Source organism: Mytilus galloprovincialis, chromosome 12 (assembly GCF_965363235.1).
Source record: "Mytilus galloprovincialis chromosome 12, xbMytGall1.hap1.1, whole genome shotgun sequence".
Classification (NCBI taxonomy): domain Eukaryota; kingdom Metazoa; phylum Mollusca; class Bivalvia; order Mytilida; family Mytilidae; genus Mytilus; species Mytilus galloprovincialis.
The window spans coordinates 46,097,777-46,168,517 of record NC_134849.1 but is presented as its reverse complement, the minus strand read 5'-3'; the positions used below and the strand labels follow the sequence as shown (position 1 = coordinate 46,168,517).

Here is a 70,741-nt window from a genome sequence, read left to right as displayed (position 1 = left end):
CCATATGAATTTCTTTTGAAAGTATAGTAATTCACATCCCCAGTTCATAGATCGAAACTATAAACGGCAATAATTTTCCCTGGAAATTTTTCTATGAAATTGGATTAACGTTTGTTTTTTTTCCATCTAAGAATGTAAACTGCGCGTCTGTTCAAAGTTAATTTATGACAGCTGTCATTTCGTATGATGTGTTCATTTAAATCATCTGAATCCTGGTCATAAAACCCCTCATGTTGACATCGGTCCTGCAATTTCTGAGATTTGCAGGGTTTCTTATATTTAACATCGGTCCTGCCTTTTCTTGCATTTGCAGTGTTTCATGCCCAATGAAGTTAATAAAAGCCTCTGTATAGCCGCATTTGGTATAGTGTTTTAATTAGTGTAGTTGTATTTGTCTTAGCCAGTAAATGAATGATATAAAGTCTGCAAAGATTCTTCCGTCACTGATGGATTTGTTTTGTAGACGAAGCGCTCGTCTGGCGTACAAAATTATAAGCATGATATCTTTGATGAATTTTTAAGTATAAAACGTAGTACAACTTTTGTATACACAGACCAAAGGTGACATATCTTGGTATATGACATGGTTTGGTCTTATTCATGCCAGTTCCAGATTTACAACTAACCAGAGAAGGTTATTTTACTTAGAGCTATTGATTAGAAATGAGAAAAATTTGAAATTTTTGAATAATGATTATACTTCTTTTCAATATTGTGTTGACAAAATTGATCGCCCTGAAGATCATAAAAACCATTTTATTAAAATAAAGTATGTCAATAAAGGTTTTGATTGTGTAAATATTGCCGGTATTTTTAACGACAATTCTGTTAAAACCCAAATTCCTGGATATTTTGATAATACTGAACTCCTTATTTGTTATATTTACAAGAAATCTACCCGGAAATATGTGTTTAATTATAGCCAATGGTGAAAAGATGTAAATATAATTGAAAATACATCTATGTCATGTAATTGCAGTAATTCCGAATACACTTATGGTCCCATTTCCCATGTCATAACAGGAGACCTTAACATCGTTCGCGACCGAGAATTAAAATTATTCCTCAGTAAAGGACATAAATAATTGGAATGAGTGTCGTAATATCGTCCTTAATCGTCTTAACAAGTGACGAACACGAACATGATGGGCCATCTATTTGATCACTATTGAAGGTGGTACACTGCGGAAAACACATTTTTTATATTCACTCTCATTACAGCACAACAATGTTTAATCTGCAAACTTGTGGGAGCAAACTGTTGTTTTTCCCTTACCTGTATTCGAACGCATGCTATTGTGATATCAACACCGCGTGCACTGTCTCCAGTGCTCTGGCCCACTCGGTTACCTAGACTAAACTAAGGCAGTAAAAATAGAAAAAATGAACAGTCAAAATGATCAGGCTTTGATTAAATCTTAAATTGAGTAATTCATGTAATTTGATAATACAATATGTATCATTTCTAAGACAGTAAGATACAAACAATGGTAAAATATTTCAGTTATATTTAAACACTTTAATAAGGAACTATAAATATCTTGTAGTTCATGCATTTTATTAGTAGTTTGTTAACCTTTTCATATAAGCGGGAGGTTTGGCTATCCATTAAACAAGTTTTGACCCACCAGTTTTATTAAATTGTCCTGTATCGAGTCAGAAATATTGCAGTTGTTATGAAATAGCTCGTTGCTGTGTATGTTGGCGTTTGTTGTTGTTGCACTTCAGTTTTCATTTTGTTCCTTTTATTTCCTTTCATAAATATATGTTTTAGTTTGTTACCCAGATTTGTTTCCTCCAAATCGATTTTACGAATTTTGAACAGAGATATGGTACTGTTTCCTTAATTTAGCATACGTTTTCAATCACCATTAAAAATGATAAACGACTGTTGGTTATATTGATAAAGGAGTAGGTCCGGTAAGACCCCCTTTTGGCCCCAAAATATAGCAGTTTTACAAAATTGTTAAAATGTAAACTTTTAAATATATATTGGACAGTAGAATGCTTCTGCTACATAAATATTGGTTGTTTTTGGCAATACAATGCACATATATCGAGAACTAGCACCATTAAGTCAAGCTAAATTACTGAAATCTTCACAATTCTATCATTTTAGCTAAATTTTAGACGGTTTTCGTGTAAAACGAAAGTTGGCGCATTCGTGTTCATCCTTAATATTGAAATTTAAGTTGTATTTTATGATAATACATAACATACATAAAGATTTTGGATGAACACAGATGCGGCCACTTTCATTTTTGACAAAAACTATCTAAAAAGTGACATTTTTCGACATATTTGGTAGATTTTTTCATATTTGAGCTTGAATCGGATCGTTTTTAATGACTAAATCAGTTAAAATCTTTCACATAAACTAATTGATTCAAACGAAATAGACCCTTAAGTGTTTAAAAAGAGGTCAAATTCATTCGTCAGATGAACTTGAAATTTGAGGCCAAAATTGATCCTTACCGGACCTACTCCTTTGATTCTTTATAGCAGCTTCAACGTATTGTTAATTAGTGGCGTGAAAGCTTTGTACTAAGAGCCAATTCAAATTAACCCTGCTGATAGTTCAATATTTTACATATTGTTATTTGATTGCATTTCACTTCATTACAAAATTTATAAAATTCCATAAAGCTTAGTATTTTGTTTTCAATTATAAGAGAGATTTTTTTTAATGGATGGAGTAATTTTTTAAACGTTTACAATATTATATCTTTACGAAAAACTATCATGTTTGAGTTGTGTCGCTTTATCCGACATTTAACATGTTAGCAACACATTTTTTAAAGAATACATTAGATTTGCATATGCAATAAACGCTGATTTTCCTAGCAAGTCATATTGCTACAAACAATATTGTTTTTTTTAATTTTCCCGATCCTATTTTATTTTCGAAACATGTAATTAATTGATCACTAAACGGCATTTTCCATATCAAATTGACAAGCTTAGTATCACATAAAGACTTCTCGAGTTGATCTAACGTCCAATATGTGAAATGCTGATACACTGTTTAGATCATCAATATTTCACAAATATATGGATATCTTATAGTTATTTCTTTCATCTAGTTGTATAAGTCTGAAAGTTAATATATATAACATGAAAAAATAAATTGCTGTGAATGCCATTGGTGCCGTGTAAAAACGAAATGGACATAAATGTACACGAGAAAAAGAAGGGATGTCATCACGAGTTGGTTAACCGTTATCTAAATCCGATTTATAGGTGACCACGGATATGTTCCAATTATCTTATCTTAATTCCGGCATTTTTTTCCTCGAATATGACATACCGAATTTGACTTATCGACTGGTGTGTACTTACATGAGCAACAAGCCGGTGTTAAATATGCATGATGATCTATTGACCCTTCCGGAGTGCATGATATCACCCCGTTCATTGTTTATTCTTTGGTGTTTTATGTTGGGTTATGTGTACTGATGTGTTTTTCCTTGTTTTTTTTTTTTTTTTTTTTTGCTGTGACATTAAAAAGGGAAGGAGATACGGTATAATTGCTTCTGAGATTAATATTCACCAAAGTTAAAATGTAGTTGATGTAACGAATGATAGGCAACTAATTGTCCCTTTGTTTAGACATATTAGTTTGACTATCCCTTTGTTATCTATTGTCTCGCTTAATTTGTCTACTGGAGCCCCTGATTTTCTTATATCTACCTTTTTATAGTATTTAACAAGACCGCTTATGCTTTTAATTTATTCATCGTCAATTAATATTGCCAAAACCTTCCAATAACAAAAGACAACTACAAACATAAAAATTTAAAAAAAAAAACAACTCATAAAACACTAAACGTTTAGAGTGTGGAGCGAATTAAAAAAATTAACATTGAAAAAAAGACTAGATAAAAAGTAAAATCACAAAAATACTGAACTTAGAGGAAGATCAATTTGGAAAGTCCATAATCACATTTCGATAAAAGAGGGACGAAAGATACCAAAGGGACAGTCAAACTCATAAATCTAAAACAAACTGACAACGCCATGTTTAGATAACAGGACATGTAAGGAGTAGGTCCGGTAAGGCCCCTTTTTGGCCCCAAAAAATAACAGATTTACAAAATTGTTAAAATGTAAACTTTTAGTTATTTATTGGACAGTTGAATGCTTCTGCTACATAAATATGGGCTGTTTTTGACAATACAATGCACATATATCGGGTTGTAGCACCATTTAGTCATGCTAAATTACTGAAATCTTCAAAATTCTATCATTTTAGTTAAATTTTAGACGGTTTCCGTGTAAAACGAAAGTGGCCGCATTCGTGTTCATCCTTAATATTGCAATGTAAGTTGTATTTTATGATAATACATAACATATATAAAGGTTGTGGATGAACACGGATGCGGCCACTTTCATTTTTGACAAAAACAATCTGAAAAGTGACGTTTTTTGGCATATTTGAGAGATTTTTCATATTTGAGCTTCAATCGGATCGTTTTTAATGACTTAATCAGTTAAAATCTTTCACATAAACTAATTGAATCAAGTGAAATAGACACTTAAGTGTTTAAAAAGTGGTCAAAATCTTTCTTCAAATGAAACTGAAATTTGAGGCCAAAATGAGTCCTTACCGGACCTACTCCTTTAGCTTTAGTTACCAATTAGAACATATTTTTAAGACAAATGTTTTTGGTTTTAATTTTTATAGGTTTTTTTCTCTGGCAAAACACATGAAATAGACCCCAAAAAAATGGCTTATAATAATTGCTAACTTATTGCAATGTACATCGACAAACATTAACTTCAACATAAACAAACAAGTAAACAAGAAAATATGATCGAAATGTAAAAACATATCCTAAATATGTGATATTTATATCAAAAGTTTTTAAATTTTTTTTTACAACCAAACATTTGTGTTAAAAATTTGTATTTGACATAACTTGATCCCGATCAAAACTTTCGAACCTTTTCAATATAATGATGAAAGCAATTTGGTAAGTATAAGCAGAAAATGTTTACTTTAACATGAAATGTGGGCATAATTGCGTTGCGGATAAGAGATTTAAACATATTACATTTTACATCATCCACCTTAAGATATCCGCCCTAAGCTTTCCTGATGATGGCAATCTAGAAAAGCGCTCCGGACACGTGACATTTATAACGGATTGATTCTATTTTTACAAGTTTCAGCTTGAAGTGACCAAACTGGGCTTTATACTCACGCTTTTTTAAGTTAATTAAATACTAACATAAATTGGTGTACATGCTTGGAGTACCTGTCGCATTATAAAATTACTCCTTTTGTTTTCTCTTATTTTTGAGTGTAAATTGACATTGCGATAAGACGTGTCACGGTACTTGTCTATCCCAAATTTATGTATTTGGTTTTGATGTTATATTTGTTATTCTCGTGGGATTTTGTCTGATGCTTGGTCTGTTTCTGTGTGTGTTAGTTACATTGTAGTGTTGTGTCGTTGTTCTCCTCTTATATTTATGCGTTTCCGTCAGTTTTAGTTTGTTACCCCGATTTTGTTTTTTGTCCATGGATTTATGAGTTTGAACAGCGGTATACTACTGTTGCCTTTATTTATACCACTATGTAAAAGTTGACAGAAAGTGAAAACAATTAACCGTAGTGATTAACGAGTACATTTTTGTACTGACAGTAATCATTGGTAATAGTAAATAGTTATCAAAAGTACCAGGATTATAATTTAGTACGCCAGACGCGCGTTTCATCTATATAAGACTCATCAGTGACGCTCATATTAAAATAGTTATAAAGCCAAATAATACAAAGTTGAAGAGCACAGAGGATCCAAAATTCCAAAAAGTTGTGCCAAATATGGCTAAGGTAATCTATTCCTGGGACAAGAAAATCCTTAGTTTTTCGAAAAATTCAAAGTTTTGTATCAGGAAATTTATAAAAGTGATCACATTATTGATATTCATGTCAACACCGAAGTGCTGACTACTGGGCTGGTGTAGATATTTACAAAACATACCTTGGTTGTACATTACTAATTTTTGGGGTTTTTATAGCTTGCTGTTCGGTGCGAGCCAATGATGTGTGTTGAAGGCCGTACCACATGTTCCTATATCTATCTACTTGATAGTAATGTAGACTTTTCTGTGTAAAATTTGATGATTGTTTGGTTTCGTTCTTATTAGCATTCTACCTGTTTCGTCATTTATGTGTGAGTTGGCATAAATGATTCACAAAACGTATCACAGGACTCCATTTACCAAAAAGTAATAAGACATTGGACAATACAACAAACAACAACACAATTAATAATGATTCAAAAAGAGAGACGTTCAAATCAAGATGAAATACAACAAATAACACAAAGTGCAACCTATTACAAATTTACTAAGGCTTGAAAACACAACGCATAACATTATGAATGATAACTTCTTTTAATCAATGTTTTCCGGCTGTTATGACAACTACGATCCTCGAGTATAAGATTAACAAAAAATATCAATAAGTGTAACGGTTGTAAAAAAAATATATTCGCAGGTTAAATTTCGTGTTCTTGAACACAACAATAATTGAACTCGCACGAATTGGAAAAACATATTTGATGAATAATTTAAACAAATTTTTTTTCTATTAACAACTGTAATGTGCTGTCTGTTTCCGTTTATATTCTTTCATTAATGGTGTAATTATTTGTCCTTGAACACTACCGCATGACAATACTTATTTGTAATGTTTTTAATTGCGATTTAATACACATTTACAATTTTAAATCCATGTTGTAGGTCTCTTATTTGACCAATATTAAATGAACTCACATTAATTGAACAAACATCAGAAATATTTTATTTGATGAATAATTTTAAAAAACAATTTATTTAAGATTTTTATAAGTAATAGCATTGAGTTATCTGTTCTCGCGGATATTATTTCAGTATTAGTGTAATTATTTGTCCTTGAACACAATAGCGAGGTGACACCTTATTCATATAAATTGAATTTTGATATGATAAACATTTACCAATATTAAAACCATGTGTGTGAGTCTCATATTTGACTTATATATATTGAACTATAATAAATAAAACAAACATCAGAAACATTATATTTGATTATTAGTTCAAATAAAGAATTACTAAAGATTTTTTTTTAACAATTGCATTCATTGTGTTGTCTGTTCTCATGGATATATTTTCATTAATTGGGTAATTAAGATCTAAAACACGAAATATAAGAATTAAGTAAAATGTAAACAACAACTTTGTTGGTCACTTAACATGATAAAAACAGCAACTCATAGATAAATATCACAGGCCAATGTCAGTCCATTTAGTTCATGATACTATAGAAAAATATCATTTAATTAAATAACAAATTACTCCAGACCTGTAATTAACAAGAATGTTGGCAAAAAATATTTTTAAATAATTATAGATTACGAACTAAGTGTTAATATAACCCTTTTTCTTTCATTGTTTTATTTGTAAACCAAAAATACCCATAACAGATAGAATCCTCCCTGGTTATTGGTGGGGTTCCTGTTGTTCAGTCTTCTGTTTTCAATGTTGTGTTTTGGGTACTATTGTTTGTCTGTTTGCCTTTTCTTTTTAGGCATGGCGTTGTCAGTTTTTTTTTTTAATTAGGGGGCATATTGTTTAAATTAATGAAATCTTCCTGAGAGTTCTTAACAATTAATACATATTTATAAAGGACAATACTATAATGGTATATATGAGCCATCTTTTATTATAGACGAACATTAATCAGCAGTTTACGAAATTCAAAATAAATGTAACATATATAACAATATAGTGTCGCAAACGAACAAATGGACGACTTAGTTCTGTAATATATATCGCAGTATGTGATTATTTATGAAGTTTAACAAACAAATTGATGAACGAAAATCAAAAGAACTGTTGACCCTTTAATAACATGAAACATGAACTATTTATAGTCTTGTCTCTTCTCATGGGTATTTATTCAGATACAGAAATCAAGCAATGACATCAAACGTGTACCAATATTATCGTCAATATTTATCAATATAAAGTGTATAGAATATAAGTACAAAATGGAGTTTCATAAAAGACAATGAGCTGCATCTGATAAAAATCAACCTTATGCAAATAAATACTAATACAAGGGGTACAATCAAAATCACGTGATGGATATACACACACCGGAATTAACAGTCGAGCAGACCGCTTGAAAGGTAAGTAGTCGTATTTACTTGTTTATATCAATAAAATTTAATAAATAAGGTAGTGCACCGAATGTCGGATACTATCTAGTTTTGAAATACACAATTATCCTTGCTGGAAAGCGTGCAGTTAATGCGAACACTTCGACACAGTTCCAAAATTTCACCGTCGAAGTGTTTGCAATAACTGCACGCTTTCTAGCAAAAACAATTGTGTATTTTAAAACTACATACTATCCGACATTCGGTGTGCCAACTCATTAATCAAAATTTAATTGATATAAACAAGAAAATGCAACTACTAACCTTTCAAGCGGCGAGTTCGACTGTTACTTCCGGTGTGTGTATATCCATCACGTGATTTTGATTGTACCCCTTGTAATACATCTGTCAAATTATTTCGGGATGCACAAAACTTCTATGAAAAATCACTAGCTATATATGTACATATAAGGGTGAAAGCTTGGTATTATTAAAACGTTTCAAACCCATGCACCTGTCCTATGTCAGAAATCTAACGTTCAGTAGTTGTAGTTTTTTATGTGTTTATAAGCGTTTCTTTACCCGTTTGAATGGTTTTACACTAGTAATTTTTGGACCCTTTATAGCTTGCTATTCGGTGTGGGCCAAGGATCCGTGTTGAAAACCTTACTTTGACCGATAATGGTTTATTTTTATAAATAAAAGATTGGATGGAGAGTCTTATTAGCACTCATACCTCATCTTCATCATATATAAATGTACTTGCATACGCTAAAATATTGAACAAATTCAAAGCGATTTCGACCTTTTCTGTAAACGATTCCCGATTAAGATGTCGATAGTCCTTTTCATGGGATAAATATAATCCCGGGAAAACATTTTAGTTTATAAAAACATGCAAAAGAGGTACAAGTAAGATGTTTAATGAGATATCCTTTTGGCTCAGTAAAAAAATAACATTAAATAAGGTAGTCAGCGGGAATTGGAAATGAGCAATTGTGCCATGAGAGGACGAACATAGTCATTCAGCCAACCCTTATATCACTTTCGAAGTTAAAGCACTATCTTCCGTCGGTCTAGACCTAACGAGATTAAATAATGCCCGGCTTTTTACGAACATTGAAGATTTCAAATAAATTTATCATTTTAGAGAACACAATTCGATCCTACTATTTCAAAATTAAACTTCTATCTAATTGTATATATTGAAATCAAAACAATTTTTGTATAATATATAGTTGCATACAAAAGATGATACTTCAATGTGGGCATGAATGTATCTTACTTATATGGACTCTATAAAGGTTATATAAACGTGTGATCATGATTGCCGAAGTACGCGACGCGATTTTACATTTATGCTCGATAAGTAGACTTCAGATCTTTCAGAATTGGTGTAGTGAATATTACAATTTGTTTTAGAGTTAACCAACAAAAAAGAACTATTAAAAACCATATACAAAACAAAATGGTTTATAAAGAGACAGATAGATGTCTACTTTCCTTGTAAACATGCAACGTTTGTTTTGTTTCAATTCATTTAAAATCATTAAACTAAAATGTTATTTAAAAAAAAAAATAGATTAAGGGAATACAGCAATATAATAGCAAGCGTAAAACAGCATAAAGATTTAGAAATACGAATATTGTGCTATAAAAATATGCAGTTACAAAATTGAAGTAAACAATATATATCTCGCTCATTAAACGATCAGATTGCCTCTTTTCGTTTTTGATTTTAGTTTCACTTTTTGTTTGGTCTGGTTTTTTCAGATCTTGCATTTGTGAAATTAGTTTTGAATTTTCATATATTTTGGCTTCAAACATCTCTGAATAGCTATTTCATGTCAAAATGCGCAGTAAATATTGGTACAGTTAATGTTATTCAAGTCATCTTTTATTTATTTGCTTCCCACCGAGTCTTTCATCTTAAAATAGCATGACAATTGACCATGCAAACGCGTCACACATATCAAGTTTAGTATTTAGGATTAGTCTGAACATAGAAAAAAATTAAATTGTAAACAGTTTTCAAAGGATAAATTTAAAGACAAAGACAAAATGTGGATTCAGCATTATTTTTGTTATTAACTGCGACTTAATAATTTGTCCAATCAAATTCAAGCTTTACATGTACCTGACACGACTTCGATACCTTTATAAGAAACGGTTGGGATGCTGAAGCAGCAGGTTGGCCTTGATAAAACCAAAGACATCACATGTAAGTATTATATTAAGATATTTGTTAAGATATTCATTTTATTTTCAATTTAGTAATCAGTATTTAATTGTATCAATCTTCTCGGACATTTTTTTGTGTCATTCTTAATTCAATAAATTAAAATAATATATATGTATGTTAGTATTCCGTGCTTAATGAAAATCTAAGAGTCATATCATGTTTTCCTTTTACTCCTTTTAGTAGTTTTCAAGGATATGTTTTTTTAACATTAACTCTGCTATATCATGTATATGTGTAAAATACAAACTGCCAAAATAAATAATGTTACATAAGCGGTTTAGCGCAACAGTAATTTTAGTACAATCATGGTTGACAACGTTTTATCGATGCAGGGTTTTCACAGGCTAGACAATATCACTAGACATTGGTTACACTAGACAAAGCCTTTTTACAAACGTCTGATATTTTTTTTCAAAATTTCACATTATTATAAAAGGTACTTGGACGTAAGCTTAAACATATTTATTTATAGTGGAATGAGAAACAAGTTTTGCAACTTTTAATCCTTTTCACTTTGCGGGTGCGAGTGCTGTCTTGTAGCGGCATTAGCCTGCTCTTTTTCGAAATGTTACAAGGGTGTCTTTAACGTGCAAGATATATGGCTCTTTCTTTAGACGGGTCAGCCATTTATCGTGCCCTTCCAACGGACTATCATCGTTTCCTCAGGACCATACTCGCAAATGGTGTCAAGGGAGAGTCGAAAATTCAGTTTCTGCAATTTTCATCACGGACTGGGAATCGAAACAGGAACCTTCGTGTTAGTAGTCTGATGCACTTACCACTACACCACGGTTTGAGGTTTTAACATTACTTAAGTGAAGATGTTTTTCCGAACATTTGATAAAATTATAGATAAAGTTATATGATTAACACGTCAATTTTGAAAAAAACAATAGCAACTATAATGACATTCTTTACCAAAAGGAACAAATATTTAGAAAAGGTGTCTACCAGATTAGAATAACATGTTGTATAAAAAGACATTGACAGCCTTTTGGGAGGATCATCAATTAGAATCATTCTTCCCTTCTCCAATGATCTGTTGTATAAAACACTGTTATCGCTTGTTTTAATTCTTGTCATTTCACAACTTTTGATTAGATCGATCCATAGTTTGTAGGTAGTGTATTTCAGTGTAGTGAATTAAGTTGAATTAATAAACTGTAAAAACGTAATTACTTAAATTTGAATTTAGAAAAAAACACTTACTTACAAAACATGACACACACACACACGCATACACTTTAAAGATAATTTGCATCCCTTAAACTAAAATTCACCGCAGAAAATGACATTTGATGCAGTGAATATTAGTATAAGATAAGCAAATTATCTTTAAAGTGTATATGTGTGTGTGTCATGTTCTGTGAGGAAGGTTTTGTTTTTCTAAATTGATTGTTACATTAAAGGTATGTATTTGTTATAACTAATTAAAATAATATATTTTAGTGCCCTTATCACATAAACAACCATGCAAATGATACTGTTACTTGGACTGTTTGTTGGAACAGCTTTTTGTAAGTATCTTAGTTGACAAAGCCTCTTTAAATATTTCTGGTCACAAAATTGTCTATTTAGTAAAACAAGTTGCACTTTATCATGACGTGAGGTTATGTTAATTTGAAGCGTACAAGTAGCAATTAGTGTTAAAATTCGATAAAGGTAGATTTAACACTGTTTGAGATTTGAAGCAAGAAACCAAAATTTTGTTAATTGTAAATTATCACTGAAGAGACTTTATTTGTCGAAATCAAGAACACTGAGATTTTTTTCCTATATCGTTTGGTAAATAAACTCATCATAGATATCAGGACTAAATTTTGTATATACGCCAGACGCGCGTTTCGTCTACAAAAGACTCATCAGTGACGCTCGAATCCAAAAAAAGTTAAAAAGGCCAAATAAAGTACGAAGTTGAAAAGCAATGAGGTCCAAAATTCCTAAAATTTTTGCCAAATCCAGCTAAGGTAATCTATGCCTTAGGTAGAAAAGCCTTAGTATTTCAAAAATTCAAAATTTTGTAAACAGTTAATTTGAAAATATAACCATATCAATGATAATTCATGTCAGAACAAAAAGTGCTGACTACTGGGCTGGTGATACCCTCGGGGAAATAAATCTCCACCAGCAGTGGCATCGACCTAGTGGTTGTAAATAAACTCATCATAGATATCAGGGCTAAAATTTTGTATATATACGCCAGACGCGCGTTTCGTCTACAAAAGACTCATCAGTGACGCTCAAATCAAAATATTTATAAAACTTGTCGAACAATTCATCTAAAAACATTGCATAATTAATTAAACTTTAAGAATTTATCATTCTCCCTACGATATCATTAAATCGGTTTATTCGTTGGGAGCTCGAGGTTTAACATGCCACAAAACCAGATTCAATCCACCATTTTTTTCTTTAAAAAATGTCATGTACCAAGTCAGGAATATGGTCATTTTATATTATAGTTCTTTTCTGTGTGTGTTACATTTTAACGTTGTGTTTTTTTGTGTCGTTTGTGTCGTTTGTTTCCTCTTATGTTTGAGTGTGAATACACATTATTATAAGACATGTCACGGTATTTTTCTATCCCAAATTCATGTTAAAATACTATTTAGTTTTGATGTTATATTTGTTATTCTCATCGGATTTTGTCTAATGCTTAATTCGTTTCTGTTTGTGTTACATTTTAATGTTGTGTCGTCATTCTCTTATATTTAACGCGGATTTCACTCGGTTTTAGTGTGTGACCCGGATTTTTTTTTTCTCTCGATTTATGAGTTTTGAACATCGGTATACTACTGTTGCCTTGTTCTAAATATAAAACCGAGCAATTTTCTTTTCCTAAAATGTTTTTAACCTTTTTAGGCTGTTCTAGTGATGAGTATACATGCTGGGATGGAACTTGTAAACCAGGGAGTTACCGATGTGATTCCTGGGCTGATTGTAGTTTTGGAGAAGACGACTTGGGATGCCCCGGTAAAAACAATACACTCTTTTTTATTTGATTCATTATTTGAATATAACGTAAACTAAATGATAGCATTGTGAAATAAAATATGAGAAGATGGCCAGTAGACTTAATTACTTAATATATTGCACTTTAAATTTAATAGTTTTGTTCATTTAAATAAAAAATTCCGTTAGTTAGTAGCATATCTCCATCCAATTTTGCTGACATGATTGAAAACTGGAGCTATTGTGTACTGATATATTACAATCAAAATGTCGAAAGACACACATGCTACCTGAATAACTATGTCACAAATTCACGAATGTGACGCCGGACTAGCTACGGAATCGATCCGGCATCGTTCGGGGCAAGCTGTATTAGTCCGTAAATTTCTGATTGTAGCCGTAGTCAGACATAGTACATGTATTAAAAACGGAAATACCGAATATTGTTGAAGGGTAATTATATCATGAGGAAACTGTTGTGCGATATCTTTATCGATAAATCAACAAATTATGTATGCCCTTTGTGTGCCCGCAACGCCCCTAAACAAAAACAACCCCTCCTCCACCCAAAAAAAAATAAATCTGTAAAGCTAAGGATGTATCAAAAACCATTTATATATTGTGTCAAGTCAGGAATAAAACACGAAAAGGAATGGTCAGCTTTTATGAAATTGAAATTCCCTATTAAGGTTCAGGTATTCAGGTCAATGGAATTGTTTTGTTAGACAATCGTAGATAGAAAATATCTTATTTGTTTTATAACATAACTTTCACAATAGAAAATGTTGTAGATAAAAGGTCACAGTAAAAAAATGTTTATTTCATACATTAGATGTTAGATTGGTAACGGCATGTATTAAAATACATTTTTGTACCAAGAAATCTTCAATCAGGAACATATTATTTAAATCATTTGATAAAATTATAGCTGAAGACAATCGTAGCTTAAACTTATAATACTTTTAATGAAAAACGTATTCAATTGTACAAACTTAGAAACGAAATATTTTACAGGTTGTGACATTAATCGTTTCAAATGTGCTAATGGTCTCTACTGTATTATATGGTGGGGAGTGTGCGATGGTGAAGATGACTGTGGCGATGGCTCGGACGAACGTGGGTGCTCCAATATTTCTTGGAATAGCTGTAAGTAAACATAGTTTTTAATGGCAAATGTTCTTACATGAAATATTAACGATTCGGGAAATACGTTTTACAATCTTAATTCTTTATACTTAACAAGTATATACAGCTATCTGACTAAGGAAGAAAAAAGCTGTTGTCTTTATTTTCTAGAGATGATTAGAAATATGTTTTTGTTAATCTGAAAATCAATGTCACACAAATATTCGTTCATTAATAGATGGAAAATAAATTTAATATGTGTATTATATTTTGATGTTAACCATTTTTTTTCTTATTCACTGGAATCAACACATGAATGACACGGAAAATATTCAAAACACATTGATTATGAACATAAGTAATTAATTAATTAAAAGCAACATGAAATAAATGTCAGAAAATGGCGAAAGAAACGAACCCTGGCGATACAAAATATAACCTAAATGATTGGTGAAAAGAACAGCACACTTGCGATACAAAATAGACCTTAATGCTTGATCAGTAAATTGATGAAGTAATCCACACCCACGCCTTTTCCCAATCGTGATGCCATCATTCATTGACCTAATATTGTATTGTTTTTAAAACCTAGATTTTTCCACCAAGCGCGGTTTAACCAGTTCTAGTGCTGAAAAAGTAGTATCCAGGGGTATGAACAAAAGAGGTAAAGTAGAAGCTGCAGGAACAAACATGCACAAAAAGGAAAGTGAAGCACAGAAAGTAGCTAACAAAATGGAAAAGCTAAGGCTGCTTAGCAGAGGAAAAGATGGCAAATAAACATGAAAAAGAACGGACGACTTTGCTAAAAAATTGGACTTTTAATATTCTTTAGTGCTGTATAAACCTTCTTTGATAATATCTACTAAAAACTGCAGACAATATTTATTGATAATATATTTTCGTATTTTACACTCTTCAATGAAATATGAAATATAAAATGTAAGATATACCCTTTCCAATTTGTATCTTTGATTTAGAAACAAACATTTTATTGAATGTAAATTTATATATATATATTGTTTAGAGTGTTACATACGTATTTTGATGTTATTGCAATTAACAAAATCATTTTTCATTCTAACTTCTGTCTTTTCTTAATAAAATCTTTCTTGCAAATGAATTGTATGTTTTAGATATGATTAATTAAAACGTCGTTAACTAGAACTGAAAACTCCGCAACTTATGTAAGATGTATACAATATAAAAAAATAATCATACGTGCGATAGATGCAAATGAGATTGGTCTCCTCCTAAGACCAAATAACCAAATGACTTTAGAAGTTAGCAAAGGTCACTGTACAACCTTCAATAATGATTTCATCCAATATCACATAGCAACATATCAAGGACCCAAAAGTAACAAGGGTAAAAACAATGCAAACGAAAAAAAAAACAATGGCCAGATTTAGGCATAAAAAAAAAATATATATATATATCATACCAACAACGACTGAATTACATGCTGCGGACTTGGGACAGAAAAATACAAAAGTTGTTGAGGTTCACATGGTTGCGAGCGCCAAACATTCCCTTAAATGTGACAGTGGTGTTACAGGAAGTACAAACATAACTCTCAATCGTTTAGAGTAAAGAATTACTTCTAGATACTGTCTTATGATCATAAAAAGCTTCTGTCCAAGTTTGGTACAGAGTGAATGTAAAGTTTTCTGGCAGAAAAACTAAGTCCATTTATAAGTTAGATACGGAAAAAATGGAATTTTAATTTTACAAAATCTACTTCTTTATACAATGTACTATCATATGATCATAAACAAGCTTCTGCCCAAGTTTCGTAAAAATCCAGGATAGTTTAAGAAAAGAAAGTTATTAGAATTTCAAAAACTTTAACCACAGAGTGAATATTTGTGGACGCCACCGCCGACGACGCCGACAGAATGATTGATTGCTATGTCTCGCTTTTTCGACTAATTTCGAAGGCTCGACAAAAATGGTTCGATAGTTTAGTCTTAAATGCATGATTTTTTTTTATTAGTTGTTAGTGGCTTTCAACTAGCTCTCAGATAACTGCAACTACTCTCAGATCTGTTCCTAGTGTCTTTTTGTTGTCGGGATGTACAAGTACTCGGCCACGTCCACTTGTATTTTTGTCCTTCTGATGAGTTAAGCCTTTTTCAACTGATTTTTATAGTTCGTTCTTATGTTGTACTGTTATACCACTGTCCCAGGTTAGGGGAGGGTTGGAATCCCACTAACATGTTTAACCCCACCATATTATTTATTTCTGTGTCTGTCCCAAGTCAGGAGCCTGTAATTCAGTGGTTGTCGTTTGTTTATGTGTTACACATTTGTTTTTCGTTCATTTTTTATTTAAATAAGGCCGTTAGTTTTCTCGTTTGAATTGTTTTACATTGTCATATCGGGGCCTTTTATAGCTGACTATGCGGCATGGGCTTTGCTCATTGTTGAAGGCCATACGGTGACCTATAAATGTTAATGTATGTGTCATTTTGGTTTCTTGTGGACAGTTGTCTCATTGGCTATCATCCCACATCTTCTTTTTTATATTAACTTTCTTCTGTATCTCAAACCATTAATATGCATATGTGTATAGCAATTTAAATGTGTAGCCCAGTAGTTAACATTTCAGTTTATTAAATATCAATAATGTGGTCTTTTTTTATATAAATTTCCTGTTTTACAAAACTTTAAATTTTTCGAAAAACTAAGGATTTTCTTATCCAAGGCATAGGTTACCTTAGCCGTATTTGGCACAACTTTTTAGAATTTTGGATTCTCAATGCTCTTCAACTTCGTACTTGTTTGGCTTTATAAATATTTTGATAGGAGCGTCACTGATGAGTCTTGTGTAGACAAAACGCGCGTCTGGCGTATTAAGTTATAATCCTGGTACCTTTGATAACTATTTACACAACTGGGTCAAAGCACTGCTGGTGGACGTTTCGTCCCCGAGGGTATCACCAGCCCAGGAGTAAACATTTCGGTGTTTACATGAATATCAATAATGTGATAATTTTTAACTAAATAACCGTATGAACAACATAAAATTCTTTGACATTACCGAAAAGGATCAAATGAGTTCACAATGAAAAAAATACCATTTAATCGGATGAAAAATAAAATCCAAAACACTTCAACAAGAATCAACCCAAACCGTTTACGCCACTCTAAATCTGTTGACATACTCAAGTTGCAGAATTTTATTAGCAATTAAAAAAATCTCCATTTAAATAAGTTGAAAAAAAAACAATCTGTATATACAAATATGTGAACATTACCAAACCTGATCTAGTTGCATTTTGCGAGCAGAACGTGGATTAAGCATGCAGTCTCCGAATTTGGATATTTTGGCTTTTTCTGTGGAAAAAAAAAATGTTTCAAAGACAAACTAAGGAAGTACAAAACACTACATGTATACGTCATATCACAAATATTTCCGACTTTGTATGGTTTTGGAGGAGTAACACTACATTATACATCTTACCATTTATATTATTCAATAACATTTTATAAAACAAACAATCTCGCCATATTATGCATGAGTAGATAATTTTATAGCTATTGTTGTGAAATATTTTAAAAACTGACTGTGAGTTCAATGATGTATTTTGCAATGAATAGAAATAAGAAGATTTGGTATGAGAGCCAATGAGAAAACTCTCCACCCAAGTAATAATTTGTAAGAGTAAACACTCATAGGTCAAAGTACGACCTGCAACACGTAGCATTTGCTTAACCCAAATAGCAACCTATAAAGAGCCTCTAAATTTGTTTTATCATATTTTCGCCACAGCCGTAAATTTCTCCAATTAGCTCCTGTATTAATTGATCTTAATATCCCTCCGAAATGTTTGAAACGTTGATTGTGTTAAATTGCATTATCTAATTTTTCCTATTAATTGCACTCTCGCTAGCGATAGACACATTCATATTTGAGCCGGATTTATAGTTAACAGAAGCAGATCGGAATCAGTTATGACGTAGACAGTAATCATTCTAATCGTAATCATGTTCATTAACCATAAGTACGATGAAAGCACATCATATAATGACGTTTCGACATCATATAATGAAGTAAACCAAACTACATAATATAAGATTACAAGCACATAATATAATGACACAACCACATCATATAAAGATATTTGCATATAATATAATGGTAACTGCACATCATACAATGATATTTACACATCATATAAGTATATTTGCACATGATATAAGTATAATTGCACATCATATAAGGATCTTTTCACATAATATAAGTACATTTGCACATCATATAAGAATGTTTGCACATCATATAAGAATGTTTGCACATCATATAAGAATCTTTGCACATCATATAAGAATGTTTGCACATCATATAAGTACATTCGCACATCATATAAGTTCATATGCACATCATATAAGTATATAAGCACATCATATAAGTATATATGCACATCATATAAGTATGTTTGCACATCATATAATGATGTTTGCACATCATATAAGGATGATTGCACATCATATAAGGATGTTTGCACATCATATAAGGATGTTTGCACATCATATATTTAAAGGATATTTGCACATCATATAAAGGTGTTTGCACATCATATAATGACAATTGGACATCATATAAAGGTCAATGCACATCATATTATGAAAATGGTCTTAACAAGACAGTGTTGGCGTTCCATAGCACATCATATAAGTATATATGCACATCATATAAGTATGTTTGCACATCATATAAGTATGTTTGCACATCATATAAGGATGTTTGCACATCATATAAGGATATTTGCACATCATATTAAGGTGTTTGCACATCATATAATGACAATTGCACATTATATAAAGGTAAATGCACATCATATAATGAAAATGGTCATAACAAGACAGTGTTGGCGTTCCATTGCATAGTCTTCGAGTGTATTATCAGAAGAAGTTGACATAGATCTATACAGACCATGCAGACTATGGTTGGGAAATCAAACATGGAAAACTTTGTCCAATTTAAGGTAGATAGGGTGTCTTCCTCCATCTTGGATTTGGAAATACCAGAAAACAAGGTCTAGATCTTTAATAAAATGTGCAAATTTTTATAGTAGAAGGTCATTCATGTGTAAGAACTTCCACTTCTATAAAGAAAATTACATGTTTTATCATATGTATGGTTGTATTTTACAAAAAACAGAAAACTTTTGTTTGATAGAATTTTTTCCAACTTTGCCACATAAGGGGAGGCAACTCAAATGCAAAGGCAGACAATTCAGATTAAGGTACTTTTACAATAGAATGTGTTAGAAATTTCTCTATTTTATTATGTAGCAAGAAAACGGGTCCGGTGACCCCATTTTTTCTTTTCTTAACTGAAAGATTACTATTAAAACTATCTTCTCATATGTTATCTCAAAATTCTATGGTGTAGTTTACGCTTTATTGCAGAAAATTGGGTTTTCCATGCATAATCTATACAAAATCTGTCAATTTTGAACACCGTGTAGCATTAAAATAAGTTCGGTGACCCATTTTTTTATTACTTTTTTAAAAAGCATAATATAAACTACATTTTGGTAAATTATTAAAAAAGTCTATGGATTATAATTTAGACACCCCATCTACCTTAATGGAACTTCCAACTGCACCTGATAAGCTCCTTAACATTTAAATATGAGATGCAACTGTAAACAAACTGTGACACCAAATGATGTGTTTAATGAAAAAAATGGTTTCTGAAAAATATAAACTGTAGTTTTTTCCAGTTTTTGACGATTTTTTGATAAATTTAGCTTTTCACCTAAAATCAGTTATTTTACTATTGTTTTACAATGAATTTTGTTAGATCTGATTATAATTATATTAAGATTTTCATTTTTCTATTTTGGAGTGATTCAAAAACAGTTAAAACCCCAAATTGGTGTTTTTCCAGTTTTTAACGATTTTTGATTGATTTTACTAAATTTTACCCAAAATCATTATTTACGCATTAAGGAATTGCTGTAAAGTTTAAGAATGATTAGAATAAAGGTTTTTGTCTTTTTTTAAGAAAAAAAAATGAACTTCTATGACCATTATTTATATTTTACTGTCTGTTTTGGAAATTAATTCACACTATGTGAATCTCAAATTCCAACAAAAATTGGATGTTTTCGCTTAAAATTTCATGTTTATAAAAAAAAAATTTAAAATGTTATTTCATTTCATAAACACTGTATAAACTGTTCTTAAACTTTTGCTTTGGAACAATTATCATCAAAAATGAAAGTTAAACAAGCTTTTTCCAGTTTTCGCTATTTTTGACAAATTTTGCTATTTTTCACCCAAATAAATCCATGTTCCCACTCATGGTAGACTTTTGGTATGTTACAAAGAAAGCCATTTTGAATCGATAAATACCAAAACAAATTCTGTTGCAATTATTTTTTTATGTCAAATACTATTTTGACTAGACTAATAGTAAACATTACATTGTTTTAGAATTCAATGCTTATAGAGGTGATCAAATTAATCAATTGTATTAAAATAGGGGCTTTGTCTGTAGATGAGACAACTCTCCATCCAAATAACCATTTGTAAAAGTAAACCATTTTAGGTCAAAGTTCGGTCTTCAACACGGAGCCTTGGCTCTCAACAAATGTGCATGTTTCAATGAAGTGCATTTTGTATCATACTAAAATTATGTCCTTTTTGTCATCTAATAATTCATAGTTCTTTAATCTGTGTTTTTCTTACATCTTTTAGTTTCATCTTTAAAAGAATGCCAGCTAAATGAAACTGTCAAATAATAGAAATCCATACTCGAGTGTTTAAGTTGTATAACTACATAACAACACCAAAGAAAACTATCGTATTAGACAAAAGCTATAACTAAAATCGAGCTGAAAGTTAAAATACTCAATTTGATTTTATAAAAAAAATGTTTTTTTATTATTTTTTTTTTGTTGATGACAAACGACAGTCCTAAAATAACTGTACTTAAATTTAAACTTATAAATATTCATGATCAGTGAAGATAACAATCACATGTTTGCATAATGTCTAATATAGATTTGTATGAAAAATCCGAATAAATGTACAAGTTTTGTCTCCTTATCAAAGATTATCGAGATTTGTTTTTATTTGATATCATTGAACAGCTAAATGAACTTCCTCATCTGAGCGGCAGTTTTCAATACACGAAAGCAACTACCTTCAGAGCACCTTTGATCATCACAAGTTTTGGTGGGGGTTCTGGTTTGTCTTTAGTCTTCGGTTTTCTGTGTTGGGTTTTGTGTGTTATTGTTTGTCTTTTTCTTGTATTGACATGTAGTTGTCACTTTATTATCGACTTATGAGTTTGAATGTCCCTCTGGTATCTTTCGCCTCTCTGTGATTATGGACCTTCCGATTAGATTTTCCTCTGAGTTCAGTATTTTTGTGATTTTACTTTTTGTTACATTCTTATTGCATGAACTGAATTTGACACTGTTTTCCAAATGTGTATGCGACTTTTCTTGTTGACAATTTTTGAGATTTTATTGATATAATTTTACTGAACATATTCTCCTAGTAATTTTGAACTATGGAACATGTGAATAGCTGCCATTACTTGTCGTCCGTCGTTAGTCGATCGTGAAGGTCCACAGTTGTAACCATTTTTTTTTAAATCTTCTCCTATGAAACCACAGTACCAGTATCAAGAAAAATGGGCTATCAGATACTTATTATAAAGTGTTTTAATCCATAAATATTAATTCGCATATCTGGAATGAATTAAAATATGATACAGAGGTAGATTTCATCAAGTATCTAATTTTTTAAAGAAAAAACATTATGATCAATCAATTTCGGCAGGAGAACATTTTATAAAGATCTATCTATCTCGAGGAAGTTTATCAAATGATTCCTAATATCGAAACCTTTTCTAGAAAGGTATTAAAAGCAACAGCAAGAATAATTAACAATAGAATCAATTATAAAAAAATTACCGACCTCCGAGGCAAATTCAGAAAGATGAAGCTAATAAAAACTGCAAGGCTAACTCAATCAATGTAGCATAACTACTACTGTGGATTTATTAATTTCGTCGGATTTCGTAAGTACAGAATAGCCACGAATTTAAATGTTCAACGAATGAGAAATTTTTGATTGGCTTGTATACATTGGCAAAACCGCGAAATTAAATATCCACGAAAATGTAAGATTTCCTCAATCCACGAAATTTGGTACCTACGGATATAAATGAATCCACAGTACATTTTTCCTGACTAGGAAGATTTACAAAAAAGTTAATCCAAATCTTGACTTTTATTTATCATGTCTGTTTTGTTCACATATCGTTGTAAATATAACGTAATTTGATGCCACTGTTATATAAGTGAACTTTTGAAAATGCCTGTACCAAGTCAGGAATATGCATTTGTTTTTGTCCATTCGTTTGGTGTGTTTTGTCATTTGATTTTGCCATTTGATTAGGAACTTCATATTAATTGACTTTTCCTCGGAGTTCAGTATTTTTGTGATTTTACTTTTTGGCATAGAGTCATGAAACCCCTCATGTTGACTTCGGTCCTGTAATTTCTTGCATTTGCGGTGTTTCATGTCCAATGAAGTTGTAATAATAGGCTCTTTATAGCCGCATTTGGTATAGTGTTTTCATTTGAGTAGTTAAAACATATTCTATTAAACAGGGCAAATGAGATCAGACGCATATTTGTTATGTCAGCTCGGTGTGTTGTTCTTTGAATGTTTTATTTGTCCTGCAGCGTAAGTAAATGATGGTCTAAAGTTTGCAAGGATTCGTGTGTCATTGATTGATTTGTTTTGTAGACGAAGCGCTCGTCTGACATACACAATTTAAAGCCAGGTACCTTCGGTATTTATAAGTATAAATCGTATTAAACATCTTTTGTATACACACAAACCAAAGGTGAAATATCTTTGCATATGAAACGGTTTAGTCTTGCTCATGTCTGTGTCAGATTTATAACTAACGAGAGAAGGTTATGTCACTTAGAGCTATTGATTTGACCAAGAAATGAGTAACAAATTTGTAATTTTTAATAATAATTAAACTTCTTTTCAATATTGTGTTGACTATTGATATTTGATAAACTTAAATATTTGTTCCATTAAATCTAAGTTGAATATGCTAGATCTGAACACAACGGATTCGCTCACATACTTCATCATTCCCGTATGAACTGAAAAGTCTACAAATACTATTTACAATGTAGATATAGAAACCTCGTTCATTGCTCTTTAAATTGAGTAATGTAATGATGATATTGTGATTAAAATTCATTGCGTTCAGTTAAAAAAGGATGATCGATTTTTCATCTTTGATATCTAATAGCGAAAAATCATCGGTCATTTTTTTTTTAAATAACATAGTCAAATTTAAATCCATGCATTAATTCAATTCACCTCTCAAACTTTTGATGAAAATTAACGAACACTTTTTTTATAACATTTATTTTTCTAATGATTTTTTTTTATTGATTTAAAAGTTAAACAGGTTAAAAATTTTGCTGTCTTAACTTTTTTATTGTGATTTTTTCATAAATATATATAACTTGGTAATCATAACTACTCAGCACGACAATGTTAAATCTGCAAATTTTGATTTTGTTCTTCCCTCGTCGGGATTCAAACACTTGCTTTAAGTATATATGAAACACCGCATCTTGACCACTCAGCCACCTAGACTGCACTGAAATCTTAGCTTTCGGTGGCCTAGTTTTATCTTTCCTCGTCAGTAGAATGAAATTTCAGGGGTCAAAAATCGTAAGATGCAGTCACAGAAATAACTTTAAGTACGTCTCAACAAGTGACAACTCTACGACCTATTCATCTATTGGAATACCATTGAAGGTGGTACTCTGCGGAAAACACATATTTTATATTCATTCTCATTATTAGCACAACAATGTTTAATCTGCAAACTTGTGGGAGCAAACTTTTGTTTTTCCCTTTTGACTGTATTCGAACTCATGCTATTTGGGTATCAAGACGACACCGCGTGCACTGTCTCCAGTGCTCTGGCCCACTCAGTTACCTAGGCTGAATTAAAAATTTAGCTCTAGATGGCCTTGAAAATTATAAATAAATATATGAATCATTTAAATGCAAAAGTGTCAAATATTCATCACTGTTTTTTTTTTTTTTTTGTTCTTCAAATTTTATATGTATTTCCATAAGCTAATTAAAATTTAAAAAAAAGGAATAGCTAAATAGGAATAAAAAATATCTTCATTTTTATCTTTGACTGTTCCATAGTTGATTCTAACAATTACCAACGAGAGGATTATTACAATCTTAATTGGAAGTTTTATTGATAATAACAAAGCCGGTAAAAATAGAGAAAAATGAAAATTGTCAAAATGATCAGGCTTTGAATAAATCTTTTTTTCAGTAATTTGATGTTACAATTGGTAAGAGACAAATAATGGTAAATGGAAATATAACAGTTATAAGAAAACATATTAATAAGGAGCTATGAACATTAAGTAGTTCGTACACTTTTTTAGGAGATTTTTTACATTTTCGTATAAGCGGGAGGTTTGGCTATCCATAAAACAAGGTTTAACCCACCATTTTGTCTTAAAATATCCTGTACCGAGTCATGAATGTTGCAGTTGTTATGAAATAGTTCGTTTCTGTGTATGTTGGCGTTTGTTGGTGTGGCACTTCATTTTTTATGTTTTTCCTTTTATTTCCTTTTATGAACATATGTTTTAGTTTGTTATTCGGATTTGTTTCCTCTAAATCGATTCACGAATTTTGAACAGAGGTATGGTACAATTTCCTTTGTTTAGCATAAATTTGCAATCACCATTAAAAATGATATTCGACTGTTGCAAGTATGACAATTTTGATTCTATATAACAGCTAGAGATTCAATGCAGTGTTAGTGCTGTTTTTATGCGTGAAAGCCTTTTTACTAAGAGCCAATTCAAACTAACCCTGCTGATGATTCACTATTTTACATATTGTTATTTGATTGCATTTCAATTAATTACAAAATTGATAAAATTTTATAAATCTTAGTAATTTTTTTTTTCATTTATAAAAGATATTTATTTAAATGGATGAAACCATTTTTTAAACGTTTGCATTCCAATGAGAACAAACTGTGCCCCTCTACTTGCCGACTTGTTTCTTTGTTATTATGAGGCTGACTTCATGCAGGACCTTCTTAGGAAGAAAGATAAGAAGTAAGCAGTATCCTTTAACTCTACTTTCCGCTATATAGATGATGTTCTTTCATACAGTTACAGTTAAGTCTGCCTCATTTCTTGACTTACATCTAGAAATTGACAACGAGGGTCGGTTGAAAACAAAACTTTACGACAAAAGAGATGATTTCAGCTTTCCAATTGTAAACTTTCCATTTCTAAGTAGCAACATTCCAGCAGCACCTGTATACGGGGTATATATCTCCCAATTGATACGATATTCCCGTGCTTGCATTTCCTATCATGATTTTCTTGATAGAGGGTTGCTGCTCACAAGGAAGTTATTAAACCAAGAGTTCCAAATGGTGAAGTTGAAATCATCCCTTCGTAAATTTTACGGACGTCATCACGAGTTGGTTGACCGTTATGAAATAACCGTTACAAATGATATCGGATATGTTCCTTACGTCGTAACTACAATCCCCTTCCCTTTCATGAATTTGACCTACCGAACTAGACTTTTTACCGGATTTGTTATCACATAAGCAACACGACGGGTGCCACATGTGGAGCAGGATCTGCTTACCCTTCCGGAGCACCTGAGATCACCCCCAGTTTTTGGTGGGGTTCGTGTTGTTTATTCTTTAGTTTTCTATGTTGTGTCATGTGTACTATTGTTTGTCTGTTTGTCTTTTTCATTTTTAGCCATGGCGTTGTCAGTTTATGTTAGATTTATGAGTTTGACTGTCCCTTTGGTATATTTCGTCCCTCTTTTATACCTTTCAGATTTGCATAAATCAAATTCAGTCTGGGCATGCAAGACGCAATGGTGAACGTTGTTTAAAATCCCCTAATACTAGTAAAGTTTTCTTTTTAGTAAGTAAACACGCCATCCCATGAGTAATCTATCTATAGTTAAGGGATTAAATTAAAGGTCACATAAATACAGATTCAATGAGGTCGAATTATTAATTTGATAATTTATTATTGTTGTTTCAATGTTGATTTCCTTAATTCGCACCACACTCTAAACGTTTATTGTTTGATGAGGGTTTTTTTTTTAAATTTTTGTGTTGGTAGAAGGAAGAAAACCAGTGGCTCCAGTAGATAAATTAAGCGAAACAATAGATAAAAAAGGGATATTCAAACTAATATGTCTAAACAAAATGACATCAAATAGACCCCTTAAAAAAACCTATTGCAATGTACATCGACAAGCATAAACTTCAATATAAACAAACAAATAAATAAAAAAATATGATCGAAATGTGAAAACACAGACTAAATATGTGATATATATATCAATAGCTTTACAACTTATTTTTACAACTATACATTTGTGTTAAAAAGCTGTATTTGTCATAACGTGATCCCGATCAAAGCTATCGAACTTTTTCAATATAATGATGAAAGTAATTGGGTATGTGTAAGTAGAAAATGTTTACTTAAACATGAAATGTGGGCATAATTGCGTTGCAGTTAAGAAAATAGGCAGATTACATTTTACATCATCGACCTTAAGATATTCGCCCTAAGCTTTTCTGATGAGGGTCAATCAAGAAAAGCGCTCTTGACACATGGAATTAATAACGGGTTGATTCTATATTTAACAAGTTTCCGCTTAAAGTGACTAAACTGGGCTTCATAACCACGCTTTAGAGTTAAATGAATACTAACATAATTGGTCTACAAGCCTGAAGTTATTATTGAATAAAATTACTCCTTTCATACCACTCTGCAAAAGTTGAGTGAAAGTCAAAACAATAAACCGTAGTGATTAAGGAGTACACTTTTGTACTGACAGTAAAAGTAAACCTCACCAAGATATTCACAAAACATACCTTGATAGTAATGTAGACTTTTCTGTGTAAAATCAGATGATTGATTCATTCTTATAAGCAGGTTGCCTGTTTCGTCGTTTCCATGTATGTTGGCATAAATAATTCACAAAACGTATCAAAGGAACCACCCTCCATTTAACAGATAGTAATAAGACATTGGACAATACAACAAGCAACAACACGATAAATAATGAGTCGAAAAGAGAGACGTACAAATCCAGATAAAAAAACAACAAATAACACAAAGTGCAACTTATTACAAATTTATTAAGACTTGAAGACACGCATAACATAATGAATGATAATTTCTTTTAATCAATGTTTTCCGGCTGTTATGACAACTACGATCCTCGAGTATAAGATTAACAAAAGATATTTGCAGAGTTACATTTCGTGTCCTTAAACACTACAATCATTGAACTTGCACGAATTGAAAAAAACATCAGAAATATTATATTTGATGAATAGTTTAAACAAATTTTTTTTTTTTATATAAACAACTGTAGTGTGCTGTCTGTTTCCGTTTAATTCTTCATTAATGGTGTAGTTATTTGTCCTTGAACACAACAGCATGACAATACTTACTTGTAAAATTTTAAATTGCAATTTAATACACATTTATAATTTTAAATCAATGTTGTAGGTCTGCTATTTGACCAATATTAAATGAACTCACATGATTTCGACAAACATCAGAAATATTATATTTGATGAATAATTAAAAAAAAATGTTTATGAAAGATTTTTATAAACAATTGCATTACGTTATCTGTTCCCGCGGATATTCTTTCAGTATTGGTGTAACTATTTGTCCTTGAACACAATAGCGAGGTGACATCTTATTTATATAAATTGAATTTTGATATAATAAACATTTACCAATATGATAGCCATGTTTGTAGGTCTCATATTTGACTTATATATATTGAACTATAATAAATAAAACAAACATCAGAAATATCATATTTGATTATTAATTCAAATAAAGTTTTACTAAAGATTTTTTAAACAATAACATTGTGCTGTCTGTTCTCATGGATATATTGTCATTAAGTGGGTAATAAAGATCTAAAACACGAAATTTAAAATCAAATAAAATTTAAACAACAACTTTGTAGGTCACTAAACATGATACAAACATCAACTCATAGACAAATATCACAGGCCAATATCAGTCCCTTTAGTTCATGATACTTATAGATAAATATCATTTAATTAAATAACAAATCACTCCAGACCTGTAGTTAACAAGAATATTGACAAAACTGTTTTTTAAATCATTATAGATTACGAACTAAGTGCTAAGATAACCATTTTCCTTTCATTGTTTTATTTGTAAACCAAAAATACCCATAACATAGCATATTAATCTATTGTAATAAATATTCATCAAATCTAATAAAATTTGTAGAATTAGCTAACAAAGTCCTTATATTTGTATAAAGTAACAATCGTTTATTATAGTGGAAAATTGTTTTAACGTTAAATAAGCTACAATTGAAAATTGCTTGCTAGTCCCTCTCTGATTAATATTAGATAACTCTCGTTTATTTCCCAATCAATCTATCATGAAGGGGAGATAAATAAATTCATTTTAATTTATAGTCTTTTTCAAAAATGATGAACGGTTCTTTATTTAAGAATTGAATGCTTCTTTTTGTAACTTCATTGGGTTGAAAAAGCGTTGACCGACGTACATTTTGTATGAAGCGCGGTCAACGCTTTTACAACCCTATGAAGTAACAAAAAGAAGCATTCAATAATTATAATTACATTTTTTAGCTATGATCATGAAAACACGAATTTTATAATTTTTTTATTTAATTCACCTGTGCATTTTATTGTGGGACCACGTGTTATCATGAATGATAAGTTTTATTGAGTGATGCAATTGCTTAAGGAATAACCTGTGATGTACAGTTAGCCAATCAGAATAACGTACTGTAATGAATAAAATTGAGAAAGGAAATGGTGAATATGTCAAAGCGACAACCACCCGACCATAGAGCAAACAACAGCCGAAGGCAACCAATGGGTCTTCAATGTAGCGAGAATTCCCGCACCCGTAGGTGTCCTTCAGCTGGCCCCTAAAATATGCATAATAGTACAGTGATAATGGACGTCATACTAAACTCCGAATTATACACAAGAAACTAAAATTTAAAATCATACAAGACTAACAAAGGCCAGAGGCTCCTGACTTGGGACAGGCGCAAAATTGCGGCGGGGTTAAACATGTTTATGAGATCTCAACCCTCCCCCTATACCTCTAGCCAATGTAGAAAAGTAAAAGAATAACAATACGCACATTAAAATTCAGTTCAAGAGAAGTCCGAGTCCGATGTCAAAAGATGTAACAAAAGAAAATAAATAAAATGACAATAATACATAAATAACAACAGACTACTAGCAGTTAACTGACATGCCAGCTCCAGACCTCAATTAAACTGATTGAAAGATTATGTCTTCATCATATGAATATCAGGTACAATCCCTTCCGTTAGGGGTTTAGTATCATACTATCATAAAATATATGAGAAGAACATAACCCGTGTCATGCCAACAACTGTATTTTTAGAAATAAATGTGTTTAGTTCCGATGCAAAGACCCTATCAGTGAATCAATGTTAAAGCCAAAATATGCAATCTTTAATGACCTGACAACAGTATCGTAACTATATCCCCTTTTAATAAGTCTATTTAAAGGTTTTGTTAGTTTCTGAGGAGAATACTGACATTTTTGTGCTTTATAAAGAATATTTCCATAAAATTTTGGATGTGAAATACCTGAACGTATAAGATGTCTGCATGTTGAGTTATATTTACGAATTATTTCCTTATACCGGTGATAAAATTTAGTAAATGTTTTGACCAGTTTGTGATATCGAAAACCCTGGTGTAATAATTTTTCAGTAATACATAAATTTCTCTCGCTAAAATCTAATACATTGTTACATACACGAGCGAATCGTACAAGTTGAGATATATAAACACCATAAGATGGTGACAAGGGAACGTCACCATCTAAAAATGGATAATTAACAATAGGAAATGAAAAATCATCTCTTTTATCATAAATTGTTGTATTAAGCTTCCCGTTTATGATATAGATATCAAGATCGAGGAAAGGGCAGTGGCCATTGTTATCATTAGCTTTATTTAAAGTAAGTTCTACAGGATAAATTTCTTTAGTATACATACTGAAGTCGTCATTATTTAGAGCCAATATATCATCCAAATATCTAAAAGTATTGTTAAATTTTTGTATCAAATGTTGTTTTGATGGGTCTTTGCTAATTTTAGTCATAAATTGTAACTCATAACAATACAAAAACAGGTCCGCAATAAGTGGTGCACAGTTAGTCCCCATTGGAATTCCAATAACTTGACGATATACGGAATCTCCAAAGCGAACAAAAATGTTATCAAGTAAAAATTCAAGTGCATAAATAGTATCAAAGCATGTCCAATTGACATAGTTCTTTTGTTTATTGCTACTAAAAAATGATCTAAAAGAGTTTGAACATATGTACTCGCATTCCGACTTTTTAAATGCCCAGTTAATTAGGGATGTGAATTTTTTCTTAATAAGAATATGAGGCAAAGTGGTATATAGGGTAGAAAAATCAAAACTTTGAACAGATTCAAAATCACCAATATATGCATGCAATTTATCAAGTACTTCCAACGAGTTTTTGACACTCCAAAAGTAATTAATTCCACTATTTTCAAAGGCCTTATTTGAACAATTTATTATCAGGTTTTTTATTGTACCAAGTGTACTAGTAAGTAAAACAGACAATTTAGTAGTTGAACAATGGCTAGAAGATGAAATAAATCTATATTTGTAAGGTTTTTTGTGCAGCTTCGGAAGCCAGTACATAGTTGGGACTTTCATTGTGTTTGGTTCTGCTTGTAAAGAAGTAGCTAAAAGTTTATGTTTGTTACAGATGTCGTTTTCTGAAAATGAAGTCAGTTGGAATGTTGGTGAATTCGTGATTTCCTTTTGCAGAACCTCTATATAAAATTTGCGTCAAACAATAATGATATTATTAGCAGCTTTATCAGCCGGGACAAAAACAAATTCCTTGGCTAGTTCTGTTAGTTTATTTTTGATACGCGAAATAGGGTTTTTATAGTTTTTGTTGAGGGTAAAATGTTCTTTAAAATGTTGTATTCGAATATCAACTATCTTCATTACTGAATTAAAAAAAGAGTCCAAAGATTTTTTGTCGGCTTTTTCCCGTTTTACCCATTTCAAACAGTAGGCACGGAGTGAGTCGTTGATGATATTACGACACTCATTCCAGTTAATAGTTGACGGGGGACGATATTTAGGTCCTTTACTGAGGAATGATTTTAACTCTCGGTCGCGAACGATGTTAAGGTCTCCTGTTATAACATGGGAAATTGGTCCATAGGTGTATTCTGAATTACTGCAATTACACGACATAGGTGTATTTTCAGTGATATTTACATCTTTACACAATTGGCTATAATTAAACACATATTTTCGGGTAGGTAATTACAATGTAATTATATTGGTATATAATAATTTTAAACGTTTCAAATTTATGAAATTATATTCGTATATCAATGTTTTTGATACATCAATAACAAAAACGAAATATATTGAATTGATACATTTTGTAATTATTCAAAATTATATCAGAAACCTATACTTAATTATAAAATAATGAACCTGTTAAAGGAAGACAATACTCGCATAACTTTTTTCGAATCGGCACATAATACAAAGGAATGTCACTCTTGCATACAAATGGCACATCAATATAATTAATTAACTGTGCATTCGTGCTCCACCTTCAATGCAGATTCTAAATTATAAATATAACAAAAGTTGTTAATCTATAGAATAGTGAAGACTAATGAAAGCTAACCCACTGTAAAAAATATTTCTTTGAAATTTTTTTAAATTTCCTCAGAAAAATGAGTAGTTAAGGATTATTTGCTTCTCAAAGTGTAAGACGCAATACAAATCGTATGCTTGCAACATCTTTCCGAAATACAAATTTTATTAAGTCCTGAACATTTCGACATTTGTTTGTTTATTTTCATCAATACCGGTTTTAAACAAATCACAAGTACATCTTAAGATCCGACTAAATACCTTTATCCCGATATCGTTAGGTAAGTATGCTAGATCATCATCATGGTGATGATTATAACAGATAGAATCCCCCTGGTGTTTAGTTGGGTTCGTGTTGTTCAGTTCTTCTGTTTTCAGTGTTGTGTTTTAAGTACTATTGTTTTTCTGTTTATCTTTTCTTTTTAGGCATGGCGTTGTCTGGTTTTTTGAAGTTAGGGGGCATATTGTTTAAATTAATGAAATAAATAATCTTTTTTTTCAAGAGGATAATCCCATTTGATAAAACGAATAATATTAACGGTACCAATTTTCCTGCACCAGATGCTCATTTCGACAATACATGTCTCTTCAGTGATGCTCGTGGCCAAAATATTTGAAATCCAAAGCTTATATAAAAGATGGAGAGCTATAATCCAAAAGGTCCTAAAAGTATAGCTAAATCCGTGAAAGGAATCACAGCTTTGATGAGAGAGATACATTTCTTAATTTATGGTAATTTCTAACATATTGTAACAACAAATTTTGATTATACAAAGAATGCGTATTTTCATGCCAGTACCGAAGTACTGGCTACTGGGCTGGTGATACCCTCGAGGAGTAACAGTCCACCAGCAGAGGCATCGACCCAGTGGAAGTAAAAATATTAAAGGTACCAATTTTCCTGCACCATATGCGCATTTCGACAATACATTTCTCTTCAGTGATGCTCGTGGCCAAAATATTTGAAATCCAAAGCTTATATACAAGACGAAGAGCTATAATCCAAAAGGTCATAAAAGTATAGCCAAATCCGTGAAAGGAATCAGACCTTTGCATGAGGGAGATACATTCCTTAATTTATGATAATTTCTAACATTTATAACTTCCTGAGAGTCCTTAAAAATTAATAACATATTTATAAAGTACAATACAATAATGATATATTTGAGCCATCTTTTACTGTAGAAAGAACATTAATCAGCAGTTTACCAACAACAAAAAATGTTTAGTCCAATATCTTGATGATCCAGATACGTATCGTATTTTGAACCTGGTTTTATAGTGCTAAACCTCTCACTTTTATCAGTCTCATCAAATTCCGTTATATTTACAACAATGTGTGAACAAAACAGACATGATAAATAAAATAGTCAAAATATTGGTACAGCAGTCATCCCTGTGTTACAATCTTAAAACAAACAATTTTACAAAAAAGCACACAAACATCACTCAAATTAAAAACACGTTCATTGTTCCGCGTGTCTGATGTCAGAACATTTTGTCGTTCAATGTTTATACAAAACAATTTTATAATTTACATGGGAAAGGTTGACATACAGGGTTAAAAAAAATCAATAGTATGTTAGAATTAATTTCAGAAATTTAAAATTGTCCAGAAGTTCTGTTGAATTTCTCAGAATCCAAAAATGGTTAATACCACTACTAGATTAAAATAATTTTGTCGTTTGTCGCTCAACGTATTTTTAATTTAAAATAGAACTATAAAGCCTCGGTCACACCTTAACGGATAGCTCGAACGGATACCTAACGGATAACTTTTTTTCAATCCGTTCATGTCCGTTTGACGTCTGTTCTTATCCGTTAAGCGTACGTTTTATCCATTGACGTCCGTTCTGTCCGCTGGAAAATTTTGAGCATGTTCAAAACTTTGAACGGACGTCCAACGGATGAAATGTCCGTTAAACGTCCGGTTGGCGTCCGTTTTGTACGGTACTCGTCCGTTTCGTTTCCGTTTTGTATCCGTTACGTGTCCGTTATACATCCATTGGAGGTCTGGCAGATAAATTCACCAACGGACTTCTATCGGATGTCTAACGGATAAAACGGATGTTCAACGTATGTGAAACGGACTTCTTCTATAACGGATAAAACGGATGATGAACGGATCTGAAACGGATAAATGCCAATTGAAAATTTCGCGTCAGAAATGCCAATTAGATTTCTTAAGGTTCATGAATTCTTATTATTCATAATCGATCTTCGAGTAAGGGCATGTCTTCACAATCTAGCAGCTCTTATTCAGGCCAGACACTGCCATTTGGCGGCATTTTGAAGAACAAACCAAAACCAGTTACACAGAAACATTTTGAATATTTATGCGATTTACATGTATTATTATTGTCGCCTTTAATTTTTCCGTATATCTTTGTTGATCCGTTTTATCCGGTAGGCTTCCGTTCGGTGTCCGTTTTATGCGGTACTCGTCCGTTGGATGTACGTTCGACATCCGTTCTGTCCGGTACGTTTCCGTTTCTCATACGTTGCATATCCAGTGTGTGTCCGTTATGCATTCGTTACACGTCCGTTGTATTCGGTTAGCACATCAACGGACTCACAACGGATAACAATTTTGTCAACGGACAACTTTTATTTTCATCCGTTAGGCGTCCGTTCGTGCTATTCGGTAAGGTGTGAACGAGGCTTAACATAATGACATTCAATAGAAGAATAACATAATGACGGGATCTTTTAAAGTACAGCGTCACGTCATAAGAACAAAAGAAACACAAAAAGTCGCATATACAAAACACACCAGCAAAAATGAAAGATAATACAAACACATTGACGGGATGTATAAGTACTAAGCCACGTAAAATGGATATCACAGAAAACAATCCAAACAGTAAAAGTAATATAAATAATAGAACAAAGACAAAGGAAAGAACAATACAACACTATTGGATGCCCTATATACTGTAAGAAGAACATATTTGTCATGTATAAAGCATAAGCATCCACAACCTTCGGGTTCTAGAATCGCTTAGAAACCCACATGCTTCGAAGAATTTTTTACATGGAATTACATTGTTTTTGTTATTGAGTCTTTTAGATTGTAACCAAACCAGCATCGTTGAATGTCACATTTGTATGAATGTTTGAATTCGATGATTTATATAGTATAATTGACATCAACATATCCCCTGTCTCTTCCAAACAATCGTGTGACATGATTTTTTTACAACAAGATAATCGTACAAATATAAAAAAAAAGAAGATGTGGTATGACTGCAAATGAAACAACTCTCCACAAGAGACCAAAATGACATAGAAATTAACAACTATAGGTCACCGTACGGCCATCAACAATGATCAAAGCTGATACTGCATAGTCAGTTATAAAAGGCCCCGAAATGACAATGTAAAACAATTCAAACGAGAAAATGAACGGACTTACATAAATTACGTTTTCACATCTGATAAAAGTCTCATATGCGCGTAGTTATTGTAAATATTTAATAAACACCTAAAATTCAGAATGAAGGTAACATATATTGCAATATAGTGTCGCAAACGAACAAATGGACGAACACATTTTGTAATATATATTGCATTATGTGATTATCTATCAAGTTTAACAAACAAATTGATGAACGAAAATCAAAAGAACTGTTGACCCTTTAATAAAATGAAGCATGCACTATTTATAGTCTTATCTCTTCTCATGGGTATTTATTCAGATACAGAAATCAAGCAATGACATCATACATGTACCAATATTATCGTCAGTACTATTCAATATAAAGTATATACAATATAAGTACAAAATGGAGTAATATAAAAGAAAATGAGCTGCGTCGGATAAAAATCAACCTTATGCAAATAAATACTAATACATCTGTTAACTTGTTTCGGAATGAACAAAACCTCTATGAAAAATCAATAGCTATACATGTACAGATAAGGGTGAAAGCTTAGTACTATAACAACGTTTCAAACCGATGCAGTTGTTTGCACCTGTCCTATGTCAGAAGTCTAATGTTCAGTAGTTGTCGTTTTTTATGTGTTTATAAGCGTTTCTTTACCCGTTTGAATGGTTTTACACTAGTAATTTTTGGAGCCCTTTATAGCTTGCTGTTCGGTGTGGGTCAAGGATCCGTGTTGAAGACCTTACTTTGACCAATAATGGTTTATTTTTATAAATTATAAATTGGATGGAGAGTCTTATTACCACTCATACCTCATCTTCATTATACTTGCATACGCTAAAATATTGAACATTCAAAGCGATTTCGAACTTTTCTGTAAACGATTCCCGATTAAGATGTCGATAGTCCTTTTGATGGGATAACTATAATCCCGGGAAAAGTTTTTAGTTGATAAAAATATGAAAAAAGAGGTACAAGTAAATAAAGGCAACAGTAGTATACCGCTGTTCAAAACTCATAAATCCATGGACAAAAAACAAAATCGGGATAACAAACTAAAACCGAGGGAAACGCATTAAATATAAGAGGAGAACAACGACATAACACTGAAATGTAACACATATAGACAAAATCCCACGAGAATAACAAATATAACATATATATATAACATCAAAACCAAATACATGAATTTGGGATAGACAAGTACCGTGACACGTCTTATCGCAATGTGAATTTACACTCAAAAATAAGAGAAAACAAACGACACAACGTTATAATGTAATACACACAGAAACAAACTATAATATAACAATGACCATATTCCTGACTTGGTACAGGGCATTTTTAAAGGAAAAAATGGTGGGTTGAACCTGGTTTTGTGGCATGCCAAACCTCGCACTTTTATGGCCATGTGAAATATAACATCAAAATGACAACACAGGACTACAATATAAATAAATTGGAGAACACAATAGACAAAGAATCATACGAACAACAGCCAACAAAAGGCAACAAGTTCAAAATTTTAATACGCCAGAAGTGTATTTTGTCCACACAAGACCTATGTGTGACGCACAGATACAAAAGTTTGAAAGTAAGATGTTTAATGAGATATCCTTTTGGCTCAGTAAAAAAAATTAACATTAAATAAGGTAGTCAGCGGGAATTGGAAATGAGAAATTGTGCCATGAGAGGACGAACATAGTCATTCAGCCAACCCTTATATCACTTTCGAAGTTAAAGCACTATCTTCCGTCGGTCTAGACCTAACGAGATTAAATAATGCCCGGCTTTTCACAAACATTGAAGATTTCAAATAAATTTATCATTTTAGAGAACACAATTCGATCCTACTATTTCAAAATTAAACTTCTATCTAATTGTATATATTAAAATCAAAACAATTTTTGTGTAATAGTTGTATACAAAAGATGATACTCCAATGTGGGAATGAATGTATCTTACTTATATGGACTCTATAAAGGTTACATAAACGTGTGATCACGATTGTCGAAGTACGCGACGCGATTTTACATTTATCCTCGATAATATAAAAAAGAAGATGCGGTATGATTGCCAACGAGACAACTATCCACAAAAGACCAAAATGACACCGTACGGCCTTCAACAATGAGCAAAGCCCATACCGCATAGTCAGCTATAATAGGCCCCGATAAGACAAAGTAAAACAATTCAAACGAGAAAACTAACGGCCTCATTTTTGTAAAAAAATGAACGAAAAACAAATATGTAACACATAAACAAACGACAACCACTGAATTACAGGCTCCTGACTTGGGACAGGCACAAACATAAATAATATGGCGGGGTTAAACATGTTAGCGGGATCCCAACCCTCCCCCTAACCTGGGACAGTGGTATAACAGTACAACATAAGAACGAACTATAAAAATCAGTTGAAAAAGGCTTAACTCATCAGATGGATTTCAGATCTTTCAGAATTTGTGTAGTGAATATTACAATGTGTTTTAGAATTAACCAACAAAAAAGAACTATTAAAAACCATATACAAACAAAATGGTTTATAACGGGACAGATAGATGTCTACTTTCCTTGTAAACATGCAACGTTTGTCTTGTTTCAATTCATTTAAAATCATTAAACTGAAATGTTATTTGAAAAAAATAGATTAAGAGAATACAGCAATATAAAAGCAAGCGTAAAATTGCATAAAGATTTAGAAATACTAATATTGTGCTATAAAAATATGCAGTTACAAAATTGAAGTAAACAATATACATCTCGCTCATTAAACGATCAGATTGCCTCTTTTCGTATTTGATTTTAGTTTCACTTTTTGTTTGGCCTGGTTTTATCAGATCTTGCATTGGTGAAATTAGTTTTGAATTTTCATACATTTTGGCTTCAAAAATCTCTGAATAGCTATTTAATGTCTAAATGCGCAGTAGATATGTTAATGTTATTCAAGTTATCTTTTATTTATTTGCTTCCCACCTAGTCTTTCATCTTAAAATAGCATGACAATTGACCATGCAAACGCGTCTCACATATCAAGTTTAGTATTTCGGATTAGTATGAACATAGAAATAATTTAAATTGTAAACAGTTTTCAAAGGATAAATTTGAAGACAAAGACAAAATGTGGATTCAGCATTATTTTTGTTATTAACTGCGACTTATTAATTTGTCCAATCAGATTCAAGTCTTACATGTACCTGACACGACTTCGATACCTTTATAACATGTATAAGAAACGGTTGGGATGCTGAAGCAACAGGTTGGCCTTGATAAAACCAAAGACAGCACATGTAAGTATTATATTAAGATATTTGTTAAAATATTCATTTTATTTTCAATTTAGTAATCAGACATTTTTTGTGTCATTCTTAATTCAATAAATTAAAATAATATATATGTATGTTAGTATTCCGTGCTTAATGGAAATCTAAGAGTCGTATCATCGGTTTTCCTTTTACTCCTTTTAGTAGTTTTCAAGGATATATTTTTTTAACATTAACTCTGCTACATTATGTATATGTGTAAAATACAAACTGCCAAAATAAATATTGTTACATAAGCGGTTTAGAGCAACAGTAATTTTAGTACAACCATGGTTGACAACGTTTTATCGGTGCAGGGTTTTCACAGGTTAGACAATATCCCTAGACATTGGTTACACTAGACAATTGAATTTCACAACAAAGCCTTTTTACAAACGTCTGATTTTCTTTTCAAAAAGTCACAATATTATAAAAGGTACTTGGACGTAAGCTTAAACATATTTATTTATAGTGGAATGAGAAACAAGTTTTGCAACTTTTAATCCCTTTTCACTTTGCGGGTGCGAGTGCCGTCTTGTAGCTGCATTAGCCTGCTCTTTTTCAAAATGTTACAAGGATGTCTTTAACGTGGAAGATATATGGCGCTCTTTCTTTAGACGGATCAGCCATTGATCGTCCACTTACAACGGACTATCATCGTGTCAAGGGAGAGCCGAAATTTCAGTTTCTGCAATTTTCATCCCGGACCGGGAATCGAACCAGGAACCTTCGTGTTAGTAGGCTGATGCACTTACCACTATACCACGGTTTGAGGATCTAACATCACTTGTTGTGAAGATGTTTTTCCGAACATTTGATAAATTATAGATACAGTTATATGATTAACACGTCAATTTTGAAAAAAACAATAGCAACTATAATGACATTCTTTACTAAAAGGAACAAATATTTAGAAAAGGTGTCTATCAGATTAGAATAACATGTTGTATAAAAAGACATTGACAGCCTTATGGGAGAATCATCAATTAGAATTATTCTTCCCTTCCCCAAGTGTATGTGTGTGTGTTTCATGTTCTGTGAGGAAGGTTTTGTTTTTCTAAATTGATTGTTACATTAAAGGTATGTATTTGTTATAACTAATTCAAATAATATATTTTAGTGCCCTTATCACATACGCAACCATGCAAATAATACTGTTACTTGGACTGTTTTTTGGAACAGCTTTTTGTAAGTATCTTAGTTGACAAAGCCTCTTTAAATATTTCTGGTAACAAAATTGTCTATTTAGTAAAACAAGTTGCACTTTATTATGACGTGAGGTTATGTTAATTTGAAGCGAACAAGTAGTAATTAGTATAAAAGTTCGATAAAGGTAGATTTAACACTGTTTGAGATTTGAAGCAAGAAACCAAAATTTTGTTAATTGTTAAATATCACTGACGAGACATTATTTGTCGACATCAATTTGTAGAATAATTCTACATTGAAGACCTGTTGGTGACCTTCTGCTGTTGTTTTTTCCTATGAAGAGACATTATTTGTCGAAATCAAGATATGGTGTACTTATTTGTTTGCGGTATAGATCTTTTCCGCAAATCTATTTTTTCTGTTTGGTATCAAATTTATAATTAAGATCTATTTTGTTTTATCTGGTGATCCGTTTATTTGGCAATCGCCAATTGCAGTCAGTAGGGTTTAAGAACATTCGTTGTTTGACCAGCTAGTCAATTGAGTTTTGATAAAACATACTTCCTCATTTTTTTATTTTTTTTTGGTCTTTTGGAAAAGTATGTATGAAGACCCCTATATCAAGAAATTGGTTTTGCATGCACACATATAAAAATTGCGGTTTTTATCCAACTTAATCCTAGGTTTGAGCGTTGTTTTTAATTTTATAGATCTGAGGTTCATTATCTAGATTAACCCAGAGCAAGAACACTTAGAATTTTTTCCTATGTCGTTTGGTAATTGAGCTTGTCGAACAATTCATCAAGAAACATTGCATAATTAATTAAACTTTCAGAATTTATCATTCTCCTTACAATATTATTAAAGCGTGTAGATGTCAAATCATTAAATCGGTTTATTCTTTGGGAGGTTTAACATGCCACAAAATCAGGTTCAACCCACCATTTTTTCTTTAAAAAATGTCCTGTACCAAGTCAGGAATATGGTCATTTTATATTATAGTTCGTTTCTGTGTGTGTTACATTTTAACTTTGTGTTTCTTTTGTGTCATTTGTTTCCTCTTATATTTGAGTGTGAATTATCATTATTATAAGACATGTCTCGGTACTTTTCTATCCCAAATTCATGTATTTAGTTTTGATGTTATATTTGTTATTATCATCGGATTTTGTCTAATGCTTAGTTCGTTTCTGTGTGTGTTACATTTTAATCTTGTGTCGCCGTTCTCTTATATTTAACGCGTTTCCCTCGGTTTTAGTTTGTGACCCGGATTTGTTTTTTTTTCTATCGATTTATGAGTTTTGAACATCGGTATACTACTGTAGCCTTTATCTAAATATAAAACCGAGCAATTTTCTTTTTCTAAAATGTTTATAACCTTTTTAGGCTGTTCTAGTTATGAGTATACGTGCTGGGACGGAACTTGTATACCAGAGAGTTACCAATGGGATTCCTGGTTTGATTGCAGTTATGGAGAAGACGAATTGGGAGGCCCCGGTAAAAACAATATACTCTTTTCTATTTAATTCATTAAGTGAATATAAGGTAAACTAAATGATAGAATTGTAAATAAAATATGAGAGGATGGCCAATAGACTTAATTACTTAATATATTGCACTTTAAATTTTATAGTTTTGTTCATTTAAATAAAAATTTCCGTTAGTTAATACCATATTTCCATCCAATTTCCCTGACATGATTGAAAACTGGACCTATTGTGTACTGATATATAACAATCAAAATGTTGAAAGACACACATGCTACCTGAATGTCTAGGTCACAAATTCACGGATTTGACGCCGGACAAGCTGCGGGATCGATCCGGCATCGTTCGTGGCAAGCTGTATTAGTCCGTAAATTTCTGATTGTAGCCGTAGTCAGACATACTATACATGTAGTATAAACGGAAATACCGAATATTGTTGAAGGGTAAGTATATCATGAGGAAACTGTTGTGCGATATCTTTATCGATAAATCAACAAATTATGTATGCCCTTTGGGTGCCCGCAACGCCCCTACTCAAAAACAACCCCTCCTCTCCCCCCCCCCCCCCAAAAAAAAACACATTTGTAAAGCTAAAGATGTATCAAAACCATTTATATATTGTGTCAAGTCAGGAATAAAGCACGAAAAGGAATGGTCAGCTTTTAGGAAATTAAGTTTCTCTATTAAGGTCCAGGTATTCAGGTCAATGAAATTGTTTTGTTAGACAATCGTAGATAGAAAATATCTTATATGTTCTATAACATAACTTTCACAATAGAAAATGTTGTAGATAAAAGGTCACAGTAAACAAATGTTTATTTCATATATTAGATGTTAGATTGGTAACGGCATGTATTAAAATACATTTTTGTACCAAGAAATCTTCTATCAGGAACATATCGTTTAAATCATTCGATATATAAAATTATAGCTAAAGACAATCGTAGCTTAAACTTATAGTACTTTTAATGAAAAACGTATTCAATTGTACAAATTTAGAAACGAAATATTTTACAGGTTGTGACATTGATCGTTTCAAATGTGCTAATGATATCTATTGTGTTATATGGTGGGGAATATGCGATGGTCAAGATGACTGTGGTGATGGCTCAGACGAACGTTGGTGCCAAAATATTTCTTGGAATAGCTGTAAGTAAACATAGTTTTTAATGGAAAATGTTCTTACATGAAATATTTACGATTCGGGAAATACGTTTTTCAATCTTAATTCTTTATACTTAACAAGTATATACAGCTATCTGACTAAGGAAGAAAAAAGCTGTTGTCTTTATTTTCTAGAGATGATTAGAAATATTTTTTTGTTAATCTGAAAATCAATGCCACACAAATATTCGTTCATTAATAGATGGAAAATAAATTTAATATGTGTATTATATTTTGATGTTAACCATTTTTCTTCTTATTCACTGGAATCAACACATGAATGACACGGAAAATATTCAAAACACATTGATTATGAACATAAGTAATTAATTAATTAAAAGCAACATGAAAATAAATGTCAGAAAATGGCGAAAGAAACGAACCCTGGCGATACAAAATATAACCTAAATGATTGGTGAAAAGAACAGCACACTTGTGATACAAAAAACACTTTCATGCTTGATCAGTACACTGATGAAGTAATCCACAACCACGCCTTTCCCCAATATTGATGCCATCATTCAAACAAATGGTTATTTTGTGTTTACGTTGACCTAATATTTATATTGTTTTTAAAACCTAGATTTTTCCAGCAAGCGCGGTTTAACCAGTTCTAATGCAGAAAAAGTAGTATCCAGGGGTATGAACAAAAGAGGCAAAGTAGAAGCTGCAGGAACAAACATGCACAAAAAAGAAAATGAAGCACAGAAAGTAGCTAATAAAATGGAAAAGCTCAGGCTGCTTAGCAGAGGAAAAGATGGCAAATAAACATGAAAAAGAACGGACGAGTTGGCTCAAAAATTGGACTTGTCAACGAACTATGATATTTGCGTTATTTGAAAAAATCATTTTTAATATTCTTTAGTGCTGTATAAACCTTGTAATAGCGTTGTTTGATCATTTCATGTTGTATTTATGTTTAAAGTTTAATCTAACCCTTCTTTGATAATATCTACCAAAAACTGCAGACAACATTTATTGATAATATATTTTCGTATTTTACACTCTTTAATAAAATATGAAATATAAAATGTAAGATATACCCTTTCCAATTTGTAACTTTGATTTAGAAACAAACATTTTAATGAATGTAGATTTATCTATATATTGTTTAGACCGTTACATACGTATTTTGATGTTATTGCTATTAACAAAATCATTATTTATTCTAACTTCTATCTTTTCTAAATAAAATCTTTCGTGCAAATGAATTGTATTTTTAGATATTATTTATTAAAACGTCGTTATCTAAAACTGAAAACTCAGCAGCTTATGTAATATGTTTACAATATAAAAAATAATCATACGTGCAATGACTGCCAATGACCTCTTAACCAAATGACTTTAGAATTATCATAAGTCACTGTACAACCTTCAACAATGATTTCATCCAATATCACATAGCAATATATCAGGGACCCAAAAGTAACAAGGGTAGAACAATGCAAACGAAAAAAAAACAATGGCCAGATTTAGGAATAAAACAAAAAAACGAAACACAAAATATATATCATACAAACAACGACTGAATTACATGCTGCGTACTTAGGACAGAAAAATACAAAAGTTGTTGAGGTTCACATGGTTACGAGCGCCAAACATTCCCCTTACATGTGACAGTGGTGTTACAGCAAGTACACACATAACTCTCAATCGATTAGAGTAAAGATTAAAAAAATCGTAAAGGTTCCGCGGAATCTAGTGTCTCGCCTATTTTAGCTGTAAATCGCAGACTCAACAAAAATGAGGAGAAAAAAACAATAAAAATATTCCACTCGATACTGTCTTTTGATTGTAAGAAGCTTCTGTCCAATTTTGATAAAAATCCAGGATAGTTTATGAAAATTATAAATGTTATAAGAACATTAACTGCAGACTGTATGTAATGTTAATTTGAAGAAAATCTAAGTCCATTTATAAGTAAAATACGGAAAAAATAGATTTTTTTTTACAAAATTTACTTCTTTATACTATCGTATGATTATAAACACGCTTCTGTCCAGGTTTGATACAAATCCAAGATAGTTTAAGAAAGTTGTTAAAATTTAAAAACTTATACCACAGAGTGAATGTAATGTTTTCTGGCAGAAAAACTAAGCCCATTTATAAGTAAAATACGGAAAAATGGAATTCTAGATACTATTTTATCATCATATGCAAGTTTCGTAAAAATTCAGGAAAGTTATTAAAAATACAAAAACTTTAACAACAGAGTGAATATTTGTGGACGACACCGCCGACGACGACGCCGACAGAATCATTTATCGCTATGTCTCGCTTTTCGACTAATGTCGAAGGCTCGACACAAAGGTTTAAGTTTCTTCTGTATCTACAACCATTAATATTCATATGTGTATAGCAATAATACTTCTGATAATTTCATTTACAAATTCAAAATTGGTACCGATAAAACAATATACAAAGATATAATTACAGTGTTAAATTTGTATCATTTTACAAGAATCTGTTTATTTTAGGCATCTAAATGTTTACTCTGATCTTATCAAAATTGCCGGGCTCGATTAACAACAACATTTTACCTTGACCTTATCTTCTAAGGAACTCAAATATATAGACAATAGGTTTATACGGCTTACGGTTAATGAGTCACAAAAACATATCTACAAAAGGAATATAACTCTTGAAACATTTCACCAGATTGCTTTGATTCAAATCAGCCAAAATCTGAGGGTGTAACCAATATTTAGGAAACATAATTTTGTCGTTATCTTTTGGGGTAACAGAGGAGACACACTTATAAGAAAAACAGAGTTTGAGGAGATCAATTTTACAAAACAAATCGTCGACTAAACGACATAAGTTTTAAAGTTCAGAAACTTTCAGTATAAAATTGAATATATTTAAGCGATATCTTGCGTAACAGCATAACATCGCAAGAAAAGGGTTTGTCCGAAGGAGAAATTGTCAGAAGGTTTGTTCAATATACTTGTAAATTACACACTTAACATAAACAAAACTTTCCATAACTGTCGCCATCTTTTAAAATATTAAAATTAATTGTAAAGAAAAATATTTTAAATGTACTCCTGTTTTTTTTTTTTTTTTTTTTTTTTTTTTTTTTTGCAAGGTCGTTATAAGTTTATTTTCAACTTCTAATCTTGAGTTATAGTCTTTAATACATCTAAGTATAGCTCAAAATATGGAAATGTGAAAACACGTTGAAAACTTGTACGTAAATGTTTTTTTTTTTTTTATTCGAACGCTTTAATACTCGAATCAAATAATAGATTTAACAAGTTTCTGATTCTATCCCTTTGATTTATCAATAAAACAAATATAGGAGACATAAGAAACATGGTTCAAGGTCATATGTGTATGATGGTTTAAATTGTATAGTCAATATAAAAGAATTGGTCAAAACAAAAAGATTGACGAAAATGACATCACAATAACAGAAGAAGGAAAACATAAATACCCGCATCGCTTCAAAATTACTTGTACAAAATCTTTTAACAAAGTACGTTATTAGATCCGATTGAATGTGTGTAGATATCAAAAATATTTAGAAAACTTTGTTAATTTGCACAAAGGGTAACATAAATCGTATTATAGTTTGCACACATAAACAAATGGACGTACTTGTTTTGATATGTATAATTGCAGTATATGAATATTTATCAATTTAAACAAACAAATGGATGAACTAAAACTTAAAGAACAATTGACCTTTTAAATGATGATTTAAACTTTTGAATACTTGATAAATTGTTAACAATGATGATGTACTGTCTTAAAATATAACAAACACTAGTTACTAGTATAGTGTTTACTTTTCTTGTGGATACTTATTCAGCTATAGAAATCAAGCACGGACATCATACCGACATTATCGTCAATACAATTCAATAAAGCAGACATGGTATATAGTTCAAAGTGAGCAATTCAAAACAAATACATGACAAAAACAAAACAAAAATTCAACTTTGTTCTTTTACATCTCTCGATGATTTAGATGGCAATAGTCCTGTTGAAAAGATACATATAATATCGGGGAAAGTTATGATTAAATCATCATACAAAGGTGTCAGTAACCTTGGTGACTTTCTTTTGGATGTCTGTTTTATGTTTTTAAAGTAAAACACGTTACATCGATGCACAACAGTACCAAAAAGTAGCATACTGAAAGGAAAATAAACTTAGATTAAGGCAACAGTAGTATACCACTGTTCGAAAGTCAGAAATTGATTGTGAGAAATCTGATCCGGACAACAAACTCAAACTGAGAAAAAAAAAACATAAACTATAAGAGGAAAACAAATAAACAACAGAAACACTAAAGTGAACAAAAAACATACTACAATGCGACACAGAAATGAACTTAAGATAACTATAACTGCCATTTTCCGGACTTGGGACTAGCTATTTTTAGAAAAAATGATGGATTGACCCTGGTTTTGTGGCTAGCTAAACCTCGTTCTTTTATTGCAATGTTAAGTATAAAGCTTAAATGACACCTTTACATGACAGGAATACAGTACAAATAAATGCAAGATTATTAAGGACAGAGAAATGACAAATAACAATACAAAAGTACTTTTCGACATGCTAACCACAGAATAAAAACGAAAACGTAAAACAACATAGGACAGCACAACAGAACTACGAACTGTCTTTCAACGCCATCAAAGTGACGTCACAGGTAAATTTCTTTGTTCTTACACATTTTCCGATTAAGATGGCAATAGTCCTCTTGAAAGGATACATATAAGATTGGGGAAAGTAAGGACTAGTTTATAAAACAGAGGTGTTAATAACCTGTTTTTTTTTTTTTATATTCATATGATTTGTAGCGATAAGTCAGAAGGAAATATGATAAAATATACTAGCAAGTGGGAATTAAAAATGAATCACTGTGCCAAAGACAGAACAAACATAATAATGTGTCATAAAGTACTAGCAATTTTGAATGTTAAACACTGTTTTGTTTGCTCTTAAAATATTGAAAACTTCCAGGATTTTCACAAATATTTTCGAAAAAAAATTGATCATTTAACTTCTATTAATCAATGTTTTCCGGCTTTTATGACAACTACGATCCTCGAGTATAAGATTAACAAAAAATATCAATAAGAGTAACGATTGTAAAAAAATATATTTGCAGGTTAAATTTCGTGTCCTTGAACACAACAATAATTGAACTCGCACGAATTGGAAAAACATCAGAAATGTTATATTTAATGAATAATTTAAACAAAAATATTTTTTTTTATTAACAACTGTAATGTGCTGTCTGTTTCCGTTTATATTCTTTCATTAATGGTGTAAGTATTTGTCCTTGAACACTACAACATGACAATACTTATTTGTAATTTTTTTTAATTGCGATTTAATACACATTTACAATTTTAAATCCATGTGGTAGGTCTCCTATTTGACCAATATTAAATGAACTCACATGAATTGAACAAACATCAGAAATATTATATTTGATGAATAATTTTAGAAACAAATTTATTAAAGATTTTTATAAGTAATTGCATTGAGTTATCTGTTCTTGCGGATATTCTTTCAGTATTAGTGTAATTATTTGTCCTTGAACACAAAAGCAAGGTGACATCTTTTTCATATAAATTGAATTTTGATAAGATAAACATTTACCAATATTAAAACCTTATGTCCTATTAGACTAATATATATTGAACTATATTAAATAAAACAAACATCAGAAACATTATATTTGATTATTAATTCAAATATAGTATTATTAAAGATTCTTTTTAACAATTGCATTGTGCTGTCTGTTCTCATGGATATATTATTCATTAATTGGGTAATAAAGATCTAAAACACGAAATTTAAAAATTAAATAAAATGTAAACAACAACTTTGTAGGTCACTTAACATGATAGAAACAGCAACTCATAGATAAATATCACAGGCCAATATCAGTCCATTTAGTTCATGATACTGTAGAAAAATATCATTTAATTAAATATCAAATTACTCCAGACCTGTAATTAACAAAAATGTTGGCAAAAAATATTTTTAAATAATTATAGATTACAAACTAAGTACTAAGATAACCATTTTCCTTTCATTGTTTTATTTGTAAACCAAAAATACCCACAACAGATAGAATTCTTCCTGGTTTTGGTGGGGTTCCTGTTGTTCAGTCTTCTGTTTTCAATGTTGTGTTTTTGGTACTATTGTTTTTCTGTTTAACTTTTCTTTTTAGGCATGGCGTTATCAGTTTTTTTTTTTTTTTAATTAGGGGGCATATTGTTTAAATTAATGAAATCTTCCTGAGAGTCCTTAACAATTAATACATATTTATAAAGTACAATACTTTAATTTTATTTAGAGCCATCTTTTATTGTAGAAGAACATTAATCAGCAGTTTACGAAATTCAAAATAAAGGTAACATATATAACAATAAAGTGTCGCAAACGAACAAACGGACGAAATAGTTCTGTAATATATATTGCAGTATGTGATTATTTATCAAGTTTAACAAACAAATTGATGAACGAAAATCAAAAGAACTGTTGACCCTTTAATAACATGAAACATGCACTATTTATAGTCTTAAACCTTCTCATGAGTATTTATTCAGATACAGAAATCAAGCAATGACATCAAACGTGTACCAATATTATCGTCAATACTAATCAATATAAAGTGTATAGAATATTAGTATAAAATGGAGTAATATAAAAGAAAATGAGCTGCATCGGATAAAAATCAACCTTATACAAATAAATACTAATACATCTGTTAAATTATTTCGGGATGTACAAAACCTCTATGAAAATTCAATAGCTATACATGTACAGATAAGGGCGAAAGCTTGGTACTATTTAAACGTTTCAAACCGATGCAATTGTTTGCACCTGTCCTATGTTAGAAGTCTAATGTTCAGTAGTTTTTTATGTGTTTATAAGCGTTTCTTTATCCGTTAGAATGGTTTTACACTAGTAAATTTTGGGGCCCTTTATAGCTTGCTGTTCGGTGTGGGCCAAGGATCCGCTTTGAAGACCTTATTTTGACCTATAATGGTTTATTTTCATAAATTATAAATTGGATGGAGAGTCTTATTAGCAATCATAACTTATCTTCATTATATATAAATGTACTTGCATACGCTAAAATATTGAACAAATTCAAAGCGATTTCGACCTTTTTCTGTAAACGATTCCCGAATAAGATGTCGATAGTCCTTTTAATGGGATAAATATAATCCCGGGAAAAGTTTTTAGTTTATAAAAACATGAAAAAAGAGGTACAAGTAAGATGTTTAATGAGATATCCTTTTGGCTCAGTAAAAAAATTAACATTAAATAGGGTAGTTAGCGGGAATTATAAATGAGCAATTGTGCCATGAGAGGACGAAAATAGTCATTCAGCCAACCTTTATATCACTTTCGAAGTTAAAACACTATCTTCCGTCGGTCTAGACCTAACGAGATTAAATCTCTTTAAAGCGGCTTTACATACACATGGAAGATTTCAAATAAATTTATAATTTTAGAGAACACAATTCGATCCTACTATTTCAAAATTAAACTTCTATCTAATTGTATATATTGAAATCAAAACAATTGTTGTATAATATATAGTTGCATACAATAGATGATACTCCAATGTGGGCATGAATGTATCTTACTGATATGGACTCTATAAATGTTATATAAACGTGTGATCATGATTGTCGAAGTACGCGACGCAATTTTACATTTATCCACGATAAGTAGACTTCAGATCTTTCAGAATTGGTGTAGTGAATATTTCAATTTGTTTTTGAGTTAACCAACAAAAAAAGAACTATTAAAAAACATATACAAACAAAAGGGTTTATAAAGGGACAGATAGATGTCTACTTTCCTTGTAAACATGCAACGTTTGTCTTGTTTCAATTCATTTAAAATCATTAAACTAAAATGTTATTTAAAAAAAATTAGATTAAGAGAATACAGCAATATAATAGCAAGCGTAAAACAGCATAAAGATTTAGAAATACGAATATTGTGCTATAAAAATATGCAGTTACAAAATTGAAGTAAACAATATACATCTCGCTCATTAAACGATCAGATTGCCTCTTTTCGTTTTTGATTTTAGTTTCACTTTTTGTTTGGCCTGGTTTTATCAGATCTTGCATTTGTGAAATTAGTTTTGAATTTTCATATATTTTGGCTTCAAACATCTCTGAATAGCTATTTCATGTCAAAATGCACAGTAAATATTGGTACAGTTAATGTTATTCAAGTCATTTTTTATTTATTTGCTTCCCACCGAGTCTTTCATCTTAAAATAGCATGACAATTGACCATGCAAATGTGTCACACATATCAAGTTTAGTATTTAGGATTAGTCTGAACATAGAAAAAATTTAAATTATAAACAGTTTTCAAAGGATAAATTTAAAGACAAAGACAAAATGTAGATTCAGCATTATTTTTGTTATTAACTGCGACTTAATAATTAGTCCAATCAAATTCAAGCCTTACATGTACCTGACACGACTTCGATACCTTTATAAGAAACGGTTGGGATGCTGAAGCAACAGGTTGGCCTTGATAAAACCAAAGACAGCACATGTAAGTATTATATTAAGATATTTGTTAAGATATTCATTTTATTTTCAATTTAGTAATCAGTATTTAATTGTATCAATCTTCTCTGACATTTTTTGTGTCATTCTTAATTCAATAAATTAAAATAATATATATGTATGTTAGTATTCCGTGCTTAATGAAAATCTAAGAGTCATATCATCTGTTTTCCTTTTACTCCTTTTAGTAGTTTTCAAGGATATGTTTTTTTAACATTAACTCTGCTATATCATGTATATGTGTAAAATACAAACTGCCAAAATAAATAATGTTACATAAGCGGTTTAGCGCAACAGTAATTTTAGTACAATCATGGTTGACAACGTTTTATCGGTGCAGGGTTTTCACAGGCTAGACAATATCACTAGACATTGGTTACACTAGACAAAGCCTTTTTACAAACGTCTGATATTTTTTTCAAAATTTCACATTATTATAAAAGGTACTTGGACGTAAGTTTAAACACATTTATTTATAGTGGAATGAGAAACAAGTTTTGCAACTTTTAATCCTTTTTCACTTTGCGGGTGCGAGTGCTGTCTTGTAGCGGCATTAGCCTGCTCTTTTTCGAAATGTTACAAGGGTGTCTTTAACGTGCAAGATATATGGCTCTTTCTTTAGACGGGTCAGACATTTATCGTGCCCTTCCAACGGACTATCATCGTTTCCTCAGGACCATACTCGCAAGTGGTGTCGAAAATTCAGTTTCTGCAATTTTCATCACGGACCGGGAATCGAAACAGGAACCTTCGTGTTAGTAGTCTGATGCACTTACCACTACACCACGGTTTGAGGTTTTAACATTACTTAAGTGAAGATGTTTTTCCGAACATTTGATAAAATTATAGATAAAGTTATATGATTAACACGTCAATTTTGAAAAAAACAATAGCAACTATAATGACATTCTTTACCAAAAGGAACAAATATTTAGAAAAGGTGTCTACCAGATTAGAATAACATGTTGTATAAAAAGACATTGACAGCCTTTTGGGAGGATCATCAATTAGAATTATTCTTCCCTTCTCCAATGATCTGTTGTATAAAACACTGTTATCGCTTGTTTTAATTCTTGTCATTTCACAACTTTTGATTAGATCGATCCATAGTTTGTAGGTAGTGTATTTCAGTGTAGTGAATTAAGTTGAATTAATAAACTGTAAAAACATAATTACTTAAATTTGAATTTAGAAAAAAACACTTACTTACAAAACATGACACATACACACACACATACACTTTAAAGATAATTTGCATCTCTTAAACTAAAATTCACCGCAGAAAATGACATTTGATGCGGTGAATATTAGTATAAGATAAGCAAATTATCTTTAAAGTGTATATGTGTGTGTGTCATGTTCTGTGAGGAAGGTTTTGTTTTTCTAAATTGATTGTTACATTAAAGGTATGTATTTGTTATAACTAATTAAAATAATATATTTTAGTGCCCTTATCACATAAACAACCATGCAAATGATACTGTTACTTGGACTGTTTGTTGGAACAGCTTTTTGTAAGTATCTTAGTTGACAAAGCCTCTTTAAATATTTCTGGTCACAAAATTGTCTATTTAGTCAAACAAGTTGCACTTTATTATGACGTGAGGTTATGTTAATTTGAAGCGTACAAGTAGCAATTAGTGTAAAAGTTCGATAAAGGTAGATTTAACACTGTTTGAGATTTGAAGCAAGAAACCAAAATTTTGTTAATTGTAAATTATCACTGAAGAGACTTTATTTGTCGAAATCAAGAACACTGAGATTTTTTTCCTATATCGTTTGGTAAATAAACTCATCATAGATATCAGGACTAAATTTTGTATATACGCCAGACGCGCGTTTCGTCTACAAAAGACTCATCAGTGACGCTCGAATCCAAAAAAAGTTAAAAAGGCCAAATAAAGTACGAAGTTGAAAAGCAATGCGGTCCAAAATTCCTAAAATTTTTGCCAAATCCAGCTAAGGTAATCTATGCCTTAGGTAGAAAAGCCTTAGTATTTCAAAAATTCAAAATTTTGTAAACAGTTAATTTAAAAATATAACCATATCAATGATAATTCATGTCAGCAGAAAAAGTGTTGACTACTGGGCTGGTGATACCCTCGGGGAAATAAATCTCCACCAGCAGTGGCATCGACCTAGTGGTTGTAAATATACTCATCATAGATATCAGGGCTAAAATTTTGTATATACGCCAGACGCGCGTTTCGTCTACAAAAGACTCATCAGTGACGCCCAAATCAAAATATTTATAAAACTTGTCGAACAATTCATCTAAAAACATTGCATAATTAATTAAACTTTAAGAATTTATCATTCTCCCTACGATATCATTAAATCGGTTTATTCGTTGGGAGGTTTAACATGCCACAAAACCAGATTCAATCCACCATTTTTTTCTTTAAAAAATGTCCTGTACCAAGTCAGGAATATGGTCATTTTATATTATAGTTCTTTTCTGTGTGTGTTACATTTTAACGTTGTTTTTTTTTGTGTCGTTTGTTGCCTCTTATGTTTGAGTGTGAATACACATTATTATAAGACATGTCACGGTATTTTTCTATCCCAAATTCATGTAAAAAGACTATTTAGTTTTGATGTTATATTTGTTATTCTCATCGGATTTTGTCTAATGCTTAATTCGTTTCTATTTGTGTTACATTTTAATGTTGTGTCGTCATTCTCTTATATTTAACGCGGATTTCACTCGGTTTTAGTGTGTGACCCGGATTTGTTTTTTTTTTTATCGATTTATGAGTTTTGAACATCGGTATACTACTGTTGCCTTGTTCTAAATATAAAACCGAGCAATTTTCTTTTCCTAAAATGTTTTTAACCTTTTTAGGCTGTTCTAGTGATGAGTATACATGCTGGGATGGAACTTGTAAACCAGGGAGTTACCGATGTGATTCCTGGGCTGATTGTAGTTTTGGAGAAGACGACTTGGGATGCCCCGGTAAAAACAATACACTCTTTTCTATTTGATTCATTATTTGAATATAAGGTAAACTAAATGATAGCATTGTGAAATAAAATATGAGAAGATGGCCAGTAGACTTAATTACTTAATATATTGCACTTTAAATTTAATAGTTTTGTTCATTTAAATAAAAATTTCCGTTAGTTAATAGCATATCTCCATCCAATTTTGCTGACATGATTGAAAACTGGAGCTATTGTGTACTGATATATTACAATCAAAATGTCGAAAGACACACATGCTACCTGAATACCTATGTCACAAATTCACGAATTTGACGCCGGACTAGCTACGGAATCGATCCGGCATCGTTCGGGGCAAGCTGTATTAGTCCGTAAATTTCTGATTGTAGCCGTAGTCAGACATAGTACATGTATTATAAACGGAAATACCGAATATTGTTGAAGGGTAATTATACCATGAGAAAACTGTTGTGCGATATCTTTATCGATAAATCAACAAATTATGTATGCCCTTTGTGTGCTCGCAACGCCCCTAAACAAAAACAACCCCTCCTCCACCCCAAAAAAATAAATCTGTAAAGCTAAGGATGTATCAAAACCATTTATATATTGTGTCAAGGCAGGAATAAAACACGAAAAGGAATGGTCAGCTTTTATGACATTGAAATTCCCTATTAAGGTTCAGGTATTCAGGTCAATGAAATTGTTTTGTTAGACAATCGTAGATAGAAAATATCTTATTTGTTTTATAACATAAATTTCACAATAGAAAATGTTGTAGATAAAAGGTCACAGTAAAAAAATGTTTATTTCATACATTAGATGTTAGATTGGTAACGGCATGTATTAAAATACATTTTTGTACCAAGAAATCTTCAAGCAGGAACATATTATTTAAATCATTTGATAAAATTAAAGCTGAAGACAATTGCAGCTTAAACTTATAGTACTTTTAATGAAAAACGTATTCAATTGTACAAATTTAGAAACGAAATATTTTACAGGTTGTGACATTAATCGTTTCAAATGTGCTAATGGTCTCTACTGTGTTATATGGTGGGGAGTGTGCGATGGTGAAGATGACTGTGGCGATGGCTCGGACGAACGTGGGTGCTCCAATATTTCTTGGAATAGCTGTAAGTAAACATAGTTTTTAATGGCAAATGTTCTTACATGAAATATTAACGATTCGGGAAATACGTTTTACAATCTTAAGGTAGCACAATACAAAGATTTTTTTACTTCCAATCACTAACCTTTGAAATGCTGTAACTTTCTTATGAATGCATAGAAAATAATAAAAGAGGTATATATAGATAGATAAAAGATTAATCTTTTAAATGAATGCAATATTTTTATTATGCAATCATTATGTAATCAATTATTATTTAATTAGTGGCAAAATCTGGGTAAGTTCACTTGAATGAATTTAGCTCTATCATCTCTTTAACTATACAGAAAATTTTAACGAAATCTTAATCAACACATCATGGGCTTCAAAAGGGTGTCTCAGATTGTCTCTATAGTATTCTATTCTCTCACAAATCTCTAATTAGTGTAAACATCCTGACCACATAAAAGAAAATAATGTTTAATTAGGTGTAAAATTTGTTCTATACACTCTATCTGAAATCTGAGACACCCTTTTGTAGATAATGGCCATAGGAACAACATATAATAAACTCAACCCTCTAGGGATACCTATGCAGAAGCTAATTTCATTTGAATGTGGAAATTTGGTGAAAAATATTTTAGACACAGTTAACATTATAATTGGTTACATAATTGTTGCATAATACTAACATTGCATTAATTTGAAAGAGTAATCTGTTAGCTATCCAAAACTACCACTATTATAAATTTTCAAGCATTATTAAGAAAGTTACAGCATTTTAAAACTCAGGAGTTGGAGTTATAAAATCTTTGTATTGTGCTACCTTAATTCTTTATACTTAACAAGTATATACAGCTATCTGACTAAGGAAGAAAAAAGCTGTTGTCTTTATTTTCTAGAGATGATTAGAAATATGTTTTTGTTAATCTGAAAATCAATGCCACACAAATATTCGTTCATTAATAGATGGAAAATAAATTTAATATGTGTATTATATTTTGATGTTAACCATTTTTCTTCTTATTCACTGGAATCAACACACGAATGACACGGAAAATATTCAAAACACATTGATTATGAACATAAGTAATTAATTAATTAAAAGCAACATGAAATAAATGTCAGAAAATGGCGAAAGAAACGAACCCTGGCGATACAAAATATAACCTAAATGATTGGTGAAAAGAACAGCACACTTGCGATACAAAATAGACCTTAATCCACACCCACGCCTTTCCCCAATCGTCATGCCATCATTCATTGACCTAATATTGTATTGTTTTTAAAACCTAGATTTTTCCAGCAAGCGCGGTTTAACCAGTTCTAGTGCTGAAAAAGTAGTATCCAGGGGTATGAACAAAAGAGGTAAAGTAGAAGCTGCAGGAACAAACATGCACAAAAAGGAAAGTGAAGCACAGAAAGTAGCTAACAAAATGGAAAAGCTAAGGCTGCTTAGCAGAGGAAAAGATGGTAAATAAACATGAAAAAGAACGGACGACTTTGCTAAAAAATTGGACTTTTAATATTCTTTAGTGCTGTATAAACCTTGTCATAGCGTTGTTTGATCATTTCATGTTGTATTAATGTTAAAGTTTAATCTACACCTTCTTTGATAATATCTACTAAAAACTGCAGACAATATTTATTGATAATATATTTTCGTATTTTACACTCTTCAATGAAATATGAAATATAAAATGTCAGATATACCCTTTCCAATTTGTATCTTTGATTTAGAAACAAACATTTTATTGAATGTAGATTTATCTATATATTGTTTAGAAGGTTACATACGTATTTTGATGTAATTGCAATTAACAAAATCATTTTTCATTCTAACTTCTGTCTTTTCTTAATAAAATCTTTCTTGCAAATGAATTGTATGTTTTAGATATTATTAATTAAAACGTCGTTAACTAGAACTGAAAACTCCGCAACTTATGTAAGATGTATACAATATAAAAAAATAATCATACGTGCGATGACTGCAAATGAGATTGGTCTCCTCCTAAGACCAAATAACCAAATGACTTTAGAAGTTAGCAAAGGTCACTGTACAACCTTCAATAATGATTTCATCCAATATCACATAGCAACATATCAAGGACCCAAAAGTAACAAGGGTAAAAACAATGCAAACGAAAAAAAAAACAATGGCCAGATTTAGGCATAAAAAAAAATATATATATATATATCATACCAACAACGACTGAATTACATGCTGCGGACTTGGGACAGAAAAATACAAAAGTTGTTGAGGTTCACATGGTTACGAGCGCCAAACATTCCCTTAAATGTGACAGTGGTGTTACAGGAAGTACAAACATAACTCTCAATCGTTTAGAGTAAAGAATTACTTCTGGATACTGTCTTATGATCATAAAAAGCTTCTGTCCAAGTTTGGTACAGAGTGAATGTAAAGTTTTCTGGCAGAAAAACTAAGTCCATTTATAAGTTAGATACGGAAAAAATGGAATTTTAATTTTACAAAATCTACTTCTTTATACAATGTACTATCATATGATCATAAACAAGCTTCTGTCCAAGTTTCGTAAAAATCCAGGATAGTTTAAGAAAAGAAAGTTATTAGAATTTCAAAAACTTTAACCACAGAGTTAATATTTGTGGACGCCACCGCCGACGACGCCGACAGAATGATTGATTGCTATGTGTAGCTTTTTCGACTAATTTCGAAGGCTCGACAAAAAGGGTTCGATAGTTTAGTCTTGGATGCATGATTTTTTTTTTATTAGTTGTTAGTGGCTTTCAACTAGCTCTCAGATAACTGCAACTATTCTCAGATCTGTTCCTAGTGTCTTTTTGTTGTCGGGATGTACAAGTACTCGGCCACGTCCACTTGTATTTTTGTCCTTCTGATGAGTTAAGCCTTTTTCGACTGATTTTTATAGTTCGTTCTTATGTTGTACTGTTATACCACTATCCCAGGTTAGGGGAGGGTTGGAATCCCACTAACATGTTTAACCCCACCATATTATTTATTTCTGTGTCTGTCCTAAGTCAGGAGCCTGTAATTCAGTGGTTGTCGTTTGTTTATGTGTTACACATTTGTTTTTCGTTCATTTTTTATTTAAATAAGGCCGTTAGTTTTCTCGTTTGAATTGTTTTACATTGTCATATCGGGGCCTTTTATAGCTGACTATGCGGCATGGGCTTTGCTCATTGTTGAAGGCCATACGGTGACCTATCAATGTTAATGTATGTGTCATTTTGGTTTCTTGTGGACAGTTGTCTCATTGGCTATCATCCCACATCTTCTTTTTTATATTAAGTTTCTTCTGTATCTAAAACCATTAATATGCATATGTGTATAGCAATTTAAATGTGTAGCCCAGTAGTTAACATTTCAGTTTATTAAATATCAATAATGTGGTCTTTTTTTTATATAAATTTCCTGTTTTACAAAACTTTAAATTTTTCGAAAAACTAAGGATTTTCTTATCCAAGGCATAGGTTACCTTAGCCGTATTTGGCACAACTTTTTAGAATTTTGGATCCTCAATGCTCTCCAACTTCGTACTTTTTTGGCTTTATAAATATTTTGATAGGAGCGTCACTGATGAGTCTTGTGTAGACAAAACGCGCGTCTGGCGTATTAAGTTATAATCCTGGTACCTTTGATAACTATTTACACAACTGGGTCAAAGCACTGCTGGTGGACGTTTCGTCCCCGAGGGTATCACCAGCCCAGGAGTAAACATTTCGGTGTTTACATGAATATCAATAATGTGGTAATTTTTAACTAAATAACCGTATGAACAACCTAAAATTCTTTGACATTACCGAAAAGGATCAAATGAGTTCACAATGAAAAAAATACCATTTAATCGGATGAAAAATAAAATCCAAAACACTTCAACAAGAATCAACCCCTCTGTATCTCAGAAACCGTTTACGCCACTCTAAATCTGTTGACATACTCAAGTTGCAGAATTTAATTAGCAATTAAAAAAATCTCCATTTAAATAAGTCGAAAAAAAAACCAATCTGTATATACAAATATGTCAATATTACCTAACCTGATCTAGTTGCATTTTGCGGGCAGAACGTGGATTAAGCATGCAGTCTCCGAATTTGGATATTTTAGCTTTTTCTGTGGAAAAAAAATGTTTCAAAGACAAACTAAGGAAGTACAAAACACTACATGTATACGTCATATCACAAATATTTCCGACTTTGTACGGTTTTGGAGGAGTAACACTACATTATACATCTTACCATTTATATTATTCAATAACATTTTATAAAACAAACAATCTCGCCATATTATGCATGAGTAGATAATTTTATAGCTATTGTTGTGAAATATTTTAAAAACTGACTGTGAGTTCAATGATGTATTTTGCAATGAATAGAAATAAGAAGATTTGGTATGAGAGCCAATGAGAAAACTCTCCACCCAAGTAATAATTTGTAAGAGTAAACACTCATAGGTCAAAGTACGACCTGCAACACGTAGCATTTGCCTAACCCAAATAGCAACCTATAAAGAGCCTCAAAATTTGTTTTATCATATTTTCGCCACAGCCGCAAATTTCTCCAATTAGCTCCTGTATTAATTGATCTTAATCTCCCTCCGAAATGTTTGAAACGTTGATTGTGTTAAATTGCATTATCTAATTTTTCCAATTAATTGCACTCTCGCTAGCGATAGACACATTCATATTTGAGCCGGATTTATAGTTAACAGAAGCAGATTGGAATCAGTTATGACGTAGACAGTAATCATTCGAATCGTAATCATGTTCATTAACCATAAGTACGATGAAAGCACATCATATAATGACGTTTCGACATCATATAATGAAGTAAACCAAACTACATAATATAAGATTACAAGCACATAATATAATGACACAACCACATCATATAAAGATATTTGCATATAATATAATGGTAACTGCACATCATACTATGATATTTACACATCATATAAGTATATTTGCACATGATATAAGTATAATTGCACATCATATAAGGATCTTTTCACATAATATAAGTACATTTACACATCATATAAGAATGTTTGCACATCATATAAGAATGTTTGCACATCATATAAGAATCTTTGCACATCATATAAGAATGTTTGCACATCATATAAGTACATTCGCACATCATATAAGTTCATATGCACATCATATAAGTATATAAGCACATCATATAAGTATATATGCACTTCATATAAGTATGTTTGCACATCATATAATGATGTTTGCACATCATATAATGATGTTTGCACATCATATAAGGATGTTTGCACATCATATAAGGATGTTTGCACATCATATAAGGATGTTTGCACATCATATATTTAAAGGATATTTGCACATCATATAAAGGTGTTTGCACATCATATAATGACAATTGGACATCATATAAAGGTCAATGCACATCATATTATGTAAATGGTCTTAACAAGACAGTGTTGGCGTTCCATAGCACATCATATAAGTATATATGCACATCATATAAGTATGTTTGCACATCATATAAGTATGTTTGCACATCATATAAGGATGTTTGCACATCATATAAGGATATTTGCACATCATATTAAGGTGTTTGCACATCATATAATGACAATTGCACATCATATAAAGGTAAATGCACATCATATAATGAAAATGGTCATAACAAGACAGTGTTGGCGTTCCATTGCATAGTCTTCGAGTGTATTATCAGAAGAAGTTGACATAGATCTATACAGACCATGCAGACTATGGTTGGGAAATCAAACATGGAAAACTTTGTCCAATTTAAGGTAGATAGGGTGTCTTCCTCCATCTTGGATTTGGAAATACCAGAAAACAAGGTCTAGATCTTTAATAGAATGTGCAAATTTTTATAGTAGAAGGTCATTCATGTGTAAGAACTTCCACTTCTATAAAGAAAATTACATGTTTTATCATATGTATGGTTGTATTTTACAAAAAACAGAAAACTTTTGTTTGATAGAATTTTTTCCAACTTTGCCACATAAGGGGAGGCAACTCAAATGCAAAGGCAGACAATTCAGATTAAGGTACTTTTACAATAGAATGTGTTAGAAATTTCTCTATTTTATTATGTAGCAAGAAAACGGGTCCGGTGACCCCATTTTTTCTTTTCTTAACTGAAAGATTACTATTAAAACTATCTTCTCATATGTTATCTCAAAATTCTATGGTGTAGTTTACGCTTTATTGCAGAAAATTGAGTTTTCCATGCATAATCTATACAAAATCTGTCAATTTTGAACACCGTGTAGCATTAAAATAAATTCGGTGACCCATTTTTTTATTACGTTTTTTTAAAAAGCATAATATAAACTACATTTTGGCAAATTATTAAAAAATTCTATGGATTATAATTTAGACACCCCATCTACCTTAATGGAACTTCCAACTGCACCTGATAAGCTCCTTAACATTTAAATATGAGATGCAACTGTAAACAAACTGTGACACCAAATGATGTGTTTAATGAAAAAAATGGTTTCTGAAAAATATAAACTGTAGTTTTTTTCCAGTTTTTGACGATTTTTTGATAAATTTAGCTTTTCACCTAAAATCAGTTATTTTACTATTGTTTTACAATGAATTTTGTTAGATCTGATTATAATTATATTAAGATTTTCATTTGTCTATTTTGGAGTGATTCAAAAACAGTTAAAACCCCAAATTGGTGTTTTTCCAGTTTTTAACGATTTTTGATTGATTTTACTAAATTTTACCCAAAATCATTATTTACGCATTAAGGAATTGCTGTAAAGTTTAAGAATGATTAGAATAAAGGTTTTTGTCTTTTTTTAAGAAAAAAATGAACTTCTATGACCATTATTTATATTTTACTGTCTGTTTTGGAAATTAATTCACACTATGTGAATCTCAAATTCCAACAAAAATTGGATGCTTTCGCCTAAAATTTCATGTTTATAAAAAAAAAATTTAAAATGTTATTTCATTTCTTAAACACTGTATAAACTGTTATTAATCTTTTGCTTTGGAACAATTATCATCAAAAATGAAAGTTAAACAAGCTTTTTCCAGTTTTCGCTATTTTTGACAAATTTTGCTATTTTTCACCCAAATAAATCCATGGTCCAACTCATGGTAGACTTTTGGTATGTTACAAAGAAAGCCATTTTGAATCGATAAATACCAAAACAAATTCTGTTGCAATTATTTTTTATGTCAAATACTATTTTGACTAGACTAATAGTAAACATTACATTGTTTTAGAATTCAATGCTTATAGAGGTGATCAAATTAATCAATTGTATTAAAATAGGGGCTTTGTCTGTAGATGAGACAACTCTCCATCCAAATAACCATTTGTAAAAGTAAACCATTTTAGGTCAAAGTTCGGTCTTCAACTTGGAGTCTTGGCTCTCAACGAATGTGCATGTTTCATTGGAGTGCATTTTGTACCATACAAAAATTATGTCCTTTTTTTGTCAACTAATAATTCATAATTCTTTAATCTGTTTGTTTCTTACATCTTTGGTTTCATCTTTATCTGAATACCAGCGAAATGAAACTGTCAAATAATAGAAATCCATACTCGAGTGAATAAGTTGTATAACTACATAACAACACCAAAGGAAAACTATCGTAGTAGACAAAAGCTATATTTTATATCGTGCTGAAAGTTAAAACACTCAATCTGATTTTATATAAAAAAAAATTATATGACAGACGGAGGTCCTTGTATAACTGTATTTAAATTTAATCTTATCAAAAAGAAATGATCAGTGAAAATAACAATCACATGTTTGCATAATGTCTATGTAGATTTTTATGAAAAATTCGAATAAATGTACAACTATTGTCTCCTTATCAAAGATTATCGAGATTTGTTGTTATCTAATATGTTTGAACAGCTTAATGAACTTCTTGATCTGAGCGGCAGTATTCAATACACGAAAGCAAGTACATCAATCTGCTTACCCTTTCAGGGCACCTTTGATCATCCCAAGTTTTGGTGGGGGTTCGTGTTTGTCTTAAGTTTTTGGCTGTCTGTGTTAGGTTTTCTGTGTAATGGTTTGTCTTTTTTTCATGGAGTTGTCACTTTATTATCGACTTATGAGTTTTAATGTCCCTCTGGTATCTTTTACCTGTGTTTTGCAACATTCTTATTGCATGAGCACAAATTGATGTTTAACAGTGCAAATGAATCAGACGCATATTTGTCCGTTCAGCTTGTTAGGTTGTTAACTTTTTCCCCCTGCAGTCAGTAGGTAAGTAAAGGAATTATCTAAAATTTGCAAAGATTTGTGCGTCACTGGTGGATTTGTTTTGTAGACTCGTCTTGCATACACAATTGTAAACCAGGTATCTTTGAAATTTATAAGTATAACACGTAGTAAACATCTTTTGTATATACACCAACCAAAGGGGAAATACTCGTTATGTCACTTACGTTTTTGACATAATGAATTTTAAGCCTGATGCCTTTTGTTATCTGTTGTTCGTGTGTTTCTAATACGTTCTCCTATTTGTTTGTATTGTGGTCCTGTATTATTATGTTGTCATTTTGATGTTATATTTAACAATGCCATCAAAGTGCGAGGTTTGGCATGCTACAAAACCAGGTTCAACCCATCATTTTTTTCTTTAAAAATGTCCTGTACCAAGTCAGGAAAATGGCCATAGTTATATCATAGTTCGTTTCTGTGTGTGTAACAGTTTTACGTTGTGTTTCCGTTGTGTCGTTTGTTTTCTCCTATATTTGAGTGTACTATAAGACGTGTCACGTTACTTTTCTATCCCAAATTCATGTATTTGGTTTTGATGTTATATTGGTTATTCTCATCGGATTTTGTCTAATGCTTAGTCCGTTGCTGTGTGTGTTACATTTTAATGTTGTGTCGTTGTTCCCCTCTAATATTTAATGCGTTTCCCTCAGTTTTAGTTTGTTACCCCGATTTTGTTTTTTGTCCATATATTTATGAGTTTTGAACAACGGTATACTACTGTTGCCTTTATTTAGAGCTATTGATTTGACCAAGAAAAGAGTAACAAATTTGTATTTGTTTTTATATAATGATTATACTTCTTTTCAATATTGTGTTGATTATTATTTAAAATATGATAAACTGAAATATTTGTTCCATTAAATCTTAGTTGAATATGTTAGATATGCATACAACGGATTCGCTCACACACTTCATCATACCCGTTTGAAAAATGAATGGAGAAGGCTACACATAATCTTTATAATGTTGATATAGACAACACGTTAAGTGCTTTTAAAAATGAGAAATATAATGGTGATATTAAACTTCATTGCGTTCAGTAATAAAAGGATGATGATAAACAACAAAAGCGACAAATCATCGATCAAAATTTTCAAATCCATGAACTCAATTTACCTCTTTTGATAAAAATTAATGTAGCTTAATTTTATAAACAAATGTTTACTAATAAAATGAATTATTGATTCTAAAGTTAACATTTTGTCTTAACTTCTTTATTGTGATTTTGTTTGTAAATACATATAACTTGATAATTATAATTACTCTAAATTTCAGCAGAACAAATTTAAATGTTAAATGCAAATTTGCGGATGCATATTCTTGTTCTCCCCTCGACGGGATTCAAACTTATGCTTTAAGAATGTACTTAGGTGAGGTTTAGGAGTTCATGTCAAATGTTCGGACTCCTTGGTGTTTTTCCATACAATACAAGGTAAAATATTTTGACCCATTTATTTTTTCATATAAGACTAAATAGCTCATGAAAGGTCATTTACCAAAATTTTAGAAGTTTCTTGATTTTCTTTCTTTGTTTTGAGACCCAAATAATACCAATGCAAATATAAGGTAAAAGTCCGAGTCGGCCTTTTGCCGCCATATTTTAAATCTCAAATATCTCGAAAAGGAAGTCCATGATCTATCAATATTTTTAGCTTATTTCTATCCTTGAGGAATACTCTACCAGCTTATAGTATCAATTTCAAATTCTTGATTTATTAATTTTCACCTAACCTCACCTAAGTACATCCTTAAGGATATCAGGAAAACACAGCCTCTTGACCACTTATTCACTTTCAATATCAACACAACAATGTTAAATCTGCAAATTTGTGGGAGATATTTTATGTTCTTCCCTGGATTCGAACTCATGCTAACACCGACTGCACTGTTTCCAACGCTCTGGCCCATTCGGCCACGTAGACTGAAAGAATATTTCAGCTCTCTGTGGTCTTTATAGTTGAATTTATATATATGGATCATATAAGTGCAAAAGTGTCCGATATTTATCACTGTGATGCCATACACATGTCATTTCCATTAGATTATTGAAATAAACAAAAAAAGCTACATATGAGAAATACTAGTAACCAAATATCTTCATTTTTATCTTTTATTGTTTATTCCAACAGTTACCAACGTGAAGATTAGTCCAATATTAATTGGAAGTTTTGTTGATATTAACAAAGCCGATAAAAATAGACATAAATGAACAATGTGAAAACGAGCTGGCTTATTTGAGTAATTTGATGATACAATTGGTATCATTTCCAACACAGTAAGAGACAAATAATGGTAAATAGAAATATAACAGAAATGTGAAACACTTTAATAACATGAATAAGGAGCTTTGAACATCAAGTAGTGAGTTCATTTTTGGTAGGTTTTTAACATTGTCATATAAGCGGGAGGTTTGGCTATCCATATAACATGGTTTAACCCACCATTTTTCTTAAAATGTACATACCGAGTCATGAATATTTGCAGTTGTTTTGAAATGGTTCGTTTCTATGTATGTTGGTGTTTATTGGTGTGGCACTTCATGTTGTTCCTTTTATTTCCTTTTATAAAATATGTTTTAGTTTGTTACCCAGATTTGTTTCCTCTAAATCGATTTACGAATTTTGAACAGAAGCATGGTACTGTTTCCTTTATTTAGCATTCGTTTGCAATCACCATTAAAAATGATAATCGGCTGTTGCTAGTATTGATCAAATTGATTCCTTATAGTAGCTAGAGATTCAATGTAGTGTAATTAGTGTTGGTTTTATGCGTGAAAGCCTTTTTACTCAGATCCAATTCAAACTAACCCTGCTCATGATTCACTATTATACATATTGTTATTTGATTGCATTTCAAATAATATAAACTTGATTAATTCTAATAAGGCTTAGCATTTATGTTTTCATTTATAAAAGAAATTAATTAAAATGAAATCGTTTTTAAACGTTTACAATATTATATCTTTTAGATTTGCATATATCAAGTTCAGCCCGGGCGTGCAAGACTCCATGGTTAGTCAACACGTTAGCCCATGAATAATCTATCTTGAGTTGAGGGATAAAATTAAAATTCACATAAATACAGATTCAATGAGGTCGAATTATTAATTTTATAATTTATCATCGTTGTTTCTAAGCTTATTTTGACAAAAATCGAACCTAACTGACTGCTCAGATCGAAATATTATTTATATACTATTTCACTTTCATTAATGATTGCACAAACAAATCATAAACATGCATAAATTATAAAAAAAAAAACACTTTTAGGTTTGAGTTGTATCGCTTTGTCCGACATTTTAAATGTTAGCAACACATTTTGTTTACCACTACATTGTACAATAATCGTACAAAAACACTTTTAGGTTTGAGTTGTGTCGCTTTGTCCGACAGTTTAAATGTTAGCAACATGTTTTGGTTACCACTACATTGGATTTACATATATATGTAATAAACGCTGATTCTCTTAAGTCTTATTGCTTAAAACAATTGTTTATTTTATTTTCTCGACCCTTTTTGATTTGCGAAATATGTAATAACATAGGGGCGAAAGATACAAGAGGAACAGTCAAAATCATTAATCGAAAATAAACTGACGACTTCATGGCTAAAAATAAAAAAGACAAATAGACAAATAATAAGAGACAAGAAACAACATAGAACACTAGAGACTGAGCAACACGAATACCACCAAAAGCTTTGGGTGATCTCATGTGTTCCGAAAAGGTTAGTAAATCGTGATCTAAATGTGGCACCCGTCGTGTTGCTCATGTTATTGCTAATCCGGTTATAAAATGATCATTAAAAGAAATTTTTCATATCGAGGTTAGTATCACATACTGTCCGGTATAGGAATCTCTAGTTGATCTAATGTCCGAAATTTAAATGTTAATATACCGTTCCGATCATCAATATTTCACAAATATATGGATATCTTATAGTTATTTCTCTCATCTGGGTATAACCATCTAAAAGTTTATGTATCTAAGATGAAAACGAAATTTCTGAGTATGCCATTGCTCCCATGCAACTACAAAATGGACATGAATGTCCAAGAGAAGAAAGATGTGTAAGCAGAAAATGTTTACTTAAACATAAAATGTGGGCATAATTGCGTTGCTGATAAGAAAGTTGAACAGATTACATTGTACATCATCGAAATTAAGATTCTAATATTCGCATTAAGCTTTCCTGAAAATGTCACTCGAGAAAAGGGCTATTTTTAACAAGTTTCAGCTTGGAGTGACCAAACTGGGCTTCATAATCACGCTTTAGAGTTAAATGAATACTAACATAATTTGGAATACAAGCCTGGAGTTATTATTGAATAAAAATAACTCCTTTTATACCACTCTGTAAAAATTTACTGAAAGTCAAAACAATAAACCGTAGTGCTTAACGATTTAACTTTTTTAACTGACAGGACTAGTCAAACTCACCAAGATATTCACAAAACATACCTTGATAGTAATGTAGACTTTTCTGTGTAAAATCAAATGATTGTTTGGTTTCATTCTTATAAGCAGGTTACCTGTTTCGTCATTTCTGTTAGATTTGGCATAAAAAAATCACCAAACGTATCACAAGAACCCCTCCATTTACCAAAAAGTAATAAGACATTGAACAATACAACAAACAACAACACAATCTGTACTATTAAACGAGAAGACATCATTTTGTGTGTCGCTTCTCTTCCTCCCACAATAAATTAATCATCATGCCTCTGACCTATAGGTACCATGCATAGTCGCATTTGTCATCCATTCTTATGACTATTCAGTTTGGGTTAATTTGGGAGAAAAACGAAAATAAAGGCGTCCGGATATTGATTCCGTATTCAAACCGACTTTTAAGTCAGATATGACTTCCGGTTTTAACATTGAGAACCTATCGTATGATAGATAACAAACATGAAAAATAAAAAAGCCAATTAGGGGGTTGTCCATATCGTGGTTTTAAGATCGTAAGAACCACTACTATTATATCTCGGTTTAAACTTGCACATAACTTTCATAAGTACTCGGACGGGGAAAGGACAATTATGTTCGCGTTTATCTGCATGAATACTATGATTAATATACTACTATAATAAATATAGAGATTGTCTATATAATATAGCAGTGATCGCCATGGAGAAGAAACTTAGAATTAATAGTTAATAGAAAATTATATACACTTTAATATTTATAATATAGATACGTATGTTCATAGTATACAGAAATGCGAAAAAATGGAATATAACAGAAAAACTAAATAATAACGGACTTTGAAAAAAAGAGAGAGGGCTTGAAAATACCGTCCTGTCTCTATGTACCACTATGGTTTTTGATATCATTTCTTAAATTCTCCAGACATAAAATCTTTTACAAAAATTCATCCTAAAATAGTTAACATACTTTCAACCAAGCTTAAAATGCCCGTGATTTCGCTTTAAAGTCAAACAGGGCTTGCGGATTTAAACTTGCACATGTATAAATTTCATAAGAGTATTCGGGGACACGACAATAATTATCATCAGTCGCGTTGATATAGACTCTCTGTATAATAAAGCAGTGATCGCCTAGGAGAAGAAACTTGAATTTTATAGTTTAATTATAGTATATGTATGTTCATAGTATTCAGAAACGCGAAAAAAATGGAATTAAACAGAAAAAAAGCAAGGGAGAGAGCTTACACTATTTCCAAGTACTTATGAACTTTGATACCTTTTCTGAAATTCTCCAGACATGAATCTTTTACAAAAATTCTCCCTACATCAGTTTACATACTTTCAACCAAGCTGTAAATGCCCGCGATTTCGCGGGTGTGTTCTATTAAATAATGATTCGAAAAGAGAGACGAACAAATCAAGATAAAAAAACCAAAATAACACAAAGTGAAGTGCAACTTATTAAAATTTCATTAAGACTTGAAGACACAACGACATAACATAACAAATGATAACTTCTTTTAATCCATGTTTTCCGGCTGTTATGACAACTACGATCCTGAAGCATAAGATTAACAAAAGTATCAATAACGTTTGAAGTTTAATGATTGTAAAAAAAATATTCTTAGGGTAAAATTTCGTGTCCTTGAACTAAACAATAATTGAACACGAATTGGAAAAACATCAGAAATATTATATTTCATGAATAATTTAAACATTTTTTTTATAAACGACTGTAGTGTGCTGTCTGTTTCCGTTTATATTCTTTCATCATGTTCATTAATTGTGTAATTATTTGTCCTTGAACACTACAGCATGACAATAATTATTTGTAAAATTCTAAATTGCGATTTAATTCACATTTACAATTTTAAATCCATTTTGTAGGTCTCCTATTTGACCAATATTAAAGGAACTCACATGAATTAGACAAACATCAGAAATATTATATTTGATAATTTAAAAACAAATTGTATTAAAGATTTTTATAAACAATTGCATTGCGTTATCTGTTCTCGCAGATATTCTTTCAGTATTGGTGTAATTATTTGTCCTTGAACACAATAGCGAGGTGGCATCTTATTTGTATAAATTGAATTTTGATATAATAAAGATTTACCAATATTAAAACCATGTGTGTGGGTCTTCTGTTTGACTAATATATATTGAACTATAATAAATAAAACAAACATCAGAAACATTATATTTCATTATTAATTCAAATAAATTATTACTAAAGATTTTTTTTTGACAATTCCATTGTGCTGTCTGTTCTCATGGATACATTTCATTAATTGGGTAATAAAAATCTAAAACACGAAATTTAAAAATTGAAAATATTTAGTAAACACTTCAAATTCAAAATAAAAGTAACATATATTACAAAATAGTTTCGCAAACGAACAAATTGACGAAAATATTCTGTAATGTATATTGCAGTATGTGATTATTTATCAAGTTAAATAAACTGAAGGATGAACGAAAATCAAAAGAACTGTTGACCCTTTAATAAAATGAAACATACACTATTTATAGTCTTGTCTCTTCTCATGGGTATTTATTCAGATACAGAAATCAAGCATTCATATATTATGTACTAATATTATCGCCAATGCTATTCAATATAAAGTAT

The 70,741-nt window shown here is 31.2% G+C and overlaps 2 protein-coding genes across 5 annotated transcripts; both read left to right on the top strand.

The window, feature by feature from the left end:
• Positions 1 to 10,292: 10,292 nt before the first annotated feature.
• Positions 10,293 to 44,005, top strand: LOC143053961 (uncharacterized). Of its 4 annotated transcripts, none has more exons than XM_076226789.1 (5): positions 10,293 to 10,371; positions 11,842 to 11,909; positions 13,255 to 13,365; positions 14,359 to 14,490; positions 15,062 to 15,589. In XM_076226789.1, the coding sequence occupies exons 2-5, from the start codon at positions 11,864 to 11,866 to the stop codon at positions 15,244 to 15,246; spliced, it is 474 nt and encodes a 157-aa protein (XP_076082904.1). In that variant the 5' UTR covers positions 10,293 to 10,371; positions 11,842 to 11,863; the 3' UTR covers positions 15,247 to 15,589. The 4 variants fall into 4 exon arrangements, 3 of the variants coding, with proteins under 3 accessions (XP_076082904.1, XP_076082905.1, XP_076082903.1); XM_076226790.1 differs by lacking the exon at positions 15,062 to 15,589 and adding an exon at positions 43,378 to 44,005 and having other exon boundaries at positions 10,297 to 10,371; XM_076226788.1 differs by lacking the exons at positions 14,359 to 14,490; positions 15,062 to 15,589 and adding exons at positions 42,648 to 42,779; positions 43,378 to 44,005 and having other exon boundaries at positions 10,299 to 10,371.
• Positions 44,006 to 51,268: 7,263 nt separating this feature from the next.
• LOC143053959 (uncharacterized) lies at positions 51,269 to 57,046 on the top strand. Its single transcript, XM_076226785.1, has 5 exons — positions 51,269 to 51,353; positions 52,814 to 52,881; positions 54,213 to 54,323; positions 55,315 to 55,446; positions 56,718 to 57,046. The coding sequence occupies exons 2-5, from the start codon at positions 52,836 to 52,838 to the stop codon at positions 56,900 to 56,902; spliced, it is 474 nt and encodes a 157-aa protein (XP_076082900.1). The 5' UTR covers positions 51,269 to 51,353; positions 52,814 to 52,835; the 3' UTR covers positions 56,903 to 57,046.
• Positions 57,047 to 70,741: the final 13,695 nt, after the last annotated feature.

Excerpts from the sequence above, each read along its gene's own strand:
- LOC143053961 (XM_076226790.1), top strand. The coding sequence starts at position 11,864 with ATGCAAATGATACTGTTACTTGGACTGTTTGTTGGAACAGCTTTTT. Across the intron at positions 11,910-13,254 it reads GTTTGTTGGAACAGCTTTTT|GCTGTTCTAGTGATGAGTAT; the intron begins GTAAGTATCTTA and ends TAACCTTTTTAG. Across the intron at positions 14,491-43,377 it reads CAATATTTCTTGGAATAGCT|ATTTTTCCAGCAAGCGCGGT; the intron begins GTAAGTAAACAT and ends TTTAAAACCTAG.
- LOC143053959 (XM_076226785.1), top strand. The coding sequence starts at position 52,836 with ATGCAAATGATACTGTTACTTGGACTGTTTGTTGGAACAGCTTTTT. Across the intron at positions 52,882-54,212 it reads GTTTGTTGGAACAGCTTTTT|GCTGTTCTAGTGATGAGTAT; the intron begins GTAAGTATCTTA and ends TAACCTTTTTAG. Across the intron at positions 54,324-55,314 it reads AGACGACTTGGGATGCCCCG|GTTGTGACATTAATCGTTTC; the intron begins GTAAAAACAATA and ends AATATTTTACAG.